Here is a 71,645-nt window from a genome sequence, read left to right on the forward strand (position 1 = left end):
TCTGCTTTGTGAGTGTGTGTGTGTGTGTGAGTGTGTGTGTGTGTGTGTGTGTGTGAGAGAGAGAGAGAGAGAGAGAGAGAGAGAGAGAGAGAGAGAGAGAGAGAGAGAGAGAGAGAGAGAGAGAGAGAGAGAGAACGAGAGAACGAGAGAGAACGAGAGAGAGAGTAATGAGGAACTAGCTCACTATTCTGGAGGTTTCCAGCCAGAGTATAAAGGCTCTTATTTACAATTTTCTTGTGACCATTCCCTCGAATCAAGTGTCTCTTTCTCTCCTGCTCAGTACATGTACGCTCCTGATGACATCAGCTCGGTGTACGGACGCAGGGGCACAAGGCTTTCCCCAACACTTGCAGCCTTTGTCAATGGAGTGGCGGTGGGTAGACATGGCTAGAACAGATATGTCAGCGGTGTCCCCTGCACACCAGACTGTTTGGGGAACACATAACTATAAAAGCCCATCCCTATAACTAGACCACAGTTTTTTACACTTATGGCACAGTTTAGACAACCATCCACAGGAGGGTCCTAATGGAAATCCTGGGTTGAACTTACTCATACTTCCTTGCACTATGGGCTTTCCCGATATTGGGTCCCAGAGAGTGATATATAATTGCCGTGACTGATCAGAATATAATCTGCTAATACTAAAATGCTTTTGTTCGATACATAGTGTTGGTCAAATAAACAAAATAAAGAGAATAATCGTCCAATTATCCTACTATTGTAAAGTATCTCCTGACAGCATAAACAAGGTTATCATTCAAACTTAAATTGTCTGTTTTCTGCAGACTCACTCCATGGACTTTGATGATACTTGGCATCCTGCAACTCACCCCTCAGGAGCAGTCCTTCCTGCTCTGTTAGCCATCAGTGACATGATGCCAAAGAACAACAAACCCAGTGGCCTGGACATGCTGCTGGCTTTCAACATTGGCATTGAGATCCAGGGCCGACTGATGAGATTCTCCAACGAGGCCCACAACATCCCCAAGAGGTGAGCATCACAGGGCATGTACAGGATTGGACACAGACAGATTTGGTATGCTGGCAACCTTAGGCTTTCAGTATTCAAGATTGTGAGTCTGATTGAACAGTATTAAACAGTTGGCTAAGCATAGATTTGCTGCCAATAAGCACATTTTCATGGACGTAAAGCTGAGTTCGTGACTGAAAATTCAATTTTTTTTCTATAGTTTTTTTTTATAGCTGCAAGGCTAAGCTTCTTGCCTAATAAAGTGAGTTTCGAGGGAGACCCTTATATGTGTGTGTGTGTGTGTGTGTGTGTGCGGCTCTCTGCAGGGTGGTTCAGAGAGGTCTGTGCATTATAAAGTCAAGTCTCTTGTTAGTGTCACTGAGGTGTGAAAGCCCTTTTGCTGCTCTTCCTGAATGTCTGAGGCTCTATGGTAGCATTAAAACAACTAGCAAAGAAGAGAAGAATAGTTTGAGGCCTCTCTTAGGCAGATGTTTATGCAAGGTTAAATAACCCACCACTTTATTTTCTTTTTTGGAGAATACACCGAAGTGATTTATAATCTGTTATTTCCTTTAACATTCTTGAAATAGACCTGTTCTGTCGCACAACAGCTTCACTCACAACAGCTCTGCTGTTACACCATAATGACAGCAGGTGCAGCCAGTTAAAACGCCCTATTAGTCATAAGGGCAAATAGCACCAAAACATCTGACCAAGGTTTCTCTGTCGCTCTCTTTCTGTGTCTCTGTCTACTCTCACCCCTTCCCCCATCTGTATCAGATTCCACCCTCCCAGTGTAGTAGGGACCATGGGAAGTGCAGCAGCCTCTGCCAGTCTCTTATCTCTGGATCGCTACCAGTGCAGCCATGCTTTGGCCATTGCTGCCTCTTTAGCTGGAGCCCCAATGGCGAACGCTGCCACCCAGTCAAAGCCCCTCCACATTGGCAATGCTTCACGACTGGGCATGGAGGCTGCTCTGCTGGCCTCTCGAGGTCTAGAAGCTAGTCCGCTGATCCTGGATGCTGTTGCAGGCGTTGCAGGCTTCAATGCCTTTTATGAAGACTATGTGCCAAAAACTTTGAGCTCACCCAACGAAGGCCATTCCTTCCTGTTAGAGGAGCAGGACATTGGCTTCAAGCGTTTCCCCGCCCACCTGGGGATGCACTGGGTGGTAGATGCAGCCGCATCTGTCCATAAGCTTCTTGTTGGGGCTGATTCTGGCACAGTTGCCCCTCACCAGGTCCAGGACATCCTGCTCAGAATCCCTCAGTCCAAGTACATCAACAGACCTTTCCCTGAGTCTGAGCACCAGGCACGCCACTCTTTTCAGTTCAATGCCTGCAGTGCTCTCCTCGATGGTACAGTGATGGTGCAATCCTTTTCCCCTGCTGCTTTGAGGCGACCTGACCTGCTGGCGCTGTTGAGCCGTGTCCGTGTGGAGCATCCCGACGACAACCCAGCCAACTTCGATCGCATGTATGGCGAAGTCCAGGTGACGCTTGTTGGTGGTGATATTCTGAAAGGTCGCTGTGACACCTTCTATGGCCACTGGCGCAACCCGCTGACCAGCGAGAGTCTGAGGGAGAAGTTCAGGGACAACGCAGGGGCAGTGCTCCCCCCAGAGAGAGTGGAGGGCCTGATTGAGGCAGTAGAGGGGCTGGACAAACTTGGAGACTGCACACCCCTTCTCTTGTGTCTGCAGTGAACCCTCAGGGACAGTTAAAAGAATAACAACAAGACAATAATTATTGCACATAATAGGAACATCGGGCACAAAAATAATAATACCGTTATTGTTTAAGTGCATTTTCACATAGCAGGAATATGACCTGGTGCTTGTGGGAGACAAGAACCAGATATACAAAAAGATCACATATGACAAAATCATTATTTTGACAAAATAAATTATAATAATAAAGTCAAAGATATACGTACAGTACATTCCTTAGCCTAAATCTACCATGCATGATATAGATAACACACACGCATATTACACTTTCAGCAGTATCAGAATTTGGACATACATTTATGAAATATCTGTTTTAATAGTAGATGCTATGCTCAACAATATCTAGAATATAGGTATTTTGCAAAATATAGTTTTTCTAAAGAATCATGTAAATTGTGCATATGTTTATGTATGCTGGGTGATGGCAATGTGTTTTATTGTCCTTTTATTGTACTTTTGCTTGCTGCATTTCTTAGAATCACTCTCATTTGGAAAAATAAAAATTAAGTTCTTGTTGGTGTGAGGGCAGAGGCAAAGTGGGGTTATTCTATGTGGAATTATGTAAAGAATCTAACTTATTTAAAGCAGTCGTGAAGTATTCCACTTTATACTTTCTATGTTTGATGATTGTTTGCACATATGTTCATTCTGGGGCTGTGCCCAGTGTTCGTAAATATGATTTCAGCATGTATAACTTACAATACTTTTTTTTTTACTTTCACATTTATGTACTTTATTATTCAACGTGCTTATTATTCTCATATTGTCTTCATTAAATAAAAGATTTAGAAGCTACTCTGAGCAATTTGTAAATAGCTAAAAAAAACATTTGGGGGTTCAAATTACTTATCCATCCATCCACCCATTTATCATCTACACCCATCTAAGCCAATTCAGGTTGGGGGAATGGAGTCAATTCTGGCATGCATTCGGAGGAAGGCAGGTCGCCAGTCCATCACAGGGCCAAGACTCAATCACTCACACACCAATCAAACCGATGAGCAATTTAGAGACTCCACTTTATCCAACATTCCGTCCTTCGAATGAGATATTAAACCAAGGTCCTGACTCACTGGGGTCATTAAAGATCCCATGGCACTTATCGCAAAGAGTAGGGGGTCCCCCTGTACTACTACCACAACTACTTTTGGCTGCTCTCGTTAGGGGTCGCCACAGCGGATCATCCGTTTCCATTTCTTCCTGTCTTCTGCATCTTCCTGTCACACCAGCCACCCGCATGTCTTCCCTCACCACAGTAGGGGGTCCCCCAGTGTCCTGGCAAAATTCCCAAACTGGCTGTCTCCATCTGACCACCTAATCCTCCCCCCATGTAATTCACTCAATGATTCCTCCCTCTCCACCTCAAGCTGATGTGTGGTGAGCATTCTGGTGCAAAATGGCTGCCATGCATCACCCAGGTGGGTGCTACACATTAGTGGTGGTTGAGGTGAGTTACCCCCTTCAACGTGAAACACTTTGGGTGTCTAGAAAAGCACTATATAAAATGTAATGATTATTATTAGTAGTATACAAATTTCCTTCAACTTCATGCTGTGAAGGATGAAAGAAAGGAGACAAGACCACTTCTCCTTTTGATCACACAGCCGTGGGGTCGTTTATTTCCTCCAACAACAACTAAGTCAGCAGTTCATTCTGCTAAACCTCAGCCTCGTGTCTACCCACAATCCCCTTTGCTAACCCCCGTCTGCTGTCTTAAAGGGACTGTCTGGTGAATATGTAACCTGCAAGTAGGTCACTACACGCACCCCCCCAGAATTCACCATGACAAAAAGAAAAAAAAAATCAACGTGGCGGGGGATGAATAATGCGGCCAAAACGGCTCCTTTTGATGGGTGTAGGGGCAGGGGGGCATCCACGCCAAGGGGGCTGCGCCAGTTGAACCGGCCTGTCCAAGTCCAGGTGAGCCAGCTTGAGGCGGTCCACCGAAACCCACTCCTACTTACCACCGACATCCACAACAAAGTTCTTAGCCCCCGCTGCCAGGACACGAAAGGGGCCATCGTAGGGGGGCTACAGGGGGGTACATTGGGCGTCATGCCAGATGAAGACGTACCCAGCCGACTGCAGGTCCTTGGGGATGTAAGACTGAGGGAGGCCATGCCGCAAAGTTAGGACTGGAGTGAAAACGCCGGCAGCGTCCTGGAACACAGCCCGTTGGCGGGCAGCAGACCACGGTGCACGCCGTCTGGGAGAAATTCCCCCGGGACCTGCAGTGGCTGGCCGTAAACCAGCTCGGCCGACGAGGACTGGAGGTCTTCCTTAGAGGCGGTCTGCAGGCCAAGCATGATCCATGGGAGCCGGTCGACCCAGCTACTGTCTGTGAGACTGGCCCGAAGAGCGGCCTCCATAGAACAATGACACCGCTCACATAAACCGTTGCCCTGTGGGTTGTACGCCGTGGTGCAGTGCAGCTTCACCCCTAGGCTTTCAGCGACTGCAGTCCAGAGCTTGGATGTGAACTGCAGGCCCAAGTCGGAAGTGAGGTCAGATGGCGTGCCAAACCTGGCTACCCAGGACCCGATGAACGCCCGGGCCACCTCAGCAGACATGGTGGTCGATACCGGAATAGCCTCTGGCCACCTAGTGGTCATGTCTACCATGGTAAGGAGATGAGTGAAACCACGGTAGGAGGGATGGGGTCCCACTAGGTCCACATTTACATGGTCAAAACGCCTCTCAGGCACTGGGAACAGTGCCAGGGGTGCCTTGGTGTGGCAGTGAAACTTGGAGCACTGACATGCCACGCAGGTGCCTGCCCAGTCCTTGACGTCCTTCATGGGGCATGCCACATGAACTTGTCCCCCACCAACTTTGTTGACGCTTTCATGCCTGGGTGTGAAAGGCCATGGATGGCATTGAAAACCCGTCTCCGCCAGCCCGTGGGCACCATGGGCCGGGGCTGACCCGTGGAGATGTCACAGAGAAGCGTGGCCCCAGCGTCGTCGAACACCACATCCTTCAACTGCAGCCCAGTGTCAGCAGTCTGATAGGCCTGCACTTCTGTGTTAGCAGCCTGGTCTGCAGCCATGGCTGCGTAGTCAAGTCCCAAGTGGACAGCCCCCAACATCGCCCGGGAGAGGCAGTCGTGACGAAGTTGTCCTTGCCAGTGACGTGCCGGATGTCAGTGGTGAACTCCAAGATGTAAGAGAGCTGGCGCTGCTGGCGCCCAGACCACGGCTCAGTGGCTTTGGCCATGGTGAATGTCAGTGGTTTGTGGTCCACAAACACAGAGAACCGGAGGCCTTCCAGCAGGAACCGGAAGCGGTGGATGGCGAGAAACAGGCCAAGAAGCTCCCGGTTGAAGGTACTGCATTTCCTCTCACTGCTGCACAGTTAGCAGCTGAGAAAAGCAAGTGGCTGCCAGGCTTTGCCCACCCACTGCTCATACACTGTCCCCACGCCGCAATCTGAGGCATCCGTGGTGAGTGCTACTGGGGCAGTTGGTGATGGGTGCGCCAACAAGACGGCATCAGCCAGCGTAGCCTTAGCATCCTCAAACACCCAGTTTCTCTCTTCAGACCAGTCCACTGGGCCCTTGGGGTCCTTACCCTTCAGAGCCTCATACAGGGGGCGCATAAGATGAGCCGCCCGGGGAATGAACCGGTTGTAAAAGTTCGCTATGCCCAGGAACTCCTGCAGGGACTTCACCGTGTTTGGGCGTGGGAACCTGGCGATGGCGTCCACCTTGTCAGGGAGGGGGGTTGCTCAGTCCTTTGTAACCCAGTGCCCAAGGAAATCAATGGTTGGCAGGCCCAACTGGCACTTTGCCGGGTTGACGATGAGCCCATGCTGGCTGAGCCGTTCGAACAGCTGCCGGAGGTGGACCAGGTGCTCCGCTGTGGACGTACTGGCCACGAGAATGACATCCAGGTAAACAAACAGGAACGGCATATCTTGCAGCACAGAGTCCATGAACCGCTGAAAGGTCTGTGCAGCCCCCTCGAACCCAAATGGCATCAGCAGCAGCTCGAACAGGCCAAATGGCGTGACTACTGCCGTCTTCGGCACATCCTGCGGGCGGACCGGCACCTGGTGGTATCCGCGCACGAGGTCCACCTTGGAGAAGATGACCACCCCCGCCAAGTGCACGGAGAAGTCCTGGATGTGCGGGACAGGGTAGCGGTCTGGCGTCGTGGCGTTATTGAGGCGGCAGTAATCACCACATGGGCGCCAGCCACCGTTAGCCTTCGTGACCATATGCAGCGTGGAGGCCCATGGACTGACGGAGTGGCGCACGATGCCAAGGTGCTCCATGTTGGCAAACTCCTTGGCGATGGCGAGCTTGGCTGGGTTGAGGCGCCGTGAATGGGCGTAGACTGGGGGGCCCGTGGTGGTGATGTAGTGTTCCACTCCATGCTTGGTGACATCTGATGAGAAGATGGGCGTTGTGAGGTCCGGACACTCAGCGAGCAGACGCTGAAATTCATCCCTGGTGGCAATCATGTTGGACAAGCCAATGGGACCCGCCTCTCCCAGCATACATGGGTAGGAACAGAAGGAGATGGCGTCAATCAAGCGGCGGTTTTTAACGTCTACCAACAGTCCATAAGCGCGCAGGAAATCCGCACCCAAGAGGGCAATGGACACCTTCGCCATTACAAAGTCCCAGCCGAACCGCCGACCTCCAAAAACCACCTCCACATACCTTGTGCCATAGGTGCGTATGGGGGTGCCATTAGCAGCATCCATAGGGGGGCCGAATCCGCCAGCCATTGCATCCACTGGTGTCGCAGGCAGGATGTTCCGCTGCGCATCCGAATCAACTAGCAACCGCCGGCCAGAGATGGTGTCCTGAAAAAAGAGCAGCCTGCCTTCCTGGCCAACGCTCAGGGCTACTACTGAGCGCCGGCCCTGGCTTTTCCCGCCCTGCTGACAGTGCATGGTGCACGCCATTGCTTGGCTTTTGTTCCAAACCTACCATGGTAGAAGCACAGTCCCCCTGAGTCCTGGTGCCGATGAGAAACTGCTGCCGCGGCGATGCCCACAGCCTCAACCGGCGGTGGTGGAAGAGCGTGGGCAGGCAACAGAGCGGCCGCACAATGCTGTCAACTGGCGAGAAAAATCCTGTCAGCCTCCGCGGCCGACTCCTGAAGGTTGCTGGTGGTGGACAACTTGGAGCTGGCCAAGGCAGCATGGACGTGCGAGGGGAGCTGACAAAGGAACAGCTGGCCGAAAAGGAAGGCGGGGTCATACGAACCCAGCATACTCAGCATCTTGTCCATTAGTTCCAATGGCTTGCCGTCTCCCAAGCCTTGCAGCGAAAACAACCAGTCCGCCCGCTCCACCTCTGCTAACTCAAAAGCCTGCAGCAAGTGACTTTAAATCATACCGTACTTATCCACAGGCGGCGGGGCTTGCAGCAGGCCCAATATCCATGACGCTGTAGATGTTCCGAGTGCCACCACGACATAGTAGTGCTTGGTCTCATCCACGGTTATGTTCCTAATAGCGAACTGGGCTTCGATGTGAGCGAACCATGCTGCCGCAGCTGTTTCCCAGAAGTCAGGCAGTTTGAGCGAGACGGCGTTAACCACTGCCGCTGCACTGGTAGCTTCGTTCTCCATGGCCCACGTCGGGGTCACCAATATGGAGGATGACAGAAAGGAGACGAGGCCACTTCTCCTTTTGACCACACAGCTGTGAGGTAATTTATTTCCTCCAACAACAACTAAGTCAGCAGTTCATTCTGCTAAACCTTAGCCTCATGTCTACCCACAATCCCCTTTGCTAACCCCCGCCCACTGTCTTAAAGGGACCATCTGGTGAATATGAAACCTGCAAGTAGGTAACTACAATGCCATAATACAACATAATAACCGGGCCCATTCCTTGGGCCTAGGGTTAGAATGAGGTAGAAGTCTATTTGATGGATAGTGCCTTTCTTAGGACATGAGATGTTCCAAGTAGTGCGATCTTCTGTAATTCTTGTATTTTGATGTTACCCAGGATCCGTTGAGTGTACTTCTCCATCCCTTTTTTTACAAGTCCCAGGCCTCCTATCACTACTGGTATTGTTGTGGTTTTCATTCCCCACATTCGTTCAATATCGATTTCAAGGTCTTTATATTTCAACAGTTTTTCAGTTACTTTTACTGAGATGCTCCTTCCAGTCAGGGTGGACATGTCGATGAGTAGGCATCTTTTTTCTTTTTTGTTCTTGATGATGATGTCTGGTCTGTTGGCCTTTATCTCACATTCTGTCTGTATTGTCATGTCCCATAAGATTGTGATGTCGTCTTTTTCTGTTACTGTTTGGGGCTCGTGCTCATACCATTTTTCTTTTGTGTTGATGTTGAATTCTTTGCAGATGTTCCAGTGCGGGTATGTGGCAGCCTTGTTGTGTCTTTGTAGGTATTCAGTTTTGGCCAGCTCAGGGCACCCTGCCACGATATGGTCAATGGTTTCCTGGAATTGACCACATATCCTGCACGCTGGGTCTGTGCCATCTGTGAAGATTTTTCTCAGGTCGTAATTGGTCTTGATGGCCTGGTCTTGGGCAGCGATGATAAAGCCCTCTGTTTCAGATTTCAGCCCAGCTGTTTTGAGCCATTGGTTGATCATATGTTGGTCTACATCTTTCTCACCTACTCTTTTTGGGTATTCCCCAGGCATTTGTTTCCCTTCCCATTTTTGTTCATTTGTTCTTGGGTGTGACGCTTTGCTTTTTGTTTGACTTTTTGGGCGTGGATGGTTGGAGTTTCATTTTCAGGTTGTGATGTTTCAGGGAGGTTGAGCTCTCTTCTGAACATTGCGGCTTGGTTAGCTATGGAGTACTTTTTGTTTCGTTATTATTATTATTATTATTATTATTATTATCCATCCATTATCCAAACTGCTTATCCTGCTCTCGGGGTCGGGGGATGCTGGAGCCTATCCAAGCAGTCATTGGGCAGCAGGCAGGGAGACACCCTGGACAGGCCACCAGGCCATCACATATATATATATATATATATATATATATATATATATATATATATATATATATATATACAGTGCTGCTTGAAAATTTGTGAACCCTCCAGACATGGTCACTGTTTTTGTAAAAAACATTAAAATAAGCTTATTACACATACATCCAAATCCCAATTTGTAAAGCACACCTTCCAAATAATGGACACACACACAAAAAGAGATATATTTTCATTATTTAATTCAACAAAGGTAGTTTATTTCACAAAAACTGAAAATTTAACATGTGCAAAAGTATGTGAACCCTTCTATTAGTAGCTTGTGGCTCCTCCTTTTGCAGCCATTACTTCAACCAAACGTCTTCTGTAACCACTAACCAGTCTCTCGCATTTGCTTATTGCCCACTCCTCCTTGCAGAACTCAGCCAGTTGAGAGAGGCTGGAGGGACATCTGGTATGTACCAACTTCTTCGGGTCTCGCCACAACATTTCAATTGGATTAAGATCCGGACTTTGACTGGGTCTATCCAGAGTTCGAATCCTCGTTCTCTGAAGCCATTCCTTTGTAGTTTTGCTGGAATGCTTTGGGTAATTGTCTTGTTGCATAATCCATTTTCGTCCCAGCTTCAACTCCCTGACTGATGGCAGGAGATTCTGGTCAAGAATTTGTTGATATGCCAGAGAATTCATGGTTCCTTGGATAATATGGAGTCGTCCAGGTCCAGAAGCAGAAAAGCAGCCCCAGACCTTCATATTTCCACCACCATGCTTCACTGTTGGGAGGAGGTTCTTTTCTTCATATGCAGTGTTGGCTTTTCTCCAAACATGTTGGTTTTGATTGTGACCAAATAATTCTATTTTGGACTCGTCTGTTCAGAGAATGGACTTCCAGAAGGTCTCTGGTTTGTCCAAGTGCTCTCTGGCAAAGTTGAAATGGGCAGCTTTGTTCTTTTTTGAGAGCAGAGGCTTCCTTCTAGCAACCCTCCCATGAATGTCATGGCTATTAAATTTTCGTCTGATTGTAGACGCATGCACATTTGTCCCAGATGCTACCAGAGAGGTCTGCAACTCTCTAGAGGTGATGTGTGGGTTGGCCTTTACCTGATTTATTATTTTTCTGGTGCTTCTGGGTGATAGTTTTGATGGGCATCCACTTCTAGGCAGAGTTGCTGTCATGTTGAAGGCCCTCCATTTGTAAATGATTTGTCTTACAGTGGATTGATGGAGCTGGAATCTTTTGGAGATGGTCTTATATCCCTCCCCAGACTGATGGGCTATCACTACCCTCTTCTTCATGTCCTCGGATATCTCCTTTGCTCTCGGCATTGTTGATTTGTATGGGACCACAGTGGTTTGGTTGGTTTCCTCTCTCTTTTAATTAGTGCAGGCCAAACCCTTTCCCAAGGATGTCTCATTTCATTGGTCTGCTTAAATGATTAATTAAGCACCCAAATGTGTTTCACTCGAGTCTGTTATCTGCTTGACTTAACCAATGCAGCTGGGGGTTCACTTACTTTTGCACATAGACTAATTCCATGTTTCATGTAGTTTTTGGGCTACTTAAACAAGTCCCACTAAACAAGTACATGCAACTGATAAACATATATCTGACATTTCATACATAAAAACTGGTGATGATAGAATAAGAAAATCATGGTAAAACAACAGAAAAATCTAAACTGCTCAAGGGGTTCACATACTTTCAAGCAGCACTGTATATATATATATATATATATATAAATTATTATTATAATAATTATTATTATTATAATAATTATTATCATTATTGTTATTATCATTATTATTATTATTAACATGCATATCTTTGGACTGTGGTAGAAATCCCACAGGGAAAACGTGCAAAGTCTGCACAGATGTGCTAGAATTAAACCCTGTACCCGCTTATTGTGGAGTGACAGTGCTAACTGCCCCCCCCCCAGATATGCATTATTTTTTAAATACTCGAACACATGCAATAAGTAAATTAAAAGAGAAAGAGAAAAAATGAAAGAGAAGTCCAAGTAAAAGCAAAACCAGAGACCTTGAAGAATCTACAATCGACCCCCGTATTTTCACAATGTGTGTCTGGTGTGTGTCTGTGTGGGAGTCTATAAACGGCCAAACTAAAGCACTTGGGGCCTTGATTCTTTTTGGAGGCTATCGGGGATGATCGGGGGCACCTATAAAAAATAGCGGAACATTAAAATTATGCATAATATGCGGAATATGCATAAAATATGTGGAATCCCTTCATAATCCTGAGCAGTTCAACAAGATGGCGGGCTCTGGCTACGTCACGCCTGGGCTCTTTCCGCCGTTCGCACAAACCTCGCGTTCTTAACGGGTTGCTGGATGGCGGTCGGAGACAGCGAGCAGCGTTGGAAATACAAAGCCACAACGTCAGAGTCGCATTTGCATGGGTCGAGCACGGGCGTATATGGCGGCTGTCACGTGAAGTGAACTCAATAAAGTTTTCTGTTTTTGAACGTAAATCAGCGCGTGCGGGCGGTTCGGGTTTTGGCGGGTCTGACGAACAATAAAGTTGGCCGCTGTTGCGCGCGTGCAAGTGTCCGAGTGTCTTATCTGATGAATCACATTTAAAGGCCCAAACATACTCGGGCGGAAAGTACGCGGAGCGGACTCCACGAGGAATGTCCGCAGTCATTTGGGCTTCCATAGTCGAGCGCACTTCCGCGTTGTAGTTTCCTGTAAAACTGTCCGGGAAACACTACATTACCCACAATGCTTGCGTGTTGTTTACGCTCTTCTGTCATGGCGTCCGACACTGACGACGAGGAAGAGATGCTCTTGCCTGCTGGCTCTACAAGAAAATAAACTGAAGAGACGGTGGTATGTATCCTCTCTGTGACGTGTCGTACAGGTGTGGGTACTTTCGCACCTTCTACTCATATATTTTCGGAATGTGTGTGTGTGGTGTTAGTATGTGTGTGTGTTAGTGTATGTATCATTGAGCACGCGCACACTTGGTCGCCATTTCTATAACTGAATTTTATTTGCAGGTCTCTGCACATACATACAGGCAGTATCTGTATAGCGCCCCTACAGGCCACTATCGGTACATCTCCCTTTTTCTAAAGATTTAAGATTAAGTTGATCTTAAAGAATAACAGATGGTTATCTTCAATCTGTAACAGTACAATTATTACACTTCTCTTTACCTCCCCCTTTTTTTCACAAAATTAAACACTGCTTTGGAACCATACAGCATAAATTTACAAATAACATGAGTCCAGAACCCAACATGACCCCAAGAACAGAACTCCAAGGCTGCAATAAAACACAAAATTAAAAATAAAAGCCCACTCTGTGTGTGTTATTAGCACTCCTCTACAAGTCTCCTAGGTCTGACAATGGTTCTACTTGGCCTTTGAACCCGCTCTACCCCCGGGGATGGTGGCTGAACCTGCTCCCCCCCAGGTGAGGGTGACTCGACGACAGGAGGGCTGTCTGTGTCTGATTGAGTATGCCCCCCTTTTATTTGCTCTTCCGGAGCCTCCCTGTCATTGCCATTCTCTACAGGCTGTGGTTCAGAGCGTGGAATCTTCAGCAGGTGTCTCCGATTCCTGCGGATCGTGTTGCCGCTCTTGGTAAGTACCTCATATGATCTTGGAGCAGTCTCTTTGAGGACTTGTGCGACTGGTCCCCATCTTCCATCGCATCTGACTCTCACTAGGTCCTCTCGTTCCAGAGGTCTCAAGGGCCGTGCTCTTTTGTCATAGGCATGTTTGGACCTGTGCTCTCTCTGTGTGCGGTGGTCAGCGCGCTGGAGCAGGTGCTCCGCCGACGGCACCTTTGTCTTGAGCTTCCTGTTCATCAGCAACTCTGCTGGCGAGCGGCCACATTCCAGTGGTGAAGCTCTGTAGTTGAGGACGGCCAGGTACGGGTCCTCACCCGCTTCCGCTGCTTTCTTTAGCAGCCGTTTGATGATTTGCACTCCCTTTTCCGCTAGACCATTTGACTGCGGGTACAGTGGGCTTGAGGTTACATGCTTGAATCCATACTGTTTAGCGAAGTCTGCGAACTCCTGACAACTAAACTGCGGCCCGTTATCACTTACTAAGGTTTCTGGAATACCATGCGTTGCGAAAATGGACTTAGAATGAGTGATCACTTGCTTTGCAGTAGCATCAAACAACAGCGCATATTCCGGATAGTTTGAATGGTAGTCAACTATGATTAAATAGTCTCTCCCTTTCAGCTGAAATAGGTCTGCACCTACTTTTCTCCATGGCTTGGTCGGTTTGCTATGAGGCAGAAGCGGCTCTCTAGGCTGCATATACCTATGCTGTTGGCATATCTCACATCGTTGTACTAGAGTCTCAATATCTCTGTTCATGTATGGCCAAAACAGTACATCACGAGCCCGCCTCTTGCTTTTCTCGATTCCTAAATGGCCCTCATGTGCTAACTTAGCCATCTCTGATCTCATGGAGCTGGGAACTACTATTTTTTTACCTTTTAGGAGTACCCCGTCGATCACTGACAGCTCATCTCTGGTGTGGCGATACGGACTTGGCAGTATCCTGGCCTCATCTCCGGGTGAGAGGATGGCTGCTATGACATCCTGCAACTCTCTGTCGCTTGCTGTTTCCTGCGCGTGCTGGGCCCATTTCTCGTTTGATGCAGGCAGCTGGCCTTTCACACAGTCCACGTGGATTTGCACCTCCTGCTTGGTGCTGCTCGGGGCCGTGCCCCTCAAACTCGCTCTGCTGAGAGCGTCTGCCACTACTAAGTACTTTCCCGGAGTAAACTCGAATGTCATGTGGTACTTCTGTAGACGTAACATAAGACGCTGGATGCGCGGCAGTGCATCCCCCAGTGGCTTTCTGGAAATGGCAATAAGTGGCTTGTGATCAGTCTCTAGTATTATTTCCCTGCCATAGATATATTCGTGGAACTTTTCACATCCAAAAACTGCACCTAATGTCTCTTTCTCAATTTGCGCATAGTTGCGCTCTGCAGGTGACATTGTTCGGGATGTGTAAGCAACAGGAGACCATTGTGTGCCGTGTAGTTGGAGCAGCACCACTCCGAGACCCTCTTTGGATGCGTCAGTTGAGACTTTGACCGGTTTGTCAACATCATAGTATTTTAACACCGGCTCTTTGATCAGGTTGGCCTTTAACACCTCCCACTCGTTTGCATGTTCGTGCTCCCACTGCCATTCATTTTGCTTTTCCAGTAGACTACGGAGGGCCTTTGTGTTAGCAGACATATTTAGTATAAACTTCCCCATGTAGTTGACTAGCCCTAATGCTCTTTGCAGGTCTATTTTGTCTTTTAGCGCTGGCATCTCTACTATCACCCTTATCTTTTCTGGATCAGGCTGTATCCCTTCTGCGGACACCTTTTCACCTAGGTAAGTAACCTCTGTCATCCCAAACTCACATTTCAACTTGTTTAGTTTAAGCCCTGATCTATGTGCTTGTTCTAGCACCCCGCGTAATCTCTCATCATGTTTTTCTTTTGTTTTGCCCCATACCACTATGTCATCAATAAACACACCCACACCCTCCATACCATCAAACAGCTGCTGCACTGTTTTGTGGAACACCTCTGGAGTTGAGCATATCCCAAACGGTAAGCGAAGAAAGCAGTGCCTTCCAAAAGGCGTGTTAAAGGTACAGAGTTTGGAGCTGTCTTCGTCTAGAACGATCTGGTAGAACCCTGATGATACGTCTAACTTGGAGAAGAAGCGCGTGCCTGCCATAGCACTAGTGATGTCTGAGTTAGTTGGTAGTTTGTAGTGTTCTCTTTTGATCCACTTGCTCGGGTCTTTTGGGTCTATACAGAGCCTTAAGTCACCATTCTTTTTCTCAACTATTACCAGAGAACTGACCCACTCAGTTGGTTCCTCTATTTTCCTCACTATGCCCTTTTCTATAAGGGATTGCAGTTCTGCTTTCAGCCTAGCTTTAAGGGTCACCGGCACCTTCCTTGCCGCATGGACGACTGGTTCTGCATTTGCTTTTAACTGGATTCTGTACTGCCCAGGTAGGCATCCTATACCCCTGAATACGTCCCTGTATTGCTCTCTTATCTCCCCTGTGTCAGCTACAGTCTCATGCTGTTTGTCAGCTGCACCACTAGATGTCACTACAGACCTGTCAATTACATGCACTCTTTTGATAAAACCCAATCTCTCACAGGATTTCAGACCTAATACGGGCTGTGTATCGCCCTCAACCAACACAAACATAGCCTTAACAGAGCGCCCATCCCTTGACAGTGTGACTCTACATACTCCTTTTGTAGGAATCGGTTCATCATTGTACGTTCTCAGATTTACCTTTTTCACATGCACTTTTGGCTTCTTGTACAGTTTATTAAAGTCTTTCATCGTCAGTATGTTCAACTGAGCCCGTGTCCAATTTTAGAGGAATTGTCGTTCCGTTGATTTCCAGATTGGCTACCCACTCATCCTTTTTGTCCTCCTCGCTCTCCACAGTTCCCACAAACAACTTTTCGTCGTCCTCTTCTGTGTCGGTCGTGTCGGTGTCGCTGCCTTGCACCACCTGTACCGTCTTCTTTGACAGGCAGCACCGGGCGTAGTGATTCTTCTTTCCGCATTTGCGACAGTCCACACCGTAAGCGGGGCAGTTATTCGGAGCGTGTTTGCCCCCGCATCTGTCACAGTCCGTGTCCTTTGTGGACTTGGGCGCGCGGGACTTTCCTTTGCTGTTCCTCTTGCTAGCGGCCCTCTCCTGTACCGCATCCACCGCCGTGCTGCTGCTTCGGGCTCGAATGATTTGAGCTGCATCTTGGTGCTCTCTGACGCCTGGCAGATCTGTACTAACTTCTCCAGGCTCAGATCGGACTCTTTGAGTAGTTGCATTCTCACTTTCTTGTCGAAAACGCCGATAACTATCTGATCCCTTATTAGCGAGTCACACAATGTGCCAAAGTTGCACGACTGGCTTTTCAAACGCAAGTCCGTGACGAACTGTTCAATGGGCTCTGACTCAGCTTGTACTCTGTTGCGAAAAACATACCGTTCATATGTCTCGTTCATTTTTGGCGTGCAATATTCTTCAAACTTTGCTAGCACTGCATCGTACTTTTGGTCGTCGCCCTCCTCAGGAAACTGAAACGTGTTGAAAACGTCGCTCGCGGCTCTGCCTGCCACTGTGAGAAGCAATGCTAGCTTCCGACGTTCGTGTCTCGCATCTTCCAGACCGATTGCACACACGTACAACTCAAAACTTTGCTTAAAAGCTTTCCAATTCTCGTGGACATTTCCACTTAACTTCAGCTCCTCTGGCGATCGAATGTTGTTCATCTTTGTAGGTTAGTTTGACCCCACTCCTGGTACCATGTATCATTGAGCACACACACACTTGGTCGCCATTTCTATAGCTGAACTTTATTTGCAGGTCTCTGCACATACATACAGGCAGTAGCTGTATAGTGCCCCTACAGGCCACTATCGGTACAGTGTAGATAGCGGGATCGAAAACTAAAGCATTTATGATCCTAATTTCTTTTGGAGGTGGTAGGTATTGTTCCAGAGAGGACCAGAAAAATAGCAGAAAATTAAAATATAATTATGCATAATTATGCAAAATATACATTTTCTAAAAATGGCTAAAAACCACTTTTCTCGGCATTTAAAGTGGTTCTGAGCATTTGGGGGGAGGGAGTTGGAATGGGGGGGTTAGGGGCAGGGGGAAGGCGGTTAGCTGGCAGGATGAAGAGGAGGGAGATTTAGACGGGTGGATAGCTAATAAACGTCATGATCACCGCAACTTGGTTGCGGGTCACTTACTAGTAACACATACAGGTAGCTAGCTAATGAGGGATACTAAATAAGTGGATTCCCTCTGGGTTATGTCTGTTTTGGTCAAAATCTAAGGCTACCATTGTCTGTAGTAAATCATTTTAAGATCCAGGAAAAGTCCAGAAGCATTGCTTGTTCCCATCTGCAACATAAACCCTGTGTTATGTTTACCCGGAGCACGTAGAGTTTTCCCAGACACAAGAATATGCAGGATGTTTTCACTGAGTCAATAAAGCCAATGGTGTTTGTCATGTATAAAAAAAATTAACTCGTGACAGAAGGCTTCTTTGTGTGCATAGCTCTGCAATGCAAACGCAAAAGAGACAAGATCTGTGATGTTGTGTTTTAAATGTGGAGCAATGGCAGGAAAAAAGACGTTTCCTCATTCTGTCTTTAGCGTTTGGATTTAAATATTGATAAGATCAATGTGTGGCTGTAGATGCAGATAAGATAAAATGGAGGGCCTGCAGAAGGCTTGAGAGTCCTGTTCGCTGTCTGGCCCATGAGGGGAAACCAACATGTTTACAGGCGGGGTCACAGCCTGTCAGTTTTAGCACAGTTGAATCAACAAGGAGCAACCCTGAAATGTGCCGAGTTCATAGTAATAAAAGTAGACGGGACGGGGGGTGCTGGGAGAACAAACTGTGGTTTATCTGGCCATCACTGCTGTCTTTCCATGGCCATAGTTACCATTTTTAACATAAGGGGATTGCCTGCAAACTGCAAAGTTACACATGAATATGGCACTGATTCTTGAGATAAAGGACAAAACATGTCCTACATCGAAGTCGTCTTTGCATTAAAAAAATCAAGAAATGTATAATAATAAAAATACTTTAAAAGTTAAACCTGAAGGACCTGTGTATACTCATGAAATTAATTTCATATATTTTTAAATAATTTCATTAGAATTTGTTAAAATGCAGGCTCTGTACTCAGAAAGTACATGTAACTTACATAACCTGTCCTCAGCAAGAGGTCACAATGTCAAACTGCCAAAAAGAAAAGTGTTCAAAAAGGCTACAAATGCATAAATATAAATATCAAAGGAAGTGACTGGTTAAATAAAATATCACATAATTTAGTACGGCCGATTCACCTGACCTACATGTCTTTGGACTGTGGGAGGAAACCAGAGCACCCAGAGTAAACCCACCCATCACATCACACATCGGCCATACTAAATTATCTCTAGGTGTGTGTGTGTGTGTGTGTGTGTGTGTGCGCGCGTGCGTGCGTGCGTGCGTGCGTGTGTGTGTGTGGGCCCTGTGATGGCCCGGCGGTCTGTCCGGGGTGTCTCCCCACCTGCCACCCAATGACTGCTGGGATAGGCTCCACCATCCCTGCGACCCTGAGAGCAGGATAAGCAGTTTAAATAATGGATGGATGGCTGTATATCACATAATACATAAAGTGAACTTTAAATTATATTTTCCATTACAAAAAACTGCTTAGCTTAGACCTTTGACTATAAATAAATCAATTTCAACTTAATGTAGTATTAATAAAAATAGAAGACCTTAAACATGTTTTGTCCCTTAGCTCAAGAATTGGTGATGGAATATATGAAATAACTAATGGTCTTTAAAAAAATCTGAATAATTCAAAGTCCACCCAAGGAAATATGATAAAAACAAGCACCAACTTTACGGTAGGACACAGTACAAACCGATGGAGACAAAAGACCGAAACGTCAAATATTTCTCGCTAGCTAAATCTATGTGAAGAAGGAACGACCGTCCCTGAGCCGGGACATTCCCAAATCCTCTGTGACTAGTACACGTGGCCATCGAAACTCTAGTTAATGGTCACGCCCACATTTGCATATGAAACTGGTCGTTGGTTTCAGTTGTTATTCAGCTGTATTGTTTATAAGGGTGGGGATACCTGCAGTCAGGTGAGACTGAAGAGGTCACTTAGATGAGTGATGAAAAGCACCTGTCAATATACCTTGTGTCCAGATGAACTGATTCAATCTTCTTTGATTGCTAAAGGTATCCGTTGACAGTCAATTGTTGAGAAACCAGGTGCTCTTTTATGGTCAGATGCTCTCTGCCTCCTACAAGGAGTAAAAAAAGAACAAACAATTCATCCACAAAGACTATGAACTACAGGTGTAGGGTATCTAAAATCTTCCTGCCCAAAGAATAAAGAACAATTACTAGTTACTGCAATCTGCAACACACCCTTATTAGTCCACCAGAGACTGCATGGATCCAAACAGTGATGTCAATGGCTTTTCTCAATGACAGTGACCATAGAGCAAGTGTAGGGTAACAGGAAGCATGTGTGCTTAGGTTTTCTGACACCATCTGCGCAGAAAAGTGACCCAGTTTCATTGGCTTTGTTGATGGGGGGAAAAAAAGTCCCCCATTTAAACTAATTCAGGAGTCAGGAGACAGGAACAATTTATTGTCATTTCTTTCATGGACTTGTGTACACAAAAGAAACGAAATGTCACTTCTTCCAGCCCACAGCAGTGCAACACAAAAGACAAAAACACACATCCAAAATTTCCCAAAAACGACACCCCAAAAAACATACAAAAACAGAGAGAACAAAACAAAAAAACACAAACAGTTAACAACACAATCCACTCAATGCAACACAGTCCAAAATTCCACTGTTCAGAGAACGAACTCCAGCCAGGATGACTGTCGAAGCTGTTGGTCTGCATGGGCTAGCAGTTAGCTTAGCCTGCCCTGCTTCCGCATTCTGCCAGACCGCCCTCGGTGTTTCCTCTTCAGATGCAGCTCCAGGCAGGGCCGTGGTCCTCAGGCCCACCGGACACCTTGACACACTTCCCCCGCACGCCACATGACGACACCAACACAGAAACAGACAAAAACACTTCACAGTTGACGCTTGCTGAGGCCGCAGCTCTGAGGAGGGCCAGGGTCCCTGGGCCCACAGGATGCAGCAGACCAAGCTCTATCAGCCGATCCAACGCCAGCTCTCCCAGCCATTAAACGGGAAAAAAAATCGATGATCAAAATAATAACTTCACATGATGACACAAACTTAGATGCAGATGTAGATGTGGACAAAGACACTGTATAGTCAGTACTGGGTGAGGCCACTGCAAACATGAGTTCACAATGCCATCTTCCCACACCGGAAGTGGTGTGGGAAGATGTATTAGACTGATGGATAATTCAAGATGGATAATTCAATAGTGAGTCTGGACAGTTTTGTGCCTTCCTGTCTCTTGGTCAATGTATTCCTCTGTTCATCTGTGTGGACTCCCTGGGATGGGCAACATGATCCAGAAAGGGCCGGTGTGGGTGCAGGTCTTTGTTATCTGGAGTAAACCAGTGACCGCTGCAAAAGGGCAGCTAACAATCAGGGAAAGACCAGATGACGGCCTGGAAAGACTGCTGACAGGAGGGAATAGACTGCAACAGGGCTGGTATGGGCTAGTGACTCATACTAGCAGGACCCAGCGCTAGTTAGCATTCCTGGATCCACCCAATATTGCTACAAAAACTTTAAGGAGAAGAATACCCCCAGAGTCTGCGAGAGCAGGGACGCAAGATGACTCACAGATGGATTACACGGTAACAGAACAAGGAAAGGATTTGACAACGAGTCGGACGACCAGCAAAGCAACCGATGGATCATCAGCACTGGCAGGACAAAAGCTGCAGAGCTGCATCTGTGGCTGGTCAAAAGTTACATCAGTGAAGGGTCTCAAGATCCATCAAGGCAAAAAGAAGTGCCTTAGTGAGCTCGGCAAGGGGCCTCGCATTGACCAATACTTTTTAAGAAATAGGCCAAATCAGTTGAGTGAAGCCCGGAGGCAGGAGAACCCCCACAGTCCTCAGGGTATCAGCACCCCAGACAAAGCTCAGCTTTGCATAGACCCTTCAGTGGACTCCAGTCTGGAGCCCAGCCAGCCACAGCCAGCAGCAGAGAGGAAGATGGAAGGAAGACAACCTCAAATCCTGTGGCCCAAGTCCAGCCAGAAGATAGAGTCGGAGACCATCAACTCTGACCTTGTCGTCTTGCTAGAAGGTCAAAAGGGATCAGTTGAAAGAAAGCTGGAGAACATGGGAGCCATAATTTACAGCTATGGTGTAGAGAGATTTGGGATAAAGGAGAAGATACTCAGTAGGCAGAAAGACCCTTCAACCCAACCCAAATCCAGGAGGCAGCAGGAAATTGACAGGTTGGTGAAGGAGAGAGACAACTGAGGAAGTAGTGGAGGAAGGTCAGAGAGGGAGAGAGGTTTAGGCTTGGTGCACTGCAGGCTGAAATAAAGCAGCGTTTTACAAAGCTGTGACGAGCAGAATACCTCAAACGACAGTATAAGAGGAAAGAACGGGCTAGGACTCACTTCTACAGCAACCCTTACAGCTTTGTCAAGAGCCTTTTTGACAGGGAGAAGAATGGGAGCCTCAGAGTGCCCATATGAGATCTGGAAGAGCACCTAAAGAAGACCTACTCTGATGACCAGAGACATGAGCCAGTCACCATCCCGGATGACATGCCACCAATTCACCCACCTGACCACCATATGGACACAAGACCCCCCACATGGAGCGAGATGAAGAGGACAGTAAAGCAGGCAAGATTGACGTCAGCTCCTGGGCCCAATGGTATTCAGTATAGACTCTATAAGAACACTCCTGGAGTCCTGAAATACCTCTGGAAGCTGTTGAATGTGGCATGGCAGAAAAGAGTCATACCCAGGGCATGGCGAAGAGCAGGAGGCATTCTGATCCCCAAGGAAAAGAACTCTTCCTGCATCAGACAGTTTCGCCAGATCAGCCTTCTAAATGTAGAGGGAAAGATCTTTTTAGCGTGATTGTCAGAAGGCTCTCCACATTCCTGCAAAGAAACAACTTTGTCGATACGTCAGTGCAGAAAGCCGGGATCCATGGCGTTTCAGGAAGTCTGGAGCAAGCTAATATCATCTGGCGCCAGATACAGGCTGCCAAGAAAGAACGGAGAGAGCTGCACGTGGTTTTCTTAGACCTCGCCAACGCTTTTAGATCAGTTCCTCACAAGATCCTGTGGACGGCGTTTGATTTTTTCCACGTCCCCAAAAACATCACAGAGTTGGTCAAGACCTATTTTCAGGATCTCCAGTTTTGTGTCACAACAAAGAACACCACCACCACTTGGCAACATCTGGAAATAGGCATCATGGCGGGCTGCACTATTTCCCCTCTGGCATTCACCATGGCAATGGAGCTTGTCATCCGTGCATCTCGATGGGTGGTGGGAGGCGAAAGGTCCAGGAATGGCCTGCGTCTTCCACCAATCCGGGCGTACATGGATGACTTGACCACCATAGCAAAAACGAAACCGTGCACAAGGCGCCTGCTGCAGAAACTCCATGAAAACATCAAGTGGGCATGAATGGCGTTTGAACCAAGCAAATCCCGCAGCATCTCCATTGTTAAAGGCCAATTAACAGATGACCGGTTCTACATCAGTGTTCAACCAATCCCCAAAGTCCGGGAGAAGCCCATCAAGAGCCTCGGACGGTGGTACAATGCAGACCTCAAAGACACCCAGCAACTGGAGCAACTTCGTCAGGATACAATCAGCGGCCTCAGGCAAATCAACAACACTGCGCTGCCCGGGAAGTTGAAGCTCTGGTGCTTTCAGTTTGGGCTGCTACCTCGACTCATGTAGCCAATAACTATGTACGAGGTCTCACTATCTCATGCCAATCGCTTGGAGAGGCTAGTGAACTCACAGGTGAGGAAGTGGCTCGGACTGTCAAAGTGCCTCAGCAGTGTTGGACTCTACGGCAATTGAGCCCTCGCACTGCCAATTTCCAGCCTGGTTGAGGAATTCAAATGTGCCAAAGTGAGGCTGGACATAACCCTCACAGAATCCCGAGACCCGGTAGTGAGCGGAGTTGCTCCAACCCTAGCAACAGGGAAGAAATTGACCCCAGCTGCAGCTGTACTGGAGGTGAAATCTGACCTCCGCCACTGAGACGTAGTAGGCCATGTTCAACAAGGCAGAGGCGGCCTTGGCCTGGGAACAAAAACACCTACCTGGCAAAAGGCAACTGCTACCGAACGGCGAACTATGGTGGTAGAAGAGGTTTGCCGAGAGAAAGAAGCAGCCAGATGTTCTAAAGCTGTAGCACAAGCCAAACAGGGCCGCTGGATGAGGTGGGAGGGTGTTGAAAAGAGGAAACTCACATGGAGTGAGCTCTGGAGCATGGAATCAAACAGGCTGAGTTTCATCATCAAAGCCACATATGATGTCCTGCCCTCTCCCAATAATCTAAATCTCTGGCTTGGAGAGAATCCATCTTGCTCCCTGTGTACAGCCCCATGAACCCTCAAGCACATCTTGGTTGGCTGCAAGACCAGCCTCACCCAAGGCAGATACACCTGGCGACACAATCAGGTGCTCAGGTGCTTGGCAGCTGAACTCGAGCGCAAGAGGGTTTCCATCAATGCCCAACCCTTCAACAACCAGGAAGGGCCCTGGCGTTTTCCAGTTTTTGTTCAGGAGGGGGATAAACTGAAGGCCAACCCTTCACTTCCCGACTTAGGCTCACTAAACTCAGCCAGGGATTGGGAAATGCGGGTGGACTTAGGCCAGAAGCTCATCTTCCCGACAGAGATTGCAACAACCACCTTGCGACCAGACCTCATCCTCTGGTCCAATTCTTGCTAGCTCGCGTACATCATCGAGCTGACAGTCCCCTGGGAGGATGCAGTCAATGAAGCGTACGAGCATAAGAAGCTGCAGTACGCCAACCTAGCAGCCGAAGCAGAGGACAGAGGCTGGAAGGTGAAGGTGCGCCCTGTGGAGGTGGGTTGTAGGGGCTTTGTTGCCAACTCCACAGTAAAACTCCTGAGGAAACTAGGAATCAGGGGGCAGGCCCACAGGAGAGCGATCAAAGAGCTAGCCAACACTGCTGAGAGGACTAGCCACTGGATCTGGATCAAAAGGAGAGACGCTGTCTGGGCTGCCAGGGTGAACAGCTAACCACATGAAACACACCCAGGACCAATCAACCTGTGGTGGGCCTGCCTCAGCGGAGGGTGTCTTGTGATAAAATGCTGAAACACCCAGTGATGCTGAGGTACACAACTGACGATGTGTCCTGGTGGTGGCAATGTCAAGCTGGCAGCCATCCCCAGTTTATTTTCCACTGAAACTGTTGCAGTGCAAACACTAGGGTTTTTAACAACCAGTCCTTTTTTTAATCTTGAATCCAACCAAGCAGTCACACACCTGAGTCCATAAATCAAGGTCCTTAGCAAAGACTATTGGTTGACTAATAGAATCAGGTGGATCATGTTGCTTGAACCTGTTAATGTAATACCCCTGGAACAGGGGAAGAAATTAATACAGGACAGCTGCTGGCTCTTCATCAACTGTATTAATGACCCTAAATACAAATTCCAAACTAAAACAATACTATTTAGTTACAGCGCCTGCAAATATAACGCATAAATTCAGACATGCACACAAGCATACATTCACACACGTGCACACAAGCGGCGGGAGCGAAGGCACACACTGTGCATGTCTCGATCACGTGCCAACCTCATGCACACACCATGTATTCTGCACGACCAGCAGCCACGGTCACGCGCTCATGTCATGCACACATCATGCACTCGGCGCCAGTAATATACACTTCCAAACACTGTGCTCAACATAACACACCTCGACATATTAATAACTACACACCGTCTTCTGAGAATATACCAAAGCGAACAAACAATCACCGCCACTTCACATTGGTCACACGCTCAACTCGCCTTGGCTCGCGGCCATGCCAGCTAGCTAACCCATATGCTAGCGAGCCTACGCTAGCGAGCCAGCCCTGCAGCCACTCGACTCCTTTCCAAACTAAACATCCTTATTTGCGGTAAACTAATGAATCCATAGTGGTCCATAAACATTTATACACTGATAATGAACTGTAATCATATATACTTTTCATCCTTACCTGGAACAGGGGAAGAAATTAATACAGGACAGCTGCTGGCTCTTCATCAACTGTATTAATGACGAGAGCCCCCAGCGCGCCCTCTACTCACATCTCCTCAGACATGAGCAATTGAAAACGGATTCAGTCATAACTAATCGATTTCAGTGTAACCATATTTCACCCGATTACATAAACACCATGAAGTCTCTAAATTTTGCCCACTGCTATCAGCAAAGAGCTAGGTTAAGCGTATGTTATGTCATCCCAGGGTAATTTGAATGTGCCATTATGTAAAATACAATAATGGTATTTACAGGCAGGTGAATCAGGGTTGTGACTGTGTGATTGTGTACAGGCACCATAATGTAATATTTGCTAGTAATATTTGACTTGCTACTGTCCCTTACGGCTTTCCGTAGCACCACAACAAAGTCACGTGATGTACGTAACAACGTCAGTCTGAATCCGGTCGGTGAATAAACACCCAGCACGAGAGAAGTCGTCCTTGCTTTATTAATGTTATAAGTTAACACAGCCAGAGGGCACAGATCATTACACATAAGGAAGTATCAAACCTCGGTTTGTTAAACAACCATTAGGAATTTCCCTGTCAATCATTATTGATTTCTGTGGCAAATCTTGGACGCCCTTTACAAGTTTGATCTACTCTAAGGAACAAAGGAAAATAACTATATTGTGGAGTTAGAAAACAACGAGACAGGAGACGTGAGAGTAGACGTAGTCGAGGTAGTTTACTAGCTCCAACTTTGCATGTCATACATTCGACAACGACACTGAACTCTGGACCGGAAGCGGAAGTGCATTATCTCTTAGGTGAATGTCTCTAGTTATATAGATGTGGGTCACCACACAGGCCCCCCCAGAATTCACCTACACAAAACAATGCAAAACAGCAAAAGCGCAAGTCATGAACATAAAAATAGACTCTACAACAGAGCAGTCATGACATAGTGCAAAGTCACGGGGAAAACAAGTGACGAGTCGGGGGGCGGACCCTGCGGCCATAACGGCTGCGCTTCACAGGAGGGGAAACAGATGGGGCCAAAACCCGGGTCATAGGCGGGGCCGAAGCAGGAACAGAGGCAGGTGCCGGGGCCGACCTAGGAGGGCGTCCCCGCCGCGGGGGTAGGGCCAATTGCATTGGCTCCCCAATGTCCAAGTGAGCGGGCTTGAGACGGTCTATAGCGACCCGCTCCGGCCTGCCCCCCATGTCCACCACAAAGTTCTTATCCCCCGCCTCCAGGACGCGGAAGGGCCCGTCGTATGGGGGCTGCAGCGGGGACCGATGGCTGTCGTGCCTAATGAAGACGTACCTCGCCGATGGCAGATCCTTGGGGACGTAGGACCGGGGGAGGCAGTGTTGAGACATCGGAACGGGAGCGAAGGCACCGGCAGCGCTCCGGGACGCACTGAGGTGAGAGGCGGCCGACCAGGGAGCCGTAGCATCCGGAAGAAACTCCCCCGGAACTCGCAGGGGCTGGCCATACACCAGCTCAGCGGAGGAGGTCTGGAGGTCTTCTTTCGGGGCCGAACGCAGGCCGAGCATGACCCATGGGAGCCGGTCCATCCAGTCGCAGCCAGTGAGGCTTGCCCGGCTTTCATGTCCCGATGGAACCGCTCACAAAGTCCGTTGCTCTGCGGGTTGTACGCCGTAGTGCGGTGGATCTTCATCCCCAGGTGCTCAGCGACCGCCGTCCAGAGCTCCGAGGTAAACTGGGAGCCCCGGTCGCTCGTGATGTCACCCGGTGTGCCGAAACGGGCCACCCAGCAGCCGATGAACGCCCGTGCTACCTCTGCTGCCGTCGTGGAGGACAAGGGAATAGCCTCTGGCCACCTGGTGGCCCTGTCCACAATAGTGAGGAGGAACGTATAACCACGGGAGGGGGGCAGGGGACCCACCAGGTCGACATTGACGTGGTCAAACCGCCTCTCTGGAACCACAAACGGCACCAAAGGGACCTTGGTATGGCGGTGCACCTTGGCGCGTTGGCACGCCACACACGAGCCGGCCCAGGCTCTAACATCCCTACGGAGCCCAGGCCAAACAAACTTGACGCTCACCAGCTTGGTCGAGGCCTTCACTCCCAGGTGGGAAAGGCCGTGGACGGTGTCGAAAACTCGGCGCCGCCAGGAAGTAGGCACCAGGGGGCGCGGTTGACCGGTGGAGATGTCACAGAGGAGGGTGGTGTTGGCCGCGTCGAACGTCACGTCCTCCAGCCGTAGCGCCGTAGGGGTCGACCGGTAGTCTTGAACGGTCGCGTCCTTGGCTTGGTCCGCTGCCATAGCGGCGTAGTCGAGTCCCAAGTGAACGGCGTTAACAACCGCCCGTGAAAGGCAGTCGGCGACGGAGTTATCCTTGCCCGACACGTGTTGTATGTCCGTGGTAAACTCGGAAACCGCCGCGAGATGGCGCTGCTGACGCCCAGACCACGGTTCTGAGGTTTTGGCCATACAGAACGTCAGCGGTTTGTGGTCCACGAAAGCGGTGAACTGTCGGCCCTCCAATAGGAACCTAAAGTGTCTGGTTGCGAGGAAGAGACCCAGTAGTTCCCTATCAAAGGTGCTGTATTTGCGCTCGCTCTCACGGAGTTGTTTACTGAAGAACGCCAACGGCTGCCAGCCCCCCCCCCACCCACTGCTCACACACGGCCCCCACGGCGTAGTCGGAGGCATCCGTTGTAAGGGCTATGGGGGCGGTAGGCGACGGGTGAGCTAGCAGCGCAGCGTTGGCCAGCGCGGTCTTGGCGGCCACAAAAGCCTCGTCCATCCCCGAAGACCAGTCCAGCTCGTCCTTAGACTTCTTACCCCGCAGGGCCTCATACAGGGGACGCATGATGTGGGCGGCACGGGACACGAAATGGTTATAAAAGTTCACTATGCCCAGGAATTCCTGCAGCGACTGTACAGTGCGGGGGCGGGGGAACATGGTGACAGCCTCAACCCTGGCAGGGAGGGGAACGGCCCCCTGTGGAGTGATGTGGTGCCCGAGGAAGGTGATGGACGACTCCCCGAACTGACACTTAGCTGGGTTGATGATGAGGCCGTGTTCGCTGAGCCTGTCAAACAGCTGTCTGAGGTGCGTCATGTGTTCCTCCGCCGACGCGCTGGCCACGAGGATGTCGTCTAAGTACACAAACAAAAATGGCATGTCGCGGAGCACAGAATCCATAAGGCGCTGAAACGTCTGCGCCGCCCCTTTAAGGCCGAAAGGCATACGTAAAAACTCAAAGAGCCCAAAGGGTGTGATGACAGCCGTTTTTGGGACATCCAGTGGGTGGACCGGCACTTGGTGATACCCCCGCACTAAGTCGATTTTGGAATAGATGGCAGCGCCCGCCAGGTGGGTAGAGAAATCTTGTATGTGCGGTATGGGGTACCGGTCGGGGGTCGTGGCATTGTTTAGGCGACGGTAGTCCCCGCACGGGCGCCAACCCCCGTTGGCCTTAGTAACCATGTGAAGAGGGGAAGCCCACGGGCTGTCAGAACGGCGGACAATGCCGAGGCGCTCCATAGTCGAAAACTCCTCCCTGGCTATTGCGAGCTTGGCCGAGTCGAGGCGTCGGGCCCGGGCGTAAACTGGGGGGCCCACTGTGGTGATATGATGTTCCACGCCGTGCTTGGCCACCGCCGAGGAGAAGGTGGGTGTGGTGAGCTCGGGGAAATTTGCGAGCAGGCGTTGGTATGGATCCCCGGTGGAGAGTGTGTTAGCGAGGCACAGCGCTCCAGCGCCCCCGAGCGTGCAGGGGTATGACGCAAAAGAGACGGCATCAATCACGCGACAGTTTTTAACATCCACCAGCAGGTTGAAAGCACAGAGGAAATCCGCACCTAGGAGCGGGGTGGATACAGCAGCCATCACAAAGTCCCAGCCGAAACGTCGGCCGCCAAAACACACGTCCACATGTCTGATACCGTACGTCCGAATGGACGTGCCGTTGGCGGCGTCCATCTGGGGGCCGTGACTGTCGGTCATCGTGTCCACAGCTTGTGCTGGTAGTATGCTGCGTTGAGCGCCAGAGTCAACCAGCAGCCGCCGGCCCGACAAGGAGTCTCTGATGAACAACAGCTTGCAGTCACGGCCGGCGCCCATAGCCGTTAACGAGCGCCGGCCTTGGCGTTTCCCTGAACCCTGTAACTGCAGGGTTTGCGACACCGTTTTGCTTTTGCCCCAAACCTGGCATGGTAATAACAGAGTCACCGCAGCCGCAGCCGCGGTGTCCATATAGTCGTACACAGGTGGTGGTGAGGTGGTCTGGTGGGGTAGCAGGGCATGCACAAACTGTTGCCGGTTGGCCAGGAAAACCCTGTCTGCTTCAGCAGCCAGAGAACGGTAGTCCTTGGAGGCGGCGAGAGGAGAACTGGCCAGTGCTGTGCGTACAGGTGCGGGGAGCTGCCTCAGAAAAACGTGTGTGAAAAGAAAGGCCGGATCAGCCGATCCCAGCACAGACAGCATTTTTTCCATTAACTCAGACGGTTTGCCGTCGCCGAGGCCATTCAGGGACAGTAAACGGTCTGCCTTCTCCAGCTCCGACAGTTCAAATAGTTTCAGGAGGAATGTCTTTATAGCATCGTACTTGCCAGCAGCTGGCGGAGCTTCCAACAGCGTCATTGCTCGCGCCGTTGTCGATGCGTCTAACGCCGCCACTACGTGGAAGTACTGCGTTGCATCCTGCGTTATCCCTCTCAGCTGGAACTGTGCTTCCACATGTTGAAACCACGGCCGTGGATTATGCTGCCAAAAGTCGGGTAGCTTCACAGTAGCGGTGTAAATGCTAGCGTTAGCAATAGCCATGTTGTTAGCACCGGCGTCATCGTTGTCAGACATACTCGTATTAGTAGTTCGATCACGTCGGGGTCACCAATGTGGAGTTAGAAAACAACGAGACAGGAGACGTGAGAGTAGACGTAGTCGAGGTAGTTTACTAGCTCCAACTTGGCATGTCATACATTCGACAACGACACTGAACTCTGGACCGGAAGCGGAAGTACATTATCTCTTAGGTGAATGTCTCTAGTTATATAGATGTGGGTCACCACAATGGCTAAATAAACCTGACGTCAGAGGTTAGATTTGCTCAAAAAACAAAAAAAGCTTCGTCACCCTACCGTGCAGCAGACCGATATATTGCTTTGAACAAATAGAGCAAAACAAACAAAAAAAGCTGGTTTCAGTTTGTTTTATCTCCTTCATATGCCCATTTCAAACATTTACATTTACACTTCAGATATCATATCTGTATTTAGGGTTACCGCAACTGTTTATTACTATTAATTAGCATATAAACAAACTAGGTCCTTTCATGTCTGGAAAGAATTTTTCTTGCTGTCGTACCATTCGTCAATTTCAAAGCACTTTTCTTATTCTTAGTGAGGCGATGCGGACAAACACTGAGGAATTATGACATGCTAGAGCTCTACTGTGACGGTGTGTTTGTGTGCAACTTTTGTCTTTTTCTTTTGATTCCATATAGCACCAGTTGTGTCTCCGGAGTCATTTTCAGAAACTGTAAATAAATGGTAAACTTGCAAGGCACACAGGAGGATTCACTTTACAAGTAATAGCATTATGCTGGCTTATTATACACATCCGCAGACACCCATAGATGATGTGTAGAATAACTTTTTTTTCTCCTGAAACTCCCTTTTTTGTCGCTGTCCCTCTGATTCTCTACAAATAAAGAGTGTTAGAAGTGTCTAGCTGTTATTTGTTTTTATTTTTTTCCCCGAATCTAACAGGGAGTGTATTCACTTGCAAACATTCTCTTTTCAGGATGGATGACTTGGAAAAAAATATTTTACTTTATAGTTAATTGTTAAACATCACCCAAATCTGGAGCACAACCATGATTAGAAACAGCACGTAACTCTACAAACACACATTCAATGTGGATATTTGATTATGAACTGACTCATGTGGGGGGGATACCTTCCCCTGCCCCCATGCAACCCTATGTTAGGTGTTATTACACAGTATTTCTGCTCTATTTAAGCCAGAATGCAATATAGACGTCTCGATGCTATCAAGATGCATGAACTTTTCTTGTATCTTATAAATCAACTGATTCTAATCTCGATCAATGACTACAGTTTATGCCTTTTCAATCGTATTTTAGCTGTTTTTATTTCATGTTGAAAGACCTGCCCCAAGAAAATATTGCTTTTTTTTTTACTGAAATCCCATAAGATTTAAAGGGTTTTTGTTTTGTTTTTTTTGTTTTTTTGACAAATCATGAGAAAAGACAGTGATGTAGTTTAAAAAAATATATCAAAAGTCAACCTGAAAAATACCCAACAGAGGATTTCATCTTGTAGGACGGAAAGAATGTAATATAATTTGAACAAGTGATATTACACATTTCTCTCCTAACATTCTGAAATATTATTTTACAGCAAAATACCTGTATGCCCCTTTTACATCTTCATGTCTAGTCAGGAGTTTTTCACTTCAGCAGCTAAACTAGGAGTATATCTATAGTAAACTCTCTGTTTCCGTTTCTCACGCACATTGCAAATGGCAGCCACTGGTCAGTACAATTATACAGTAATTTGGGGGCCTCAGCATGGTAAACTGATGTTATCTACCTTGGCCTAATAGTAGTGCATGTGTTGCTGAACTGAGAGGGGGCCTTCAAACACAATTTTAACAAGTACTGTACAAAGTTGGTCTCCAAGAGCTGATTGATAGGCCATTCAAAAATAATTCTGGTGGTTTATTAAATGTTTGCCAGAGAAGTAAAAAAAAAAAATCCCATAAATCTGAATTTCCAAACAAAGCCTAACAAGTTATAAATACATCCTAAGAGATGTCTTCTGATGCTGGCTGGTTGTAGACTGAGACTTCGATGAGATTGTCATCCGGATCCCGGAAGTACAGTGAGGTGATGGCCCCTACAGCTCCACTCCTCTCCACTGGACCCTCCTCTATTTTGATCCCACAAGCCTGCAGAGAAGCAGGGAGAGGTCTCGAAAACCACTTGACCAACGTTAGGAATTTCAGTGGCTCCAATTTCAATCCCAATTTTTGAGTGGCATCTACTGGATACTACAGGTCAATCATTTTTTTAAATCACAACCAAGTCAGGTAACCGGTCTTAATAATAAATGACACTTAGCTATGCCAAAAGCAAAATACCTTCAAGTGTGCAGCAACTGTACCCAGAGGGGTCTTAGTGATGAGACACAGATCTGCAGACCCTGAGGTTGGTCGCCTGGCTTTGGGTTCAAATTCTGCACCAATTTGGTGAAGGTTAAACTTCTGCTTTCCAAACCCCAGGGCCTTACGGTCGCCCTTAATAAATGAATGAGAAAGACACAATGTGGAGGTCAATAAGGTACAGTCGCCATAAATGTCTAGATTGAGCATAGATCTGTTGTAAATGTAGCCTACATGTAATCAAAGCCTGCCATCTAGTGACTATTCTCCACTGACAGAAGGTGCACTTTCCCAGTTACAAGTCAGGTTCTCGTATTATATACAGGTAAATACGGAAAACGGAACCCTCAACCCTTAAGTTAGGTGTATACAGGCCATACCTTGAAAGTGATCACCTTCATGCCAAGCACTGAGGAGTAGAAATTGATGGTGTTGGGAATACTTTTCACTGTTAGGACCAGGTGGTCCAAGTGGCTCAGTTGAACTGGACAGGCGCTGTTAAATCTGAATACTCGTGACGTTTGACTGGAGAGAGTCTGCAGGACGTAAAACAAACAAATGAATATCATATGAATATGATAGGCTCCAGCATCCCCGCGACCCGAATTCGGATAAGCGGCTTGGATAATGGATGGATGGCTGGATGAATCTGAAAAGCTCTATGATCCTGTGAAAAATTATCTTTTTACATCCAATAGTTTGACAGTAGCGCCACTATGTGGTCAATTTGAGTATCACAACACTGTGGAGTGAGTCGAGATAACCGCCACATTTTTATAGCGTCTAAGTGTGACAGTTGACAAAATAAGTGATACGTCATATTCAACAAATCAATTGAACATCTTTTAGCGTAACTTTTTTTAGGTGGCATTTATTCAACGTTTATGAATATTTCGGAATGATCAGCCGTGTAAAAGCTTCATGAAGCTGCCATTTCAAGTTACGGTTGTATTTCTGTTCAAACCATGAGGCCTGATAATGAGCCAAGTGCTTGTTTCATTTTACAAAGTAAGGTTAAATACCTTCAAATAAAGTCCTTGAAAGTTTGCCAAACGAGTCCCCGCGATTACAAGCGACATCCTGGCGGACGGTGAAGCCCCTTTTATTTCCCTCTTCACCTCCTCGGTAACCGTCGAAGTTTTACCGTAATACCTGGACTATTCCGGAAGTCCATTGGACTGGTACACATGCCAGATGCGTCATTTCACATCAGTGGCTTTGAGCCGACAGTTTAACTTAAAACAAGGTCAAATTGCAAGCCCTGATAACGTTATCAATTAAAAATGAATTGATGAAAATGACTGGGAAGGAAAAAAAGAAAAACAACACGGGGAATTTGAGAGATCTTTCTCTGAAATGAACCAGCAAGGCCAACGTTTGTCACCTTTTCACCCCTAACAAAAGACAGATGCACTAGCCTTACGTTTGCTAGGTGCATAGTATGTGGCCAAAGAATCATGCAACATGTGTCTGTAATCTTTAATACTGAAAACAGTGGAGGAAAAAAATTAACACTTTTCCTAAAATTCAACATCTTCAGAATCCGTTTTCAAAGAGGATGTGTGAATCTATAGTTTGCCCTCCCCCAAACATCACATATGAACTCCAAATAATCAGCCCAAACCGGTTTTATCATTTATAACATAAATAAAAAAGGACACAGTCTAACTAGGGCATACATGTACAAATGAAAGTATACTGCATGGTGACGGAGTGCTCTTGGGGAACACTTGGCTGTTAGTCGAATCCAGGGCACAACTCTGAGGCAATATAATGCATGGCAATACAATCCATACCTAAAATGGATTTTATTGTATAACTTGTTAAACCAGAAAAGACGTTAGTTTGAATTGAGTGTACTAAACTGTCAACATAAAAAGAGCAAACAAATTTCATTTAAGACTATCATTTCCAATAATGATTGTCTTAAAACTCTCGAACCTTTATAGCAAACACAGGGCAGTAGTAATAGTGGCAAATACAAATTATGAATGTTGACAGGGTGGCTTGAAACTGTGGCCCTCCTATTCCTTTCAGTCAAAGTAATTCTTTCTAGTCATAAAGCTACAGACATGTACAGAAATTCTGAATAAAAATTTAAAAAAAAGCTTCAACACACTTAAAAAGGTAACAAGTCTTCATTTAAGAGAAATCTTAACAGTCTACAATAGTTTAGGAATAATATACACATATATATAATGGTTTGTATTTCTTTACGTTCTGCTTTTTGTATTTTTATGTATTGCACGTACATTCCAGATATGACGCCATCACACATGAGGCATTAGGTCAAAGTGGGTAAGCGTCTCTGCTATTTACTGGTGTCTTATTTGACGAGACACAAGGACAAAGACAATTATTTCAGATAAGGTAAACGTCTGACACTCAAACCTTTGGGTGAGTAATGAAAGTCATGACTGGTGTACAAGTAGTCTTTCATCAGACATCAGAATTAAATTTTTCTTGAATTCAGTTGACAAACAGGCCTTTCAGCACTTCATTTTAGGTAGGGATACACCAATACCGTGTAACAACCATATCAATTGAGTGCATTTCATTGATACAACCAATTCATCACATACACTGAACAACAAAGAATTAAACCAGTAGTGTGAGTATGATAGGACAGTATGATTTTTAGATGTATCGATTTCATTCCTCTCATTCAAGAGAACCAACATTCTATTGTGTATTTTTTTTTAAAAAGTCACTTTGCTCTAAAATTTGACCCGTCACTTGTTCATCTTGGTATTGGATTCTAGCATTCCAGACACCAACACCTTTAACTTTAACCTTTACCTGGTATCAACCCCATATCTGATGTCAGTATCGGTACAGCTCAATTACCAGGTATAAATACCTGTCAATTTTTTTGTGATCATTAAAACAAAGATGCAATATGATTCCAAAATAAACTTAAGCATTCCAAAAGTTATCTTAGTTGCACCTATCATTCACCTAAAGTCTGTACAACAATCTACATTTTAAATTTAAAACAATGCAGCAAGCTTTGACATTTTTTGAAAGTCCATGCCACTCAAAAATATTCTTGCAAGTTTTCTTGCAGATGAAGAATAAGTAAAGTTAAGCATGGTTGGATATGGTGAACCACTGTCTTGTAGTTTTGGCATCACCAGCTACCACACCTAGGGATGCTTAACTTGGATTGTTTTTTAGCCAATATAAAAATGAATTTGAAATATCAGCCATCACATTACAATACGAATTTATCAATACAAAGTATGTCTTTAATTTTTCTTTTATTTAAACAAGCCTTTTCTCCTAACATATATGTCAGGTTATGGTGAAGTTACAGGTGAAAAAAATAGTTACACTTTTAAGTGATGTGAACAAGTAAAATATCCTGGACTGATGCTGCCTTAGATGCATATTTGAACTCACGCAAAACATTAGATAATGGGTGTCAGAGGGACAAACTGGTGTACAGCATCCTAATTAAGTTCAAAACGCCAATCAGCAAAGTACTAATTAAGAACGAATATCAGCTGATACCAACGTATCATAGTTAAGAACATCCCAAATCAAACCCATAACTACATTATGGATAAAACTCGCAACTGGCATCAGGAAAAACAAAACAAAATCGAAAAACAATAAATAAACATTGGAGATAGATGTCCATCTGTACATCTCTCACAGACTTGAGGTATTAGATACCACTGATAAACTGAGAGAAAGGCCCGCTGTCTGCTATAACTGACAGAGCCAGCTATGGAAACAGCTTTCATCTCCTGCCACTACACCACACTTTCTCGATTGGCAGACACCAGAACAGCCCTACGGCAAATAGGGCAAGTGGAGTTTTCAGACAGCCAGCGGTCGATGCAGTGAACATGGTATTCATGAGAGCAAGGCAGCTTCCTTAACTTGTTTCCCTCTGCATACTCTGTAATGCAGACACTGCAAGTCTTCAAGGCATCACTCTCCCCAAAGTTGCGCATAGAGAGGTTGTCAATCTGCTCTTTGGTCAGCCCTTGGGGCTGGTCCTCATCATCATCATTGAGGAGGAAGAAGTGGGCAAGCCTTAGGAAGGGCAGTGAGCTAGGCTCCTCCAGGTTGATAGGGGGTCTAGGACGTGCCCTGCCACCAGTACCCTCCCTTGCAGCTGGACTTGAGGCCAGGCCTTCCTCTGTTTCACTTTCTACTGTCCTTGCCTCAGCTCTACTTCCAGCATCCACAGGTGGCTCATCCACAGCAGCAGCTGTAGCCCCAGCAGCATCTGGGTTGTTCAGGGCCTCGGACAGATCCGCAGGTGTGTTGGCTCCACGGGTTGAGTCTGAAGATTCTGAGTCTGAGTCCATGAGGTAGCTGAGCTCACCAAACCCCGTCATGATCTGTCTAATCATCGACTGGAGCGCCATAGAGGTCGCCTCCCCGAGACCAGTATCAGAGATCCTCCGGATAGGGATACGGATGGTGCTGACGTAGGTCCTCACACCTGCACGTTCCGAGCGCGAAAAGGTCCTGCGAAAGCCGCCACGTTCACTCTCGAAAAGGAAGGTATTGTTTGAGTTCTGTGAGCGTGAGCGGGTGCGATTGGCAATGCTGTCCCTCTGGCGATACTCGCCTGGACGCACACGACGCACCTGGAGATCAAGCATGATGGTTGGGGGACGGCGACCAGCTGCACCCCCCTCCCCACCTGTAGCTTCTCCCTCTTGAGATCTGACACTGGGGATCTCTGGGGCTGATCCTTCTCCAGTCCTAGAAGACTGTGCATCATTCTCAACAGTGCTCTGCCTAGAAAGTACATGTTGTCGAGTCCTGGAACTGCCCTCCACTGGGGGCACAGAGAGAGAAATGGGGCTATTAAAGCGGGGAGCATGCCGAGGATGATGAAGACCATCTAGCCTATCCAGGGTGAGAGGGGAGCGGCTCCTGGCCGTGCGGGCCCTGGTTCTGCGTGGTTCTGGACTGCCACTACGGGCTCTTCTCTGACCTCGACGCGGAGCAGGAGAAATTGGTGGCTGAACTGCCAAAACTGCAGGTGGACTTGGAGGTTCTGATAGCATCTCCCGTGGAACCACTTCTTCTAATTCAGGCTCAGGCTCCACTATAACGGCCACCTCTTCTACAACTGGTTCTTCCACCACCTCCTCTGTATCCATAGACACCTGTTGTCCAGCATCTGCTATTGCCGCTGGTCCCTCTGCAGTCTCCTGCCCCCCCTCAACAACGGCCTGTTGCTCATTCAAGTTGCGGTTCACATTGATTTCCAGGCTGAAGCGAAAGTCTCCACTATTTGGATTGGTCTGGCTCACTGCCCGCCATGACTGGTTGCCGCGGTGACCAGTTCTAGTTGTGTTGCCCGTGCGCCTTACGGTGTTCAGCCAGTCCAGGAGAGTATCCCCACCTGAAGAATCCTCAGAGCCTTCCACTAGTTTTAAAAGACAGTGAAGGTTAGGGAGTGCCAAAGCAAATCAATCAACCATAATAAACTTTTGAGAAGAAATTCACAAACTTACCAATGGCTTCTCCATTGTCAGCATTAGAGTTGTTATTCTGTTGCTCTGGACCATCTTTGATTTGCTGAAGTCGACTGAGCAACTCATCGGCTGTAATCTCACCTAAAGAAAGATATTAACAAAACATCAATGTTTTATTAAAAAGCAAGCTAAATTTTTTTGACAGTTCAGCTTTTTCTTCTCTGAGGATTACCACCATGTAATTCATGCACTGCCTTTTGTCTGACCACCTGAGTCAAGCTGGAAAAAAAGACACGGAGGGCTGATAATAGCTTAACCCATGACAACTGGAACAAATTATTTCTGATTTAATGCAGAGAGGAGGCTTCAGCAGATGGACCTCTCAGCTATCTGTCAGACTTTAAGTGGAAGAGAGGACAACTGTCTCAGCAAAATATTTGAAGACAGAAAAAAGTGTTATTGTGAGTAGGGAGAAAAAGAGACTGGGTACTGATATTTGTACTGTACTGGCCCATATAGCTGTTTGGTCTTCTTTGAACACAGCAACAGGACAATACTGAAAACCACCAGACTTACCAGGACATGCCACTGTCCATTCAATCCCCTCTCCTTGCTGGATGCTCCGCTAAAGGATGCTCCAAACTTACATTCCCCCCTCCACTGTCATGGGGCAGAAAGGGATTGGGCGTCTTCAGCAGTCCTCAGGCTTTTTTTTTTCTTTTCTTTTTTTAAGCATAGTGACAGAAGTTAACATATAGGCAGCTACGTTTGCTGAAAATCAGTTAAGATTGCGCTTTCTATTCAAGTGGGGAAGATGTATAGAAAAAAAAGGAAGATAAAATGACTTTTCCAATGTATTGCTTGATAGGTAATAAAACAAATTTGAGCTGGGGGAAAAATAACAAATAAAATAACTGAAGGTTGGCAGCAAATAATGTCTAGCAGAGGCAAACCTGTAATTTGCCCCAGTGTACTCCCATTTTAACCTTTACAACATCATTATTTTTACAGATTTGTCATGTCACTAATTAATTTAATTAAGATTATGGCTTTATTACCTGGAGTGCCCAAAAGATTGTTGTCTCTCATTAGGCGGTAGTCCTCATCACTAAGATTGTTGACAAACTGGTAGAACGCCTCCTCCCTGTCCAGACGGTCCAGCTGTCTTCTGCGCTGCATCTCTGACTGGTCGCTACCACTTTGCTCTGAACTGTCAGACCCCTCCATAAATGCAGACGGCAGAGAGGTTGAAGAGTGCTTTCGACCAGGATCCAGTTGCTGCAGCAAAGAAAAGAGAACATGGGAGTGCCAAACTATCTTAAATATCTAGAAACACACAGAGCTCATTGACCTTAATAATGAAATGTACAGAGTATATAACTGAACAGTTCACTAACAGTTCCTAAGAAATAAAACCAAAACCCCATGTGCACTATATTTTCAACATTGTACAGCTCACAACGTCACATGAGAACAGATCTGACGATTCTACAGCTTAACAGGTTGAGGTCTTGCAGTGGGAGTCCAATAGTAACACTCTTAAAAATTCCTCAGATTTGTCGATTGACAATCAATTTTCCACTCAACTCTTCAATATCTAAGTGTGATGGCCTTCTGAACGTGTTAGATAGGGACCTTAATAAGTTGGGTAAAATGTCAGCGCCTATCCCAAATGACCTTACATTTTATATATGTATGTATATCTATATATATATAGAGAGAGAGAGAGAGAGATACACACACAAGTGACCAGTTAGGGCCTGATACGGATACCACCAGATATCGGGGTTCATAGTATACACGGCTAGGTAGCACGTTAACCTGACTGATAGCTAAGCTACTGCTATCGTTCGAAACGTGGCCCCATCCTGGCTGTACAATACCTGGGTAGGTTGTCTCTCAAAACTTCAATGAATTACATGTGTCAAACAGTCGTTTGTCGTAATCGTAAAACCTTAGATCAGAAGTCCTCAGAATCAACAAGCAGTAGGCCACAACCGTGAAAAACAAAATGGCATCATCTAGCTAACACTCCTTAGCATGCTAATATGCTGCTGATGGTAACCAGCCTTAGCGTTACATCAGAACGTAAACAACTCGCTTTAGTGCCGTTTGACAAGCAACTACCCGGTGGTTAAAAACATGTCGTTTTAACCTACACTGCGTTAATGCTTGCCAGCACGTTGTCATTACTTTCGCCTTAGCTGGGCGGTGTTCACCGTCTATGTCAACTCCAAAGATCATTGTCTTGCTAGATCCAACAGGCTTTCAAAGCTAATTACGTCTCCGCTACCTTGACAAGCGGCTAAACGGGAGTTAGCGAATTGGCTAGCCGACTAGGGTTATTACCAATAGAGTTAACGTTAAGCTAGTTTACAAGTTCTCATCAAGTGCCCTTAGTGACATCAGTTAGTGTTAATGGAAGTATTTTCGATTTGTGTGATGAGAGTGTGTATACGCACTCTAAACTTGTCTCAAGGTCAAAGTTATAGTCAATTTTGCGAAAAGCATGGATGTATTACTGAACACGCACTTGATATTTTCCTTATAGCGTTAAGATAGTTAGCATTAACTAGCTAAATTATAGCGACGTCCGCTAAGGACGATGACGATTGCTACCCAGCTAACTTAGTTAGCTACGAAGATAACAAGCTAGTGAGAAAAGGGACATTCAGAGGAAACGGTAATGAAATACTAAGTTGTTTTTATTACCTTGAAACTTTTGTGAATATCGCTTATGGTAAATTCGGGTTCTTCAACTAGAGGCTTCTGAAACGGGGTTTCACAATATGAAAGCTAGCGAGTTCTCAGGATTCCATTTTCTATCTTTTGAGCAAAGCGACACTGGTGTTCCGGAAACTGGGGGAGAGATTGAAAGAGAAAAGGATGTTTATCTTGGGTGGTGTTTTACTCTTTTGGCTACAGCGTCACTATGCGGTGGAAATGTGAAATGACATTTGCTTCCTTTTTGAGGCGTTCAGAGAACCGATAAAGCAAAAAACATGCGGTAAAGAGAATTCAGATTCCCTCAACACCTTTCGCCCAATCCCCGCCACTGCCACATTAGATCATTTTACTTATTTAGACGTTGTAGGTTTTTGCATGCTTATGTAACAAAGCAACCCATGACATCCAGAACCCTGAATGCCCAGGGCCGGGGGCTCTTGCTATGCTGCGGGGACATTTTCCTGGTATGGTTTGGATACACTTGTCCCCTTAGAGGGAAGGGTCACTGCAAATTAATGCAAAGTTACTCTGAGTGATCACCTTTATCCTATGATGAAACATTTCTATCTTGAATCAGTCCAACGTTTACTGAGAGAAACGTTTAATCACTACGTGACCTCTTCAGTCTCAACGGACTGTAGATATCCCCACCTTTATAAACAATACAGTGACATAACGACCGAAAACAACAATCTGTTTCATATGTAAATAGAAGAGACCATTAAATAACGTTACAATGGTACAATGGTCAATATTTGAATCATACAATCATACAATCGAGCTCTAAACAACCCAGCCACTGAGGATGCACAAGCCAGTGCATCCTTAGTGCCAGTCCCAAGCCCGGACAAATGGGGAGGGTTGCGTCAGGAAGGGCATCCGGCGTAAAATCTTTGCCAAATCAAATATGCGGATCATAAATAAGACTTACATACCGGATCGGTCAAGGCCGGGGTTACCAACGACCGCCACCGGTACTGTTAACCAGCAGGGTGTCGGTGGAAACTATGCTACTGTTGGGCGAAGGAGAAGGAGAGGGGGAAAGCATGTCCAGAGGCAGCTAGAGAGGAGGAAGGGTAGGCATGTGGAGGTGAAAGTTGGAACTTTGAATGTTGGCACTAGGACTGGTAAAGGGAGAGAGCTGGCTGACATGATGGAAAGAAGAAAGGTAGGCATACTGTGTGTGCAAGAGACCAGGTGGAAGGGGAGTAAGGCCAGGAGTATCGGAGGTGGGTTCAAACTCTTCTACCATGGTGTGAATGGGAGGAGTAATGGGGTAGGGGTAATTCTGAAGGAAGAGTATGTCAAGAGCGTGCTGGAGGTGAAGAGAGTGTCAGACGGAGTGATGAGTATGAAGCTGGAAATTGAAGGTTTATTGCTGAATGTTATCAGCGCATATGCCCCGCAAGTTGGGTGTGAGATGGATGAAAAAGAAGAATTCTGGAATGAGTTGGACGACATGGTGGGGAGGGTACCCAAGGAGGAGAGAGTGGTGATTGGAGCGGACTTCAATGGACATGTTGGTGAAGGGAACAAAGGTGATGAGGAGGTGATGGGAAGGTATGGAGTCAAGAAGAGAAATGTGGAAGGACAGATGGTGGTCGATTTTGCGAAAAGGATGGAAATGGCTGTGGTGAATACATATTTCAAGAAGAGGGAGGAACACAGGGTGACGTACAAGAGTGGAGGAAAGTGCACACAGGTGGACTATATCTTATGTAGAAGGCACCATCTAAAAGGGACTGGAGACTGCAAGGTGGTGACAGGGGAGAACGTAGCTAGGCAGCATCGGATGGTGGTCTGTAGGATGACTTTGGAGACCAAGAAGAGGAAGCGAGTGAAGACACAGCCGAAGATCAAATGGTGGAAGTTGAAGAAGGAAGACTGTTGTGTGGAGTTCAGGCAGGAGTTAAGACAGGCACTGGGTGGTAGTGAAGAGTTGCCAGATGGCTGGAAAACCACTGCAGAAATAGTGAGGGAGACAGCTAGGAAGGTACTTGGTGTGTCATCAAGACAGAGGAAGGAAGACAAGGAGACTTGGTGGTGGAATGAGGAAGTACAGCAAATTATACAGAGGAAAAGGCTGGCAAAGAAGAAGTGGGATAGTAAGAGAGATGAAGAAAGTAGACAGGAGTACAAGGAGACGCAACATAAAGCGAAGAGACAGGTGGCAAAGGAAAAGGCGTATGGTGAGTTGTATGACAGGTTAGACACTAAGGAAGGAGAAAAGGACTTGTACCGATTGGCTAGACAGAGGGACCAAGCTGCAAAGGATGTGCAGCAAGTTAGGGCGATCAAGGATAGAGATGGAAATGTGCTGACAAGCGAGGAGAGTGTGCTAAGAAGGTGGAAGGAATACTTTAAGGGGCTGATGAATGAAGAAAATGAGAGAGAGAGAAGGTTGGATGATGTAGGGATAGTGAATCAGGAAGTTCAGCGGATTAGCAAGGAGGAAGTGAGGGCAGCTATGAAGAGGATGAAGAGTGGAAAGGCAGTTGGTCCTGATGACATACCTGTGGAGGCATGGAGATGTTTAGGAGAGATGGCAGTGGAGTTTTTAACTAGATTGTTTAACACAATCCTGGAAAGTGAGAGGATGCCTGAGGAGTGGAGAAGAAGCATACTGGTACCGATTTTCAAGAACAAGGGCGATGTGCAGAACTGTAACAACTACAGAGGTATAAAGTTGATCAGCCACAGCATGAAGATTTGGGAAAGAGTAATAGAAGCTAGGTTAAGAGGAGAGGTGACGATCAGCGAGCAGCAGTATGGTTTCATGCCACGAAAGAGCACCACAGATGTGATGTTTGCTTTGAGAATGTTGATTGAGAAGTATAGAGAAGGCCAGAAAAAGTTGCATTGTGTCTTTGTAGATTTAGAGAAAGCTCATGACAGAGTGCCGAGAGAGGAGGTGTGGTATTGTATGAGGAAGTCAGGAGTTGCAGAGAAGTATGTAGGAGTGGTGCAGGATACGTATGAGGGAAGTGTGACAATGGTGAGGTGTGCGGTTGGAATGACAGATGGGTTCAAGGTGGAGGTCGGATTACATCAAGGATCGGCTCTGAGCCCTTTCTTGTTTGCAATGGTGATGGACAGGTTGACGGACAAGATCAGGCAGGAGTCTCCATGGACAATGATGTTCGCGGATGACATTGTGATCTGTAGCGAGAGTAGGGTGCAGGTTGAGGAGAGGTGGAGGTATGCACTGGAGAAAAGAGGAATGAAAGTCAGTAGGAGCAAGACGGAATACCTATGCGTGAATGAGAGAGAGGACAGTTGAATGGTGAGGATTCAAGGGGTGGAGGTGACAAAGGCATTTGAGTTTAAATACTTGGGGTCAACTGTCCAAAGTAACGGGGAGTGCAGTAGAGAGGTGAAAAAGAGAGTGCAGGCAGGTTGGAGTGGGTGGAGAAGTGCGTCAGGAGTGATTTGCGACAGAAGGGTATCAGCAAGAGTTAAAGGGAAAGTTTACAAGATGGTTGTGAGACCAGCTATGTTATATGGTTTGGAGACAGTGGCACTGACGAAAAGACAGGAGGCGGAGCTGGAGGTGGCAGAGTTGAAGATGCTAAGATTTTCACTGGGAGTAACGAAGAAGGACAGGATTAGGAACGATTATATTAGAGGGACCGCTCAGGTTGGACGGTTTGGAGACAAAGCAAGAGAGGCAAGATTGAGATGGCTTGGACATGTGTGGAGGAGAGATGCTGAGTATATTGGGAGAAGGATGCTGAATATGGAGCTGCCAGGGAAGAGGAGAAGAGGAAGGCCAAAGAGGAGGTTTATGGATGTGGTGAGGGAAGACATGCAGGTGGCTGGTGTGACAGAGGAAGACGCAGAAGACAGGAAGAAATGGAAATGGATGATCCGCTGTGGCGACCCCTAACGGGAGCAGCCGAAAGTAGTAGTAGATTATTATTATTATTGATTTCACAACATTAAACAGCACATTCAAAATAAATTGGCTGAAGCCAAACAATCCCAACTCCATTTGGAATGTTATCCCCTCCTGCGTATTTTCTAAAATAGGTGGCTTGAGGTTTTTATTGAAGTCTGCAACTATGACATCTCAAAAATCCCCATCAAACTGTTAAACTTTCACAGACAGATGCTTCTTTCCTGGTCTCTTAATGAATTTTATGTCTCCTTTAAAGACATTCTTTTTTGGGATTTTTGATACACAACGGAGGAGGAGGACTATTTTATAATAAATTTTATCTTTATATTTGCCAAATTCTATATTCATAAATGTAAATGTAGTAACTGTACACCTTTCTTTCCTGTTTTCAAAAATGACCTTTCAAAATATTTAGAAAGTATTAAGCATTCAAAAAATACGAAGGCTGGTTAATTATTGCATCTATGTGAATCTTTTAATGTAGATTGTTAATTTGTTTCTGTAAAATAATGCTCCTTTGCTTTTGTATTTCCCTTATTGTATGTTTTTAATTATTTTTCACACCTTGTGACCCCTGTCTATGCTTTGTTCCTGCTGTTTTTTTCAGTTAAAAAAAAAAACTCTGGTCAGAGGTGCGGGCAGTCTAGGAGTGGATGTGATTGCTATAATGGTCTGACGGAATTGGCACAGAGACGGGGGACGGTCTACGGGCGGATGTGCCTCCTATGTAGATCTGCTGGACCGTGGGCGGATCAGGCCCAGTGTCAGCTGCTGTATGGGTAAGAGTACTGTTGCCATCTTACATTGCTGTGATTGCAACCATTCCAATTTTCTGTGAATTGTACACATTGCTATTGTAGCACTAGTTAATGGTCACGGCAATTTGCTTATGAAACCAAGCGTTGTTTTCGGTCATTAATGCCACTGTATTGTTTTTAAGGGTGGGGATACCTGCAGTCAGTTTAGACTGAAGAGGTCACTTAGATGAGTGATGAAACATTTCTCTCAATAAACGTTGTGTCCAGATGAACTGATTCAACTTTCTGTGATTTTCTTATCTGGATTATTGAGCATGCATAAAGACATGTCTCTCCTGATGGGAGGGGTCTCTTCCAGGATGACAATGCCCCCCTCCACAGGTCACGAGGGGTCACTGAATGGTTAGATGAGTATGAAAATAATGTAAATCATATGCTATGGCCTTCGCAATCACCAGATCCCAACCTAGTTGCAAACCTATGGGAGAGTTTGGACTGACGTGTTGGACGCCGCTCTCCACCACCATCATCAAAACACCAGATGAGTGAATATATTTTGGAGGTGGTGTTCCATTCCTCCAGTAGAGTTCAGAGACTTGTAGAATCTATGACAAGGAACATTGAAGCTGTTCTGGAGGCTCGTGGTGGCCCAATACCTTACTAAGACACTTTATGTTGTTTTTTCCTTTAATACGCCACCCGTCTTTGGTGTGAAGCCAGTCAAATTTTACGTTCAAGGCGATCTCAAACCTTCCCAGAAAGGTAGTACTTGGCTAGCCTCAGTCCATCAGTCCACTCAAGTCAAGTTTATTCATATAGCCCTAAACAGTTATAGTCTCAGATGGCTTTGTGTTCCCACAGTGAGGATCAGGAACAGCAAATGATGTAGACGACAACCCCATCTTCACACCCCTGATTCAGATTCAGTGAGGCAACAATGCTAACCATTGGGCCACCATGCCACCCCTTAACAACTGAATAGAAGCAGAATTTACCTGTGAAATGTATCTTTACATGATTGTACCTCATAAAAAATATAAACTATTCATATATCTATATACACACATATGCACCCATACATTCATACTCATGCATACACATTTAAAAATACAACCATACGCATAAATACAACTATGCATATGTTTTAACATGCCATAACAACATTATACAACATGAACACAAAAAAAGAGACCCCAAAGACATCAGCTATCCATCTTCTGTTCCATCCAGTTCTGTATTGTACAGTCTGACTGCTGTAGGCAAGCTTGCTGCTTTCAGCCTGTTTGTTCTGCGCTGGCCGTGTGTAAAATTGTTGCTGTTCCATAGTGGTCTGTTTGTATTGTCTGCTTTTGTCTGCAGGAGCATATCATGGAGTGGATGTTGTGCGTGTGTCATGTCTTTGACCAATAGCATTAAATCATAACACTTAACACAATGTAAAAGGTGAAAATTATTTGGCCAAGTATCATGATAAATCACAATATTATTATTATTGTTATCATATATAAGTAGTCCTCTAATCTTAAAAACAGCTTCAAGGCAGATTTTTTTTTCTGCCTTTTTCTCCCCAATTGTATCTGGCTTATCACCCCGTTCTCAGAACCATCCCGATAGCTGCTCCACCCCCTCTGCCAATCCGGGGAGGGCTGCAGACTACCACATGCCACCTCCGATACATGTGGAGTCACCAGCCTCTTCTTTTCACCTGACAGTGAGGAGTTTCCCCAGGGGGACGTAGCACGTGGGAGGATCATGCTATTCCCCCCAGTTTCCCCTCCACCCTGAACAGGCGCCCTGATTGACCAGAGGAGGCGCTAGTGCAGTGTGCAGGACACATACCTGCATCCGGCTTCCCACCTGCAGACACAGCCAATTGTGTCTGTAGGGACGCCTAACCAAGCTGGAGGTAACACGGGGATTCGAACAGGTGTTCCCCGTGTTGGTAGGGAACAGAATAGACCGCTATGCTACCCGGACGTTCAAGGCAGAATTTTAAACAAGGTGTTTGTGAATATCCACTGGAAGAACAAGCTTTGAATTTTTTTAATACCAGATGCCTTTTAAGCTTAAGAGATATCCTTTGCATTTAACCCATCCTAGCTGTATAGCTAAGAGCAGTGGGCAGCTTCCGTACAGCACCTGGGGACCAACTCCAGTTCTTCTTTCCTATTACCTTTGTCAGGGATATTAACCCTAACATACATGTCTTTTTGATGGTGGGGGGAAACCGGAGCACCTGGAGGAAACCCATGCAGACATGGGGAGAACATGCAAAGTCCACACAGAAAGGACCTGGGACAACCTGGGGTTCGAACCCAGGACCGTCTTGCTGTGAGGCAACAGTGCTAACCACTGGACCACTGTGCTACCATGCTTTTGATGGCAAAGGCAGAGCATAGTTATTGGCTCAAAAATTACAAATTTGGTCTTTGGTGGGGACTCTCCCCTTTCTTTGCTGCTCATTGACTCTGGCAGCCTGTCGGAGATCATCTTCATAGAATGTGGCTCCTTCATGTAAACTGTTTCTCCCTGCGGTTCTGTTTTGAGCAAGGTTCTCCCAGTTGGAGCTGTTTATGTGGAATTTTTTGAGTTTGATCCTGATATTGTCCTTGAAATGCTTTTTCTGACCTCCTGGTGCTCATTGGCCAGCATTTAGTTCTGAGTATAAGACCTATTTTTGGAGGCATGTGTCAGGAATTCATATTACATGTCCTGTCCGTCTCAGCTGATGTTTAATGATAGTGGTAGCAGTGCTGTCGATGTTTGCTTCCTCAAGAACTCTGATATTAGTGCACTTCTCTTTCCAGCTGATAGGCAAGATTGTTCACAGGCGTCTCTGGTGGTAAGACTCCAAGACTCTTATATGTCTACTGTAGATAGTCTAGGCTTCTGCACCATATAAAAGTGTGGGCAAGATAACTGCCTTGTAGACCAGTAGCTGGATCTTTGCAAGCAAGGTATGTACAGGTATATGGAGTAGACTCACCTCTTTTTCTGTCAATGTACAGTATAATCACCTATCAGACAAAAAGCCATTGAAATATGTAGGATAGTATGTCCACTTTCTCATTTGTGATCTATCCATCTAGGTGGCGGTATGCCCACCTCCTCATCGACCACTACACCACTGCTGTTCAGTAATTAACAATGGATGTGCTACTGTTTGCAGGTCATACTGACAGGAAATCTTCAGATTTTGTAGTACTAATACAACTGTGAAATTTATTTAGAAATATCCAATATATCTTATCTTCATATCTGTTATTAATATTAACAATAATGTGATGATTATTGTGACCCAAAGAACGCAAGGGTTAACTTGGTATTGCTGCACCTAAATTCAGTAGTCATTTACATAACCAACTTGGAAAAAGTTGGAAAATGCAAATAAATAAATAAACAAATCAGTGATTTCTAAATTTAGTTTGACTTATATTTCTTTGCAGACAGTATGAACAAAAGATATTTCATGTTTTGTCTGGTCAACCTCATTTCATTTGTAAATATATACATCCATTCCTGCAATTCAGGCCTGCAACACATTCCAAAAAAAGTTGGGATAGGGGCAATTTAGGGCTAGTAATGAGGTAAAAATAACTAAATGATGATGTGATTTGAAACAGGAGATGTCAACAGGTGACTGTAATCATGAGTTGGTGCAAAAGCAGCATCCAGGAAAGACCTAGTGCTTTAGTAGCAAAAATGGGCTGAGCATTGCCAGTTTGCCAACAAATCCACGAAAAGAAATCATTGAACTGTTTAACAACAATGTTCTTCAAAGAAAGATAGGGAGGGATTTGGATATTTCCCCCTCTAGGGTGCATAGCATAATTAAAAGATTCATGAAATCTGAAGGAATTTCAGTGTGTAAAGAGCAAGGGTGGAAGCCTAAGGTGAATAACCGTGCTCTCCGATCCCCCAGATAGCACTGTCTCTCATTCATCTATAAGCGATATAACTACATGGGCTCAGGATTACTCTGGCAAACCTTTGTCAAGCACGACAATACGTAGTTACAGCCACAAATGCCAGTTAAAATTTCCCTGTGCCAAAAGGAAGCCTTATGTTACCCGTGTCCAGAAGCATCGTCAACTCCTCTGGGCTCAGGGGTATCTGGGATGGACCATCACACAGTGGAATTGCAGTCAGACGAATCAGTATTTCAGGTCTTTTTTGGAAGAAATGGACGCTGTGTGCACCAGACCAAAGAAGAAATGAACCATCCAGAGTGTTGCCAGCAACAAGTCCAGAAGCCAGGTTTTATCATGGTATGGGGTTGTGTCAGTGCCCTTGGCAAAGGTATCTTGCACTTCTGTGATGGCACCATTAATGCTGAAAAGTACATAGAGATTTTGGAGCAACATATGCTGCCTTCAAGACGACATCTTTTCCAGGGACGCCCATGCATATTTCAACAAGACAACGCAAAACCACATTCTGCACACATTACAAAGGCATGGCTGCAGAAGAAGAGGGTGGAGGTGCTGGACCGCCTGCCTGCAGTCCTGACCTGTCCCCAATACAGAATGTGTGGCGCATTTTGAAATGCAAAATGCGACAACGAAGACCCCGTACTGTTGCTCACCTTAAGACCTGTTAGCAGAAAAAATGGGACAAAATTACACCTGAACCGCCTCCTCACTTGGTGTCTTCAGTCCCTAAACGTCTTTTAAACAAAGCCATTTTATTTTGCCATTGTACAGGTTACAATGACATTTGTTCTCGGCATTTAACCCATCCTACAGTATAGGAGCAGTGGGCAGCTACAGCGCCCGGGGACCGACTCCAGTTCTTCTCTCCATTGCCTTGGTCTGGGGCACAGACAGGCGTATTAACCCTAACCCTAAGTGTTGTGAAAAGGAATGGCAACATTACAAACTAGTAAATGCTTTACCGTCCCAACATTTTTTGAAATATGTTGCAAGAATCAAAATTGAAACAAGTGTTTATTTTGAAGAAAAAAAACCCATTAAAATGAATGAGGTGAAACATCAAATAATGTGCTGTTGTATTGTTTTCTATGTAATACATTTCAAAGATAATTTACAAATCACTGTTTTCAGTTTTAATTTTAATTTAACATACCGTCCCAACTTTTTCTGATTAGGGGTTGTAGTTTAATTCAACCAAGAGCAATAAAAGAATGTGTGTGTGTGTGTGTGTGTGTGTGTGTGTGTGTGTGTGTGTGTGTGTGTGTGTGTGTGTGTGTGTGTGTGTGTGTGTGAGAGAGAGAGAGAAAAACATTGCATAGCTTGCTTTGAATTGCACTCACTAATGTTTAATGGTTTGTGTTGTATCACCAGAATTAACAGTCTACCTTTTTCATTGGTTCCCTCACAGGAAACAATACTTCCAATTCCTGCAAAACTGGTGATCACAACAAGATTGCCTTGTCAAACAAAAAACATTTAGTACAGGACACAGAGATGAAAGCTCTGCAATGACAGACAAAAATACTTCAGGCAAGAAGTGAGATAACAAATGATAGTGTTTGACACGGTAATTTGAAATGTGCTTTTTTGCCTGTGAGGTTAAGTATTGCACCTAGGTCCCAATAAATAATATGTGCAGATTACTGTTATTTTCACTCAGAAGTGAATGTTGAAGATGACACCTTTTTTCCATGCTACTTTAAAGGAATAGTAGTATACAGAATAAATAATTTTAATAAAAAAGGATGACAAAAAGGGTGTCCAGGTGACATGGTGGTCTATTCCATTGCCTACCAACACGGGGATCGCCGGTTCAAATGCCCGTGTTACCTGCGGCTTGGTCGGGCATCCTACAGACACAATTGTCCGTGTCTGCGGGTGGGAAGCCGGATGTGGGTATGTGTCCTGATCGCTGCACTAGCGCCTCCTCTGGTCAGTCGAGGTGCCTGTTCGGGGGAGAGGGGGAACTGGGGGGGAATAGCGTGATCCTCCCACACGCTACGTCCCCCTGGTGAAACTCCTCACTGTCAGGTGAAAAGAAGCAGCTGGCGACTCCATGCGTATCGGAGGAGGCATGTGGCAGTCTGCAGCCCTCCCCGAATCGGCAGAGAATGTGGAGCAGTGACCGGGATGGCTTGGAAGAGTGGGGTAATTGCCTAGATACAATTGGGGAGAAAAAGGGAGGAAAAACATCCAAACATAAAAATGATAGCAAAAATGTTTTAAAAAAAAAAGGTGGACAGACCAATGCTTGGCTTTTAACTCTCAGAGTGGCTGATGGAGGACGGCCTCTACTGTTGCAGCAGCATGCCAGCGGAGGCCCATGGGCAGCCTTTGGGCAATGACTGGTGGAAGTCCACTAGCCGACCATTTGTGATCCAATGTGCAAAGCACCAGTCGGCCACCCATGGTTGCAATTAATGGGCCACCTGCTCAGAGGGTTTTATGCCACTGCCCCTCACTGCTAACTCATAACACGTAAAGCTGAAGAGGAGGTTTTCTTGCTTACGGTTGAGATCTGTTCTAAAGCTCTGTTACTGCTTTATATGACAGAAAAACAATGTGTTAGGTTGGTGGCCGTTATAGACACCCTTTTGTTAATGTGAACTATCTGACATCAGCTAAGTCTCTTGCAGAGGCCTGTTAACCAAGGTTCTCCTCAACATCAGTTTGTTCACCGTATAATGCACGCCACACTGGAGTATGGGTATTTACAATGCCCTATTACAGCTATGTGATTTTCACGGTGGAAAAAATAGCTTCTAATTCTAAGAATTTCTAATCTACTAGGCAAGTCCCTAATGAGAAATTAGTTTAATTGCTCTTGTGTTGACCCCCACCTCCCCACCCACTCACCCCTTTTCTTTGGAGTCTTAATTTATTCGTCTGCTTGTGATTTGTGATTTGACATGATAACATCTAGGCCTTTGAGTCTACATTAGGGAAAGCCTTCCAAAAAAAAAAAAAAAGGACTTGCGGTTTCTTTCACAGACATCAGATAGTATAGTAGTATAGTCTTCTCAACAACGATGTGGGGGAAAAAAAGCCAGTTGTCCTAATGAGAGAGCTGCCTAAAGCCAGCATGCATGGTGAACACAGACTGAAAAACAACTAGGTTCTCATTTAATAACCAAAGATGTGATGTACCTGATCCACTGCATTAGACATTCGGGCTTATAATTTGCTTGCTCCCTTATCTGCTATGGGTGACTAAAGAACAAAAACAATGCTAATACCACCTGACAATTTTGGAGGGCTGCATCACAGGATCTGTTTATGGGCTGAGACAGTATCTCCAACTCCAATTAAGCATGCCAGAATGTGTTGCAGTGTGGACTGCCGCAGCTCAGCTCAGAGTTATGGATGAGCAATCACTCTTGCAATGCCTGACCTTGCGTGCTAATTAGATATGACATTAAAATAACATGAGCTAAAACCAGGAGCTGTGCACCTTCAATTTGGGAATCTTCCAATTTAACATCTTGCATGGGACAATTTACAATTCTTAATGGTTATTTCAAAATAATTTTTTCACATTTCAAACACAGCTGATAAATCTGTGACATTACCTTCATTGTAATGACGTAAAATCATAAAGATGTTTCACTTCACAATGCTTTTGTCCAAATTGCTCCTGTAGATAGATGCATGCTACCTCTGTCTTAACCGGAATGACCTACAATCCTGGAGAGATTTTGTGCATGCAATAAAACAAGGGATCTATTGATATTGCAAGAATCTGTTAAGGTATTTTCACACATATTACATACCATAGTACACAATTGTTATTTTGAATGTACAAAATTGATCGATTATGGAGGCTATCGCTAACCAAAGGTAATAAGGTATATATTTTGCAAGCTTTAATGGTCAGCAATAGTGATTGGAAAAAATGCAACCCAACTCTCTTCAGAAAGCAGCATTCAAAATCTTATTTTAATTTGTATATTTACTCCATAAACATTATTACAAAACTCAGCAAGTTACCAATATTACATTATCACCATACAGGCTTGATCACAAATATTTAAAACCTTTGCAACAGTTACAACAAAAACAAAAAACAAAATAATACTCAAATAATTTACATGAAAATCTATAAAACAGCAAATTGTTCACAAATTAGATTTTTTTTCCACGTTTTGTCTTTTTTTTCCCCTTTGCTTATTGGTGTTTTGCACAGTTACACAACACTCTCACAACAAGATCATGGTCTTATTACAAAACTCCCAACAAAATGTAAATATTTCTAGTTTTCTGTCGATACTTTCATATTTTGGTTTTTAAAACCAGAAACTTGTCATTGTATATCCTTTCCACTGCCCGTAGAGGCGCATAAAAGGTTACTCACACACACAAATACTTCACAGCACTTTCTAAGAAAAATATACACTTACAAAATATGTTACAAATTGGCACACAAAAAATATACAAGATTTTGTAGTGTCAAGAGTTCATTAAGATTCCTTCTGGTAACAACTCTAGACAGTATATATAAAGCTCGGTATTCTTTTTAATGAAAAGAGCAAAAGTAATCCCAATCAATGTCAAAGAATCATGGTGTGTGAACACATCGAACGTAACAGAACGATATAATATACATTCATAAAGAGGGTTAGGTACCTAATGTATTTTGCATTTCTTTTTTGTTATCTCAGGGAAAACAAAAACAAAAAACAGTTGTCAGCTTTCTTAGCACCATTAACATGAGGCAGCTCAACAGTGGCACATACAAAACAAAAAACAAAAAGAAAGGAAAAAAAAACAACAACCATGAACTCAGAGAAGTACATTCAATTTGACAATAGGCAGAAATGAGAGAAGGCAGACTAAATGGCCTTGCGGCCCATGTGGAGCTTCCCATCAGCAGCTTGTCTTGGTCCTAACCCTGATACACTGGAGAAAAAAAACAAGATTATGACAGTGAGGAGAGTAAAAAAACAAAAAGACAAGAGATTGATTACAATTTTTGCCATTTGCAAGCAATCAATTTCTATCGTCTGTGCGTCAGAGTTAACAAATCTAATATGACGAGGCCTGTTTTTCAATCCAGCTTCAGCAACTTGGCACATCTCCATGTAGTCTTGGGTAATTAGTGCTATGTTACAAACAGATATCCGAGAAGAAAATATAGGCCTACGTTGTTATATATTTGTAGAGGAAACCTTTACCCCAACAATTGATTCAAATGGAGTCTGGATTTCTCTTCACCTGAATAGGTTATCTGTAATATAAATTCACATTATTTCATGTTGTAGGGCTAGCAGAAATACTGTACAATGAGCTAATGTAGTTATCATCTAATGAATGGTTAGTGTCACTCTGGTTGTCTTTATCTTGTAGTTAGCATAACATGCATGATCAAGTTAATACAAATTTCCTTTTCTTAGATTGAACCGAAATAATGTTCTGCTTTCAGATAATTTACAACTGATAAAACATGAAAGCACGGTTCATGTTAAGATATATTTATGAATGTGCATTTCACTGCAATGAGGCAGCAAATGAGTTTATAGACTGTAATTAACATAAATGGCCTGGGAAAATATAAGATCAGAAACTGCTAATAGTATGTGTTCATGTCCATGTCTGGGATTGCTTTTCCAGTGGCATTTTGAGTCGAAAACATCGATCCATCCTAACGGAGATGATAAATAAAAAACATAATATACAATGAACAAGTTCTTGATAGAACACAATGTAATAGGTGAATTCATTCTAAGGAGTTCTTGTGAAACATGTCATGACTGACAAATATGATATTGACACCAAATAAAAAAAAAAGGTCTGCAACTTCTACAGCATGACAGTGGTCAGAAACAAATGAACTAAAGTAGAATGGATGAGAAAATTTTAGTTCCATGTGAATGACCAATTCTGGTGATATAGGAGAAAGATTCCCCTGTGGCGCTAATGCAAAAACATGCTTTCCTTCATTTACAACATTTCCAACTCTAGTCTTACCGAAAACTGCTTTCACATTCACATTGAATCCAACTGCAGAGAATAAAATATGATTGCATTCATTGTCGATGCACGCATCAACATCTCTAAAAGTAAGAAATTGCCTAAAATTTCCAGTGCAAGACAGCTATTCATTGAAGCACAGCCCCAACTGACAATTAATTGCCTTGCTTACCCTCAAACATCTCCACTACACTCTCCTTGGTCTAAAAAAGCCTGTTTAAAACTCTCGTTTTTTTATCCTTTGCTTTACAGTAGAGCAGATTTGCCCTTTACCTCCTTTTTTTGTTTTGTTTTGTTTTGTTTTTGTTTTTTTTGTTTTTTTTGTTTGTTTGTTTTTTTTGCTTCTCAAAGCCAGGCAATGTTGAGGTAAATTGAATTTGGCAAACAAAGTGGGGGAAACAAGGAGAATTCAGCGAGTTTTTCTGTTTTGGTTTTAGTGAGTGGTAGTGTACCACTGCCAGCTGTTGGTGCCTTTCATCAAAGAAGAGAGAAAAGTCCAAAATGAAGAATTCCTGGAGTGGCAAGTCTCTGTCAGGAGTCTCCAACCCGAGCAGCCAATATTCCAATGGATAAAAAAGAGGAACAGCCAATATTCACACATATATAAGAGGTCATTTACACAGCATTGTTACTTTTGGCACATTAAATTTGAGATTATAATTTTTTTTGTTGCAAATATTGCATGTCCCTGTACAACAACATTGACAAAAATACTCTGAGGGTGGAGCTTTTGTGAATTTGCAACACACAAAAATGTAAATTTAGATAACCAGTTCCTCTTTAAACTCCAGAAGAAAAACAAAATGTTAGCTCAAAGGAAACGGGGAGTCATTCCAACATCGAGGGGGAAAAAATAAGACAATGTTTGATATGTCATCAATACAAAATGGTCCCATCTTGTGTCAAAGATGTCTTGGGCTTATATACGGCTCATTATTGGTAGTTTTCCCTCTTGAAATGAGCCAGGCAGTGTATGAAGGACAGCAACAACAGGACATCCATATTCTGTATACAAAAACAGATGAGGAGGAGGGGTGCGTAGATGTCACTCAATGCATTTGTGTATATAGCTACATCTTTCGGGAAAACAAGAATAAATACATAATTCAGGGTAGCTAGTTTCACTGAGAAAATACAAAAACAAAGTTCTTCAAAAGGCGACAGAACTGTTTTCAAGGCTTATTTTTTTCAGACAAAAATAAAACTGAAACGACTATAAGAACAAACAAAGCAGAAACAACAAAAGCAAGAAAAATGCAGCCATGGTCGTTTCAAATCTCAATCAAGCTTGACACAATCACTCAATAGGTAGTTTGCAAAGTACAAGAAGTTTTTCATGCAGATATTAATTTCCTTCTCGGGGTGGGGGGTTAAAAGGAAGTGGGGGTAGTCAGGGGGGACAAAGTAGTCATGCAGCTCTGGCATAGTGTCAGTGTACTGTAGGTATGCTTGGGGAGGGAGGGCTGAGCAGGTAATGGGGGGGTGAGAAGGGGGTGCAACAGCAGCTGATAACAAAATATTACCTCAGCTTCTCAAAAGAGGCCATCAGTGATATGTCCTTATTAGGGTCTCTCTCAGCTCGCTTCCCCTTCATTGTCTCAATCCGAGGGAACTTTGCACTGGTCTTGTGGCGGTACAGCTTTTTGTGTGCAGGCCCAGGGTTAATAAAGTTGGGTTTATCAAACATGTTACAGCCCAGAGCTAGTTGAGGGAATAAGGGATGAGATGGGTTGAATTTGGCCTGGCTTTTGCCTCCCTTTACCCCGGCCTTCCTTCCTCTCCCAGCCCCTGTTAAAACACCTCCCTTTTTCTTCAGGTCAGCCTCTGTGCCTGCCAAGATTTTGAGTGTCTTTAGGTTGAGGCTATTGGCCTCAGGGGGGATGCAGGCCTCAGACATAGGGTCCCACAGTGGCTCTATGGAGGCCATCATGAATCTCTGGACTTCAGCCATGCCAGAGACAATATTGGATAAAATGTTGGAAGGTTCCTCGAATTCTCTCTGGTCGTCCCCTACCAGACTGTTACTCTCTGACCAGCCTGTGCCAGACCAGTCCCCAGTGCTACTACTGTCAGTCAGGCTTGCACCACAACCACCTGTCTGGTTCTTTGCTGCTTTCCCCTCTAACATTGCCTTTATTTTTTTGGTGGAGCGGGAGTTCTGTTTGGGAGCCTTGACCTTTTCGGTCTTGGGAGCTCTTGGGGCCCGGACTTTCTTTGGACCCTGTCCTGCAGCTGTCTGTTTGTAACTGTCTTTCCTCTTTGACTTTGTGCTTTTCCCACCATTTATATTCTCACCGCTCTGGTCATCAAAGTCTGTATCAATCAACTCCTTTTTATCTAAACTCAAGCCTTCCTCACCGTTAAAGTTGTGCAGGGTAAACTGGCTATCTTCCATTGTGTATGTGCCTGCTATGTGCTCCTGATGCTGCATAACATCACAGTTCCACTTCACCTCTCTACTGCTGTCCAGAGTCATATCAATCACCTCCTGATATTCTCCAACTTTCCCTACAATCTTCATCTCACGCCCAACCACCTGAGGGGACAGATTGGGGGTCTCAGGTGGAGAGAGCTCTGACAGTGATGAGTGCCTGAACTTGTCTGGGGTGAAGTTAGAGATATCCAGCAGGTCTGAGGACTCCCTGAGTGGGGTAAGGGAGTCCACACTCTGCTGAATCACCACTTTAGGACTGCAGTGAGCTAGGAAGCTGTCTTGGGCCTCCTCCTCACCCTCCCGCTCACAAGACTTGAGGCTGAGGGAGCTGTAATTGCTGGAGGAAGCTGACAGAGAACCCACTGAGTCATAGCTGATGAGCCTGCCATTGTCTGTGCACAGGGACCCTCTCTGGTATTGCACCTGGCCCTCCACACAGGCAGACTGACACGCTTGCAGATCTGCCCCGGGCTGCAGCCCTGTCTCAGCCAGGTAACTCTTTTCATAAAGCAACCTGTCAGCCTCAGAGCTCAGCTGGCTGTAGCTAGACACTGGCAGGCTGTCATTCAGGGGCAAGGCAGTGGGAAAGTTGTTGGGCAAGATGGGAGTCTCAGGGGTCTCGGGCCCAAAGCTCTGAGTATGACTAGGGCAGAGCTGGGGGTGCCACATCTGAGGGAAACTGGGGCAATTCTGGGGAGATTGTTGGAGCTCAGACTCTGAGGGAGGAGAGAGGACGCAGCTCTGAGCAAGCTGCAGAGAGGAAAACTGTTTCTCCTCTATAGAGAGCCCCAAAGGATACTGCTGCCGAGAGGGCTGCTGGGGGAAATAAGAGATAGCTGCTCCACCAGAGGAGTCGGTGGCATCTAACAGGGTCTGCAGGTAGCCCCCAGGGATGACAGAGACCCCTGCCTCTACCTCTTCTGAAGAGGGAGCTTTGTCAGAGGAGCAGGCGGAGGAAATAAAGGGGAATTTCTCCTTAGATGTGTTAGCTGTGGTGACATTGTCAGAGAAATGGGGGCTGACTGTTGCTGAGTTAATGCCTGTCTCTCCTAACCCAGCGGTGGGGTCCTCAATCTGAGCCATAGCCACACTAGCATCCGTTTCATTTGTCACACTCCTCTCTTCCTTTTCCTCTGCTTCTTTTATTTTCTTGCTCCTCAGCCTGGCTTCACTTTTGAATTTCCTTATCCTGACTGTTTTATTTCCTCCCATTCTCCTCCCCTCCCTTTCCTCCCTCTCTTGGGAGCGGCTCTTGGCTGTGGCTGTGTGTGTGATGGAGTTTGAGTCTAATGTGACCGGGAGGCCTGGGGCTGTTATAATTCCCACTCCGATCGTGGAGGTGGCTTCCTCTTTAGTGACACCTCCTTGGCCCTGATCAGAGACAGAGGAGCCCTGTGCTGTTACTGATTGCTCCACAGTGTGAATCCTCTGTATCTTAAGCCTGTTTGCAATCTTGTATTTCCTTTTGGGATGACTTGAATTAAAGGGGCGATGATGCCGTCCATTTAGATGAAAACCATGTTGTCGTTTATCTCTGGCAGCCAGCTTAAGCTGCTCCTTTCTCTCTCTTTGCCTCTCCTGCCAGAAATCTTTCAGAGGAGCCAGTGTCTCGTATTTTCTCATTGCGTTGGCGTTTAAGCTTACAGTAGCATCCAAAGGGTCCAACCTCCCCAGTTTAACTGACATGTGTCTTTCTCCTTTGAACCTGTTGATGATGATGTACTTAATGACCACGGGTGGTTCCTTACGGCAAGATTTCCGGCGTTTCTTGGGGCACCAGTCTACATCTTCCTCCTCTTTCTGACCAATGGGAGCTTTCTCTTTTTTCTCTGCATTTCTCTCACTCTCAATGGAGTCAACATCATATAGGTAGTCATCACTGTACCGGACCTTTCTCTTGGAGCGCAAGCCATAGTTAAGAGGGTTGGAGGGGCAGAGGAACCTCCTGGAGTGGCTCTTCTTCAGCTTTCCCTCCTGCAAGGTGTCTGAAGAGGAGCCTGTGCATGAACTGTCATCACTGTATTCACCTGATTCCTCAGTAGAGTTAAAGTCCATTAGGTAGTTGACTTTAGGAGTGGAAATGGGTGAACCCTGGGAGCCATCAAGAGGGCTTCCACCACTGCAGTCCCCAGCTCTTCCTTCCTGTCCTGTTCCCAGGATGAGCTCATCAGATTTGGGTTGGAGCTCTTCTGCCATCCTCCTTGGCACTCCTCCTCCTCCCTCCTCTTTCTTGGCACAACTGGACAGGACACTGGGGAAAAAGTTGAACTGGGTCTCCTCCTGCAATACATTGGTCTTTTCCCTCATGTTGTCCTGGAAGGACTCATAACGAATCTTCAGGGAGCAAACATCGCTGCTCAAAGTAGAATCATCATCTTCATCATCGAACAGGTTGTCTACATCCTCCTCCGAGAATAGGCTAACTGACAATTCATTCTTAGAACAAAGGTCCAACAGCTCCATCTTGCTCTCGCTGATGAAGGACTCAAAGTAGCCCCAGTCCTGACTGGCATTAGCCAACAGAACCTCTTCCCCACTTACCCTGTCCAACAAAAGCCCTTCATACAGGTTCTTAGCTGTTGCATCATCGTCTGGGTCATCACAGTCCTCTGTTGTTTTGTCCCCATCAACCCTCTTGCCCTCACCTGGGGCTTTAGGCAGGGGGAAGTTAAGAAGCTGGTCAGAAAGGAGCTGTTCTCCATAGTGACTCACTGCCTCCCCAGCATGGCTCAGGCACTGGATACTGATGTTGCTGATGTCAGAGAAGTCCTCTCGGCCCACATCCCCTATCCTCACACTCAACCCAGGCTCCGGGTCGGGATTGGTGTTGGGGTCATGGGTGGGGTCATGGATGGAGCTAGGGTCAGTAGCATCGCGAGTCTCGATGAAGCAGCCAAGGCAAGTGCGGCTAGGCTGAAGCAGACACTCTTCTGTTAGGGAAGAAACAGTGCCGGGCTCCATCATGGTGGCTGACAGAGGGAGGGCAATGGGCAGAGGAAGGGTTGTCCTGTGGGTGTCTCCCGTTGGGCCCCAAGAGGTTACAGCTGGGGTGGGAAGTGTGGTGGGAGTGGGAGTGGGAGTGCTGTGAAGGTGAGGGGCTATAGCTGTAGCCTCATGGGCAGAGGGGTAGGGGGCCACAGTCAGGCCTAGGGAAGGGTCAGTGCCAAGGGGCAGAGGGAGAGCTGGTGATGTAGGTTTGGGCCCGTGGTGCGTTGAGAAGGCCCTCTTTAAAGTCTCTGCAACAGGAGGAGACGAGGATGCAGGAAGAGCAGCATCAACGAGTCCATGCAGCCTCAGATCACCACTCTGCTCACATATTCCTGGAAGATAAAAGGTTTCAGTGTAAAAAAAAGTGTGAAGTCTACTTGAAGTTGTTCATTTGCTCTTCAATAAAATTGTAATTCAATCAAGGCAAGGAAAATGTAGTTAGAGTGTCACTAAATCCCCAAGAACTCAAAATGTAATGCTGGGCAATGTCAAACAATTGTATCGTAAATTTCAGTACTAGATATATGATCGGTTATTAACTATCCAGGGGTGCCAAGGTTATGTTTACAAGATGAGGGGAGATGGGTAACCTTAAATTTTATGCCATTATTGCTTTAACACACAATCACACATTGCCAAATTTCTCAAGTATATAGAATAAAGATCATACATTTGGGAATTAGATCACTTGTTTGTTTAAACTTGTATTAAGTAAGCCTTTTAAGCATCTGTAAGCAATTCTAGAGCAAGTAAACGAGGTAAAACTATTATTCACGGTTTTCATATTCTTTCAGATTCAATTCTTTCCATATCCTTTCCATATTCTGTTTGTTAAGAATAAGTAATAGAATTTAAACACTTGAAAGGACTTTTCCTTTAAAAGGTTTAAAAATTTGGATGGACTTCAAAAAAATCTTAAATGTTCCTTTTAGAAGGTTACTAAATAATTTGCTATTTTTTTTACAATTGGATGAAACAGCTTTCATTAAAGCAAGTTAGATTAATAATATTCTCTCCAAAAAAATAATGGTGTTATGTCAGAACAGAGATAAACCTTTTGATGCAATATTTGTTCCTGGCTTCTTCCTTTTCAGACTAATTGATGGCTGGAGCCTATCACAACATACTTTGGGCAGAGGGCAGAGATTGCTGGACAAGTCATAAGTCCATCACAGGGCAGACACACAATCATTCACTCTCTGGATCAAAAGGATGGCCAAATTAGAACCTTGGAGTTCAACTGTCATGGATCGTCTTTGCACTATTGGAGGAAACTGGAGCACCAATGTGAACATGCAAACACAAAGGCAGTGAGATATTGTACGTCATGTATTTCTGAACAGTAACGCTTTACATTAAGTGTATGCAATAAGTGCTAGCTAATAGGTAATAAGGCCTTTATAAATCCTTATACCATGCTTGTTAACATTATTACATGTTAAAGCGACAGCAGACGATTTTTGTGCTTTAACTGGCGGCCTGTCCAGGGTGTCTCTACCTGCCGCCCAATGACTGCTGGGATAGACTCCAACATCCCTGCAACCCTGACAGCAGTGGTTTGGATAATGGATGGATGGGTGTTGATTGCGCATTGTAATGGCTATAGAACAATGACACCATCGGTGTTTAGATTTGTTCTCTATAAGCCTCGCTTTCACTATGCAATTCTTTCTGCCACTGGGTACGATCTCGCGGGAAAACGAAGACTAGCTTTATGGCACAAAGGAAGTGTGTCAACCATTGCGCAACCAAAATAGAAAGATGATAGCACTTTTGTTTTCTCCGGTAGTTATCGGTGGCTATCCCCAGTAGCGGAAATGGCGGACGGTAGAACACCTGAAGACAGTGGAAACTACCCGGCAAGAGAAAAAGAACCCTGTTGACGGAGGAGACAAAGGAGGCCAAAAGGGAGCGTGATAGAAACAGAGGTAAAATAAGAGTGACCCTCGAACAGGCATTCACTTGATGCAGAGAGCTCTGATGTTGTATCGAACACGGTTTCCCCGTCGAGATCTGTTTCTCCCTAGCCAGACGAAAGCATTCGCATGGAAACAGGTTAGCTATTTGTTACAATTACGTTAAGGTAAACGTTAGGTTAAGTTTAGGGTTAGCTTGAGGTCAGGTTTTGGGTTAGGTTGAGGTTAATTTAACTCTGGCTAGGGGGAAACAGATCTCAACGTGGAAGCAGAGTTCGATAAACGCCCGGAACTTGAGATGGTTCCAAACCGACATTCACTTGGCATTCTTTCTACTGGATCAGTAAGTAACAAAACCTGCCTACTTATTAATACTACTAGATGTTTTACTCTGCCTTTATCATAGCACTGAGATCGGGGTTTCTAGTTCAAAATGGGATTCTTACGGTCGTTTCTTGCTTTGGACAGTAGCCGGGCTGCTACTAAACGGAAAGCGATCCAGTTGTCTTTGCGACAGCGGCGCAAACGTAATACTACTTGAAGCACTAGGGCGAAAGTTGAAAAGTTGTCTACTAGCCCACTGAGGCAAATTTGTAATTTGTGATATTGGGCTATGTAATATTTGCTAGTAATATTTGATTTGCTAATGTCCCTTACGGCTTTCCGTAGCGCCACAACAAAGTCACGTGATGTACGTAACAACGTCAGTCGGAATCCGGTCGGTGAATAAACACCCAGCACGAGAGAAGTCGTCCTTGCTTTATTAATGTTATAAGTTAACATAGCCAGAGGGCACAGATCATTACATGGTGTCAGAGTAGCGGAGTTTAAATACCCAATATGGATTCGTACGGCGTTCCAGCTCCACGGATGGACTGGGAATCGGCGAACTTACCTGAAGCATGGAGACGATTTCGACAAACAACGGAGCTAATGTTCAAGGGCCCCCTGCGCGGGAAGAACGAAGAGGAGAAATGCAGCTACCTCCTGCTCTGGATAGGGGAAAAAGGGCGCGATGTGCACAACACTTGGACACTCAGCGGAGAACAGGCCAAGAAGCCAGAAACGTACTACGATAAGTACACTGAGTACATCACCCCCAGAGCAAACCCGATTTATGCCAGATATAAATTTCATGAAAAGATGCAGGGAGAGAGTGAATCCTTCGAACAATTTGTAACTGAGCTAAAGCTCCTAGTCAAAGACTGTGGCTACCCAAATGCCGACGAGATGGTCAGGGACCGCATCGTGTTTGCCACTAACTCACCCAGAGTGAGAGAAAAGCTACTTAGCCAGGGAGCTGAGCTAACGCTAGAGAAAGCCATAGATGTAGCCCGCTTACACGAGCTAGCAAAGCAACAGCTAAAGTTTATGGGCCAGGGCAGCACACATGAAACGGTGCACGCAATAGGCAGAAAGACTTACAAACCGAACGCACCCAAAGCAGCTAACGCTAACTTCAGACAAAGGGAAGGTAACGTTAGCACCGCCGCTAGGGCGTGTAGCTATTGTGGAGGGCTACACGGCGCTAAAGCCACTTGCCCAGCTAAGGGTAAACAATGCATTAAATGCAAGAAGCTCAATCATTTTGCTAAAGTATGCAAGTCTAGCTCCCAGGGACAGACAAAGTACTACCGCGGCACAGTACATGCCGTCGGAGAGAACCCAGAAGAGTACACCACCGACAGAGAGCAGGAAGAACTGTACTTCGACAACATTACAGTGGAGAGCACCGCTGTGGGAGAACAGACAGAGCTGTACATAGACTGCATCTCAATAGAGAACAACGGAAAAAGCAACGAGCAGGTTTACGTAGAGGTTGGAATTGGCACACCTCCACAGAAGGTAAAGTTTAAACTAGACACTGGGGCACAGCCAATACTATTCCCACCAACCTGTTCCAGGCGCTGTTCAAAAATGTGACACTGAAACCAGCAATACACAGACTCACTGAATATGGAGGAGGCGCGCTGAGCGTGAAAGGCACATGCAAACTCAAATGTAAGTACAGAGACAATGCAATGATGCTGGACTTTTACGTCATTGACACAAACGCCCCACCAGTCATGGCAATGAAAACATACCGTGACCTAAACTTGGTAAAAATAGTGATGGCTGTGAGCGAGGAAAACAATGTCACATCACAGAGCATAATGGATGAGTATGCAGATGTTTTCCAGGGAATAGGAGAGTTCCCAGGCGAGTGCACCTTCCGCGTCACACCAGATGCAACGCCGGTCGTCTGCCCGCCACGCAGAATCCCCATCGCCCTACGCAGCAAACTGAGGGACGAGCTTGACAGCATGGAGAAAGGCGGCATAATCTGTAAGGTAACAGAACCCACAGAATGGGTGAACACACTCGTCATTGTTGAGAAGCCAAAGACAGGCAAACTTAGAGTGTGTTTAGACCCCAGAGCTCTTAACAAAGTGATACAACGACCTCACTACCCCCTCCCCACGCTGGAGGACGCCGCCACAAAGCTCGCTGGAGCTGAGTACTTTAGCGTGTTAGACCCGCGGTCAGGCTATTGGGCCATCAAACTGAGCACTGAATCCTCAATGTTGACGACATTTAACACAGTGTTTGGCAGGTATCGTTTCCTCAGACTGCCATTCGGAATCGTGTCCGCTCAAGACGAGTTCCAGAGACGCGTGGATGAAACATATGAAGGATTGGACGGTGTGACGGCCATAGTGGATGACATACTAGTGTTCGGCAAGACTAAAGAGGAACATGACCAGCGTCTCAGAGCGATGCTGAAGCGCACAAGGGAGCGAGGGGTGAGGCTCAACCCCGACAAGTGTCACATATGCGTGTCCGAGGTAAGCTACTTCGGCCACACGCTCTCACACGAAGGCATCAAACCAGACCCACACAAGGTGAAGGCGGTCAAGGACATGCAACCCCCACAGAACAAAGCAGAGCTGGAGACAGTCCTCGGCATGATCAACTACCTCGCCAGATTCGCTCCACACCTCTCACAGATAAACTCACCCCTCAGACAGCTTCTGAAACAGGACAGTGAGTTTGTGTGGGATGCAGTCCACGACAAGGCGTTCCAAGAGATGAAGAATCTCATTACACAGCACCCAGGTCCAGTACTCTCATATTTCGACCCGCAGAAAGAGCTGCGCCTCCAAGTGGATGCATCCAAAAGTGGCCTTGGGGCTGTCATGCTCCAAGATGGCAAACCAATTGCCTATGCGTCCAAGTCACTCAACAGCACTGAAGAAAACTACGCACAGATAGAGAAGGAGCTCTACGCTGTGGTCTTCGGCTGCAAGAGGTTCCACGAGTACATGTACGGACGAAAAGTGATTGTGGAGTCAGACCACAAGCCTCTGGAGGCAATACTAAAAAAGCCACTGGCAGCAGCACCACCCCGGCTGCAACGGATGATCCTGGCGCTCCAAAAATACGACATCCAAATCATCCACCGCCCCGGTAAGGATATACCGGTGGCCGACACACTGTCACGCAAGTCAATAGAACACCACGACAGTGACCTACAGGAAGGGATGGAGGCCCAAGTGCACACAGTCCTCAGCAACATCCCTGTGAGCGACACAAGACTCACAGAAATCAAGCAGGAAACAGCGCAAGATCCACAGCTCACCGCACTCAGACGAGCCACACTCACTGGCTGGCCAGACACAAAGAAAAAGTGCCCGCCCAGCATCCAGGAATACTGGAACCACAGAGCAGAAATCTCAGAAATGGACGGTATCCTGTTCAAAGGTGAGAGAATCATTGTCCCCCAAAAGCTTCGCAAGGACATGATACAGCGCATCCATGCCAGCCACCTTGGCGTGGAAAAAAGCAAATGCCGAGCAAGAGACTTACTGTTCTGGCCTGGCATGGGGAAACAGATCGAGGATGCGGTAGCAGACTGCAGCATATGCCAAGAACGGCGCAGCGCAAATGCAAAGGAACCAATGAGGTCACACGCCATACCCGAGCGGCCGTGGCAAGTGATAGGCACAGACCTATTCACATGGAACTCACAGGACTTCATAGTCACTGTGGACTACTACTCCAGATTCTTCGAGCTAGAGAGACTTTACAGCTGCACCTCATCTGCCGTCATCATGAAGCTGAAAGCAGCAATGGCTCGACACAGAATCCCCGAAACTATCATCAGCGACAACGGTCCGTGCTACAGCTCTGGTGAGTTCCGCAACTTCTCACAGACATGGGGTTTCTCACACACCACCACAAGCCCCCACTACCCACAGAGCAACGGCCTCTCCGAGAAGACTGTCCAGACGGCCAAACGCATCCTGGACAAAGCCAAAGCTGAGAACAAAGACCCCTACATGAGCTTACTGGAGTATCGCAACACACCGGTGGACAACCTGAAATCACCGGCACAGCTACTGATGAGTCGGAGGCTGCGGTCCATTCTCCCATCAACAGCAAAACACCTGCAGCCACAGATCGCCAGTCAGGAGGATGTTCACAAAAGGAGAGAGGTATGTCAACAGCGCCAGCAGGCATACTACAACCGAACAGCCAAACCTCTGCCCCACCTGCCCGCAGGCACACCAATCCGCTTCCGGCAGGAGGATGGATCCTGGAGACCTGCAACTGTGGAAAGACCAGCGAACACAGACAGGAGCTACCACATCCAAACCCAAAGAAGGTCAGATCTACCAACGCAACCGTCAACACCTGCGACAAAGCAGAGTGAACACTCACACTACACACACACACACTTCACAGCAGACTGTTACCAGCACTAACAACAACACACAAGCCCATCAGCAAGAGCATGCTGAACCTCCAGACACGAACAATCAGCGACAACCAGACACACAGCCTGGTTACACCACGAGGTCAGGTCGCACGATCAAACCAAGACAAATCCTTGACTTATGAATGTAAAAAAAAGAGAGAATTGTACACCAACCTGTACTATACCTGCTATGTTTTGAAAAGAAATATTTACAGCGTTCACTTACCTTGTGTACCTACCTGCTGTTTGCAGTTACCAGTAATGAAATGAAAAAAAAAAGATGAAATGTTATTACGGTGTCACATTTAGACAGTGAAGGAAATGTTTTACACTACTTTGTTGCAGTCCGGTTATATAAGAGTTCCACTTTCATATTCTTTCTTATTAAGATTGTATTCGCTTATAAACGTGCTCAACGTGGTCTGTATCTCTGCAGAGAAAGCAGCACTTTTCAGAAAAAGGGAGATGTAATATTTGCTAGTAATATTTGATTTGCTAATGTCCCTTACGGCTTTCCGTAGCGCCACAACAAAGTCACGTGATGTACGTAACGTCAGTCGGAATCCGGTCGGTGAATAAACACCCAGCACGAGAGAAGTCGTCCTTGCTTTATTAATGTTATAAGTTAACATAGCCAGAGGGCACAGATCATTACAGGCTATACAAATAAAATTGACTTGACTTGACTATATAATTGTTAATAATCACATCATAAACACGTTTGTGGCCACTAGGTGGCGCTTGCAAAATATGCAAAAACCTACTTTTTCACACTCATCTTAAATTGTTAGTCCAATCTGCATAAAACTTCCCACATAGGATCTAAGGACCCTCATAATTAATGGTTATTAAGAGAATTTTTATAGTCTACAATGTGCAAAAGTTATGACTGATAAGGGCCTTATTACCTATTAACTAACACTTATTATAGTCTTATTAACACATCATCATTTTAATAAGCATTTTATAAGGACTTATAAGGGCCTTATTACCTATTACCTAACACTTATTCATGCACTTCATGTAAAGTGTTACCTTCTGAACTAACCCCTACAGAGATAAAATTAGATCGAATTTAGTGCAAATTTATTTATCTGATTTATTCATCAAATTTATCTGGATTCACTCCTCCTTCATTTCAGCATGCTATCCATGAATGAACAAATTCAACTTAGTTCTAAAGGTATAAATTCAAAGAAAATTAAAAGATAACCAGAAACAACAAGCAGTAATGTCTTATATCCATAGTAGGGTCTACTGATTTTCTACAGGTCGAACATGACAATGTCTTAATCAGTTAAAGAGATGTGTCTGACAAGTAACAGTCATAACCCACTGAAGCTGGTTTGCAGCAGCAGGCAGATAGCTTTGTTTGCTCTGCATAATTAGATGACAGCAGCGGAGGCAGGTACGTACACATGGGACACGACAGGCCCATATGTTGGAGTCTGTATAACCAATATCATCTACACCTGCTTCACTCCATACTCCCAAGCTGCTGCCTCACACACACAATCTGAAGGACCATGCCAAAAGAAAATGTGCATGAAAATGAGTAATATACCACAACAATTAGTGTATTCTCAGAGGTTAACTAGCACCGTCCCCCATTTTAGTATGGATGTGCCTGATCATTCTCAGGGTAGCGATAACTACTTGAGGAGATGGCTACTTAACACAGAGTACTTAACATGGCTGCATGAGTTGAGTGAGCAAATTTTTGAATATGGATATGATTTGTGAGTGATTTAATGAGGTAATGAAATTTCTGCAAGAAGGTCCCTATGGGTCTGCGGCCTGCAGACACATAAGAGCAGCCACAACGCCTACTAACAGTATACAATTGTGCTACTGTCATACTTAATGAAGAAATCCCCAGGAGAAATAAGCATCTTCTTGCCTCTCATAGTCAGAAAACTGTTACGGCAGCAACTTCTCAGGAGCTGCAGGAGTGTTGTGGCAAATCATTTGCCATCAGTTCACTCCAGTTGGTGAGACGCTATGGCCACAAAGCCAAGTATAGTGTTGACATAGGTACTCTGTGCAGATGCATAAGAAGGACAGTCATTTTCTTTTCTCTTTTCAACAAGCATATTCCTTTTAGCACCAAACAAAGCTTTCTGAGTCACATTCCAGAAGATCTTACAAAGTGAAATGCAAGGTGCACTGAAACCCTATACTGCAATACAAATGTCGTTCTTTTGTCTTTTTTCCCAAGAAATTAAAGAAAATACTTTAAATTCAATTGAAGCGTTTTTTTTTCTTTTTTTCTTTTTTCTTTTTTGGATATGCCAGTACTGGTCTTGAACAAATACGTTTCCATGGTTTAAAGACAAAATAAATATAAAGAGATGATTTTTTTTATCCCCTTTATCAGTCCTACACAGTGCAAAGGAACAGTGAAATTTCAAAAACAGGATAATTAACCAACTTTATTCCACAGTGCTTGTGTGAAACCTAAGCTGTCATTTAATGTTGCCAAAAGATATTTCAAAATTGCTGTGAAACATTAAAGTCATATTAAGAAAGGAGTTTCCTTGGGGTATATCATGGATTAACAATTTTACCCTATCAAATTTGATTGCAAGTAAACGTGCATGTTTTAGTAAATTGTGTGTGTGTGTGTGTGTGTGTGTGTGTGTGTGTGTGTGTGTGTGTGTGTGTGTGTGTGTGTGTGTGTGTATGAGAAGATAGAGAAAATGATAGAGTGTGAGTATTGGCTTGGGGGTATAGTGTTATCGAGAGGCCATCTGTCTCCAGCTGGACCATTAGCTCTTCAGCTGTTCAGTATGTGCCACAGATCAGTGACAGTCAGACAGGTACACACACACACACACACACACACACAAAATCTCATACATGCACACAGACTCTCACCGCAATGACTGAAGCTGATAAATCATATTTGACATTAAAGGTCAGGGGGGGTAAATGTTCAGTGATACGCTACAGCATAATGCTACTGCTGCCCCTAACCTTGCAAAACTAAAAAAGATAACCATTTGGATACTTCACTCCTGCCAGATTTCAACATCAACTCGAGCAACATCTCACATCTTCAAAAGTTACACGCAACACGCATTCTGAGATCATTCCAATATCATTCTAGGTTTTAATAGTGTTGAAAATGCAGTTTAAATATGGATCAAGGCTGGATCTGAAGCAGCTCAGGCAATCTGGCATAGACATCCACCAGTGAGCATATGGAAAGACCCCGGTTGCTGGCAGGTGGTTGTGATCTCCTGAACCCTAGCCCTGCCAAGCTCAGCCATGCTAGACACATTCTGACCACCGCCAAACTAGACCAGACCAGACCACACCAGTTAGCACTCCGAGCTCCATGGAGTCTCCTTGAGCTGCAGTCTTTCTGACCGTCATGTTAAGAGCTCCATCCACCTGAGGCAAGCCTGGTCTGCCCTGTGCCAGGAGGCTCTGTGGGGAAACAAGCCCATGCTGAGGGACACGAGCATGGACATGAGGAGAGGGACAAGTTGGCAGCTGTTAGCCTCATCTATTAGTGTGTCAGGTGCCAACCACACACAACCCACGCACACACACGTATACACACATGCACACATGCTTGCGTACAAAAACACACATGCGCATGCACAAACTCTCCCATATACATCCTCTCATACTCTCAATCGTCTTTATGGAACTCATGGTAATTCTGTATAGCAGCAATACATCATATGACTTGTTTTGCATCAGATCCATATTTATATTATATTTCAGTGTGGCAATGAGAATGAAAAAAGCTCTAATATCACAACATGAAATATAATCGAAAAGAATGTACGGGAGTGGGCCGTTCCCAAACCTATAATGACTTCCCCTTCTTCTCATCCCCCTTGCTGCTTTCTTATTCCTTTTCTCTTTTTTTGCCTGCTATCTCCCTCACTCCCCGCTTCCCTGGTTCTTATCCCTGTTACATGGAAGCTCTTACATTTGTAAAGTGCCGAGCTAGCCGTTCTGCAGCTCAGCCACCTTAGGGCGTTCGCTCATCCAGCTGGTAGGCCATCTACAGAAGCTGCTTTGCTACCTACTGCTCCATCTTCACTGTAATACATTTTGTGAATGGGAGGAGGGGAAATCAATCTGGCCAGTACAGAATGTTCGTAATAAGTGGTGAGTAGCTGCAGTGTGATTCATGGCTACCCTCCTCAGAGAGCTGCCCTGTTCATGCTCAGTGGAGTCACTTTCAACGTTCCCTCTCTCCCTCTTATTCCTCTTTCACTTGCCCTCTCCTCCATTTCTTTTTTCCCTCTCACTTTTCTCTCTCGCACTGCCTCTCAAGGCATAGGCTAGTGCTAGGGGTA

General features: G+C 45.7%; 4 protein-coding genes across 5 annotated transcripts in view; 1 reads left to right on the forward strand and 3 right to left on the reverse strand.

Annotated features, from left to right (window-relative positions):
- Positions 1-3,495, forward strand: part of irg1l (immunoresponsive gene 1, like) — a 5,566-nt gene extending 2,071 nt beyond the window's left edge. For both annotated transcript variants that reach the window (XM_056285210.1, XM_056285220.1), the window contains 3 exons: positions 281-373; positions 789-994; positions 1,754-3,495. In XM_056285210.1, the coding sequence (XP_056141185.1) occupies positions 281-373; positions 789-994; positions 1,754-2,678 (1,224 nt within the window). In that variant the 3' untranslated portion in view covers positions 2,679-3,495. The remainder of the gene's footprint in view (positions 1-280; positions 374-788; positions 995-1,753) is intronic.
- A 28,027-nt stretch (positions 3,496-31,522) lies between these two features.
- On the reverse strand, positions 31,523-33,719 carry glod5 (glyoxalase domain containing 5). The gene is made up of 4 exons (XM_056294005.1): positions 33,544-33,719; positions 32,902-33,057; positions 32,501-32,656; positions 31,523-32,308 (listed from the first exon to the last, which is right to left on the reverse strand). Exons 1-4 carry the CDS (start codon positions 33,598-33,600, stop codon positions 32,165-32,167), a joined length of 513 nt encoding a protein of 170 aa, XP_056149980.1. The 5' UTR covers positions 33,601-33,719; the 3' UTR covers positions 31,523-32,164.
- Positions 33,720-33,992: 273 nt separating this feature from the next.
- Positions 33,993-40,817, reverse strand: rlim (ring finger protein, LIM domain interacting). Its single transcript, XM_056280735.1, has 4 exons — positions 40,681-40,817; positions 39,027-39,246; positions 38,008-38,109; positions 33,993-37,919 (listed from the first exon to the last, which is right to left on the reverse strand). The coding sequence occupies exons 2-4, from the start codon at positions 39,193-39,195 to the stop codon at positions 36,280-36,282; spliced, it is 1,911 nt and encodes a 636-aa protein (XP_056136710.1). The 5' UTR covers positions 39,196-39,246; positions 40,681-40,817; the 3' UTR covers positions 33,993-36,279.
- Positions 40,818-56,769: 15,952 nt separating this feature from the next.
- nexmifb (neurite extension and migration factor b) overlaps positions 56,770-71,645 on the reverse strand; it is a 16,026-nt gene continuing 1,150 nt past the window's right edge. Inside the window, exon 2 of the mRNA XM_056295012.1 lies at positions 56,770-61,004. Within this exon, the coding sequence (XP_056150987.1) occupies positions 56,770-61,004 (4,235 nt within the window). The remainder of the gene's footprint in view (positions 61,005-71,645) is intronic.

The sequence above is a fragment of the Lampris incognitus genome, chromosome 1 (assembly GCF_029633865.1).
Source record: "Lampris incognitus isolate fLamInc1 chromosome 1, fLamInc1.hap2, whole genome shotgun sequence".
In the NCBI taxonomy this organism is placed as follows: domain Eukaryota; kingdom Metazoa; phylum Chordata; class Actinopteri; order Lampriformes; family Lampridae; genus Lampris; species Lampris incognitus.

What these genes read in the sequence shown, in the direction of transcription:
- glod5 (XM_056294005.1), bottom strand. Translation starts at nt 33,600, where the DNA reads ATGTCGCTTGTAATCGCGGGGACTCGTTTGGCAAACTTTCAAGGACTT. An exon ending in TTCAAGGACTTTATTTGAAG is followed by an intron (nt 33,058 to 33,543) that starts GTATTTAACCTT and finishes TACGTCCTGCAG; the next exon opens with ACTCTCTCCAGTCAAACGTC. An exon ending in TGAAGGTGATCACTTTCAAG is followed by an intron (nt 32,657 to 32,901) that starts GTATGGCCTGTA and finishes TCATTTATTAAG; the next exon opens with GGCGACCGTAAGGCCCTGGG.
- rlim (XM_056280735.1), bottom strand. Translation starts at nt 39,195, where the DNA reads ATGGAGGGGTCTGACAGTTCAGAGCAAAGTGGTAGCGACCAGTCAGAG. An exon ending in CAATCTTTTGGGCACTCCAG is followed by an intron (nt 38,110 to 39,026) that starts GTAATAAAGCCA and finishes ATCTTTCTTTAG; the next exon opens with GTGAGATTACAGCCGATGAG. An exon ending in TGACAATGGAGAAGCCATTG is followed by an intron (nt 37,920 to 38,007) that starts GTAAGTTTGTGA and finishes TTTTAAAACTAG; the next exon opens with TGGAAGGCTCTGAGGATTCT.